At 38.4% G+C, this 72,089-nt stretch overlaps 1 long non-coding RNA gene across 2 annotated transcripts; it reads left to right on the top strand.

Moving 5' to 3' along the window:
• The first annotated feature begins 35,120 nt into the window (after positions 1-35,120).
• On the top strand, positions 35,121-40,770 carry LOC104110355 (uncharacterized). Of its 2 annotated transcripts, none has more exons than XR_689431.2 (5): positions 35,121-35,542; positions 37,003-37,070; positions 38,053-38,117; positions 38,462-39,423; positions 40,294-40,770. It is a non-coding gene; the product is annotated as an uncharacterized lncRNA (long non-coding RNA). The 2 variants fall into 2 exon arrangements; XR_689432.3 differs by having other exon boundaries at positions 35,124-35,542; positions 38,742-39,423.
• Positions 40,771-72,089: the final 31,319 nt, after the last annotated feature.

The following is a 72,089-nucleotide window of genomic DNA, read 5'->3' as shown; positions in this document are numbered from 1 at the left end:
TATTTTGTGACCATCTAGTTATTATTCATAAATCATAAGGGTCACAGTTTATGAAAAAGTGTGGTTCGTGGTATGATTAACTTTGTAAAAGAGTCAATTTCAAATGCTAAATTAAAAATAAACCAAGTCTCGTGATTTAATCCTGAGTGGCTTAATGGTGAGTGATGAGCTCACTTGCCAACAACCTAAAAATAGCAGCCTGACCAGTTTTCGGACTGATAATTGAAAAATAGCCAGCGTTTATAAAGTTATTGAAAAATAGCCATTATTTTGCTGCAACACGGAAAGTTCCAGCATAATATACTGGAGATTGATGCACATGTGTATGAACTCTCAGCACACGGAAAGTTCCAGCATAATATACTGGAGATTGGAACACATGTGTATTAACTTCCAGTATATTATGCTGGAAGTTCACATGTAAAAAATTTGAACTCCAGTATATTATGGTGGAATATTTTTCGGATTTTGAACAGTGTTTTCGTTCAGATTTATCTTTACATGAAAAATAACTAAATTTTAATTACTTTTGGAACTGTTGATATTTGTCAATTAGCACTGGTAAATCTAGTTATTTTTGAATTTGACCGGCCAACAACTACTCTATAAAATGGTCCTCCTAGTAATTAGCGAAAATGAAAAGGAGATTATTAGTAGCAGTTTTGTCGTCTATTTAGTCATTATTCACTTTACGTGTCTATTAAAAAGGGGAATATATTGGTAACATCTAAAATTTGGATATGTTAATACATTTAATTTTGGTATTTTATACCAGGACGGTCCTAAATCAATTGTCTTTTGAAACAAATTAGAGCTTCATTGAACTAGAGTTACTCTAAATCTCCAAACTAGGTTATTTGTACACTGTAGAGTTTTGCTACCCCGTGAATGAATTTTGAATATTCAATCGAAAAAGATGAAAAATACCATAAGATTATTGACACCTTTTGATTCCATTATTTTAACTTTTTATAAATCTGTAAAGTCGGCGGAAGCGTCCAAACCCTAAATATTATCACTTTTAGCCCGCGCCATTTACATTGAGTAACCGAAAAAGTATATAAAATTTGTATAATTTTTTGTATATAACATACAAAATATATATATATATACAAAAATTATTAAAATAATTTATATATTTTTTCGGTTATTATTTTTACAACGACTATACAATGTTATTTTTCCTAATAAATTACAAAGTATTTGACATGTAAGAATGAACCAAAAATGTAACAAATGGTAATATTGAGTAATTTGGAATATTACATGGGTAAATCTGGAACTTTTCCCTTCCATCTATGTGGACCTCCAGCTCCCACTCACTAATAGGAATTTATACGATATCTGATTAAATTTTAAAAAATAAAATTGTAAAAGTCAAAATGTAAAAAAAAGTGATGCTTAATATTTACAAAATACGAATACTTATGATGAAACTCATATTTGTTATACTACGTATTATATCTGTATTAGGTGTTTCAATTTGAGCCCAAATCCATTTGACCTGCCCAACCAATCCCAGTCCAAGGTTGGGCTGGTCTATTGAACTCATTCCATTTTGACAACCAATTTCAGCTCATCTAAAGTTGGACTGTTTTTAGTTCAAATTGATCCATGAATAACTTTGCTAAAATATATTAAAAGTAATTTTTTTTTGTTTGGTATGTTATATATGACCATAACAAAAGAAAAAAAGTTTTATTTGATAATTAAGCAATTCATAAGAAAACAATACATATTGATTAAAGCTTGATAAGAGTTGGACGGGTTGAGCGATGACTCAAATTTAGCCAACTTGACCCAGCTATTCTCAGCCCAAGTTACTTTAGGGCGGATCATTGACCCCCCTTTATTGACTCAGCCTATTTTGACCCGCCCAAAATCAGTTCAAGCCGCCCATTTGACACCCCTAAACTGTACATACTAAAATAGTAATTCATGAACGGATATTTTTGCTCGGTATCTCCAAGTCGATATTCGTCTCTGCTCGGTACGCAGACCTTATCCCTACCTCGAAGATAGTGAAGTTATTTTCGATAGACAGAAAACATACAACTTTCAAGAATTTTAAAATAAATCTTACATATTTCTTAAGAAACTATTTAAAAATTATATAAGTCACAAAAAAATTTCATTCAAAGAACTCGACTCCTATTAATAACTGTGTCACATAAAGTGTACATATGGAATACTTATTAGTACTGATTTAATTCCCAGTATTAATAGGAAAAGGACATTCTTTTCTCTGCTCACTCTGCACTTCTCACTCTCAGACTCAGAAAAATCTTGATATTACTACTAACATTATTTCTTGTTATCATTTCATGCAACATTGTGAATTTGTGATGTAGCTGTTTAGTCTTTTTTTGGGTTACTCTCATTAGCCTCTCTCTCCATTAATGCTTTTATTTTTTTTGTGGTGACAAAGTATTGTAGCCTTGAGAACATCTGATTTTCCTTCTATTTTTTTGTTTGCTCTTCTTTCCTTGGATTGATTTTTTATCCTGCAACAAAGAAAATCCTTTTTTTTTCCTATCTAAGATCTTGTGTAGTACTTAATGTGCTCTAAAATGTGGTTAATTGACTTAAGCATCCGAATGTTAGAATTGTGAAGTCATTGGAAACTGATTTTTGAAAGAGAAAGGGGCCTTGCTTGGACATAGAGCATGTGCAAGCATAAGGGCTGTTAACAAATAACTCGAGTTTCTAAGTATAAAAGAGCAGCTGCCAAAGCATCCCGAGTTCACGTAGAGTCCGGAGAAGGGCCACATCCCAAAGGGGTGTGACGTAGGTAGCTTACCCTACCTACGTCAAAATCTCAGGCTGGCATATGATTGCAGGATATATCCGAGGGAGTAAAAAGTAGCGCTGGACGAGATGAAGATGAACATGTTCTAGATTATAAGGAAAGGCTTGCAAATTTCGGAAGATGAAGTCAAATGCAAAAATGATGAGTCAATCAGAAGAGGATACTATAAATGCGAGTCCAAGGGACACAACAAACATTCTTTTGAAAAGCAAAATCCATAAGTTGGAGCAAAGAGTAAAGATGCTTGAAGGAGAATTGAGAGAAGCTGCTGCTATTGAAGTAGGCCTTTACTCAGTTGTTGCAGAGCATGGATGTTCCTAGAATAAGGTCCATAAGTGCTATATCTGGAATATATGATATTTACATAAAATTATATGTTGTTTTCGGTTAAAAGACCAATGTTACATTGAAACTGAGACCAGTTATTTAAATCTTCAAAGCAGAAAGCTTGAACAATTTTGAAGACAACTTTAAGAATTATATCAAGGGTATTAGTTAGATTTACATTATGTTTGTCAAAATACTTGTTACTCCACTATTTAACACCACCATGAACAAAATATAAAGTTCGATTAATATATGGAGCAGTAAACTCAACCCTTGAAGAAAACACAGTGCAAGTGAAAATGGAAGGATCTAAGGTAACGAGAAAAAATAAGGTGTCACTGAAATGAAGTCCCCACAGAGAGAGGCCACACTTACCCCTGCTCTGCTATTGATGTTGGGCATATTTTTATATGTTTCGATGTTAATTTACTTGCATTTTTATTATATTTGATATTAAATATACCTAATTTAATACTTGATTATTGAGTTTTATACTTAGAGGGTGTTTGGCTAAGCTTATAAGCTGGTCAAACTGGCTTATAAACACGTTTTGGCTTTTCTACGTGTTTGGTAAACATCCAAAGTGCTTATAAGTCAAGTGTTTATAAGTTAAAATCAGCCCTAAGCCATAACTTATGACTTTTCAGCTTATAAACACTTTTAGTTTGACCAGGATTTTTACTAGTTTATCCTTAATAATATTTTTTAATTTATAAAATATTTTTCCCAAAATAAATTTTTTAATTTTCTCTTCATTCCATATTCTTTGTTTATCATTTTCTCTACAAAGAAACTTTTTAATTCATAATTTTTTGTAAAAACTTTAAGGGTATTTTAGTCCTTTTAACAAGAAAACAGCTTATCAACACTTTTCTACCAAACATATCAAATACTTATTATCAGTTTCAGCACGTCTATCCAAACACGTAAATGTTTATTTTAAAAATCAGTTTCAACACTTAAAAATGCTTTTCAACACTTCAAACTTATCAGCTAATCCAAACGGACTCTTATTTGAGTGTTAATTGATAATCAGGTACATTGAAGATGAAAATTGAAGGAAAAATAACGAATTTAAGACGATGAGAAGGGTAGCAAATAATGCACCAAGGTGTTGACGTGAAGATTTGCCACATTATGATTTTCATTAGGTGATACTAAGAATTTTACAATGTGAGGGACAATACTAAAGTTAGTAACAGATTCCAACTCAATGAGAGGAACGTGACATAATGGAAGGCAAATTGGATAGAGATTGGAAAGTTTGATGTGCATATGTGGGATTCAAGAGTGAGGCGGCAAATTACGTTTCAGGTTTGTGCGCCAGGGACAGCGCGAGGCGCTGCCATGGACGCCGGAGGCGGGACTTTTTCTAATTTGCTCGGGACAAGGTTATTTTGACCCTACACGCTCCCAATTCATATAAAGGAGGTCCTAAACCTATTTTGAAGGGGGAGAACGTTTTTGGAGAGAAAAATATAAGCACAGAGCCGCCAGTATTTATTGGGGCATACGCAAAAATGAAAAGTTTAATAGGGTGAAACTAACAAAAATAAAAGAAAGAGTAGCTCTGGGCTGTTTTAAAGCAAACGAAAGTACTCCTTGTTCAATTTTTTATAAGACAAATTACCGTGTGAGAAGTCACACAAGTTCCTTTACATGTTTTAAACATTGTAATTACAAAAACATTGACTTTTGACGGTATCCCGATCAGTTGTGTATACCTCGATTATTCCAATGAGTACCTTCTAGGCGGTTACCTTTCACCGATACAACTATCAGATCTCTGTGCACCAAAGTTTAGGCAGATAAAAACAAAATCACCTTTTCATTAAAAAATAAATAAATTATATATACCATTTTTTGAGCCAAAATTTTAATAAATGGTTTGACATACTGCTCTTTTGAGCAAGTTAATTTATTTTTGAAATTTTTTGAAATAGAGGAAGTAACACTCATATCATATTATGCTATGCTAAAAGTGAGAAGGCCCATAAAATTTTGAACAATATTTTTGCCTTTAAAGAAACACTATTCCAATAACAGTAATGTATAATACTTGTTGATGATCAATTTTGGTCCTCCTTTTTCTAAGTTAATTTCTTTATGCTTGGGAGTTAATGCTAACTCATCATGTTGCTGTACCAGTACTACTCAATTTTGTATGTATTTATTAATTTAATTATTAAAAAAACTACATGCTAATTATAAGTTATTTCCTTCGTTTTTGACTCCTGGAATTAAGTTGCAAGAAGGGGGTAATAAATGAAAAATATTAAATAATGCAACACATGATCCACAAATGTGGAATTCAGTAATAAATATTTGACAAAGAAGAATTATAGCAGACTATATAAAGAATCATCATCGTCAAGAACATGATGCAGAAACCATGTATAAATATATGGAAATATTTTTCGGAGAGTCAACAAAAGGATTGTGGGAGTAATTTAAAACAAAATTCCCTAAAGAATTTCAGAATTTATTGTTAATGGGAGAAAATCCTTATAATTTTACAAATAAAAATTATAGTTTAATTACAGGAGAAGATCCTAATAGTGGAAATATAACATTACAGAGAAATGCATTAATCAAATTAGAACAACTTAGTATAAGTAGTTGGTTCCATATTAAAAAGTTTCTAAATAATTACTTTTACTACACTAGCATTAGTGGTAATACATTTAATCAAGAACTAGGAAAGAAATTATTTAAAAAATTACAAGGAGCTTTAGGACGAGAGATAGCAGAACGATGGAAAAAGAGAGAAGTAGTATTACAATATCCAGATCAAAAATGGCCAATAGGACATAGAATTCAACATATAATGGACATATTACAAAAATAATGTACTAATCTACAAATACAAAAATAATTAAAGCAGAATGAAATGAATTTCTGCAAAAGCATGATTAATTCTATGTCCTACAAATGTGATAATGTATTCTATGCAAGTTACCAAAACAAATGAAGCATAATTAAATTAATTTTGAGTAAAAAAGAAATTAAATTCGAGATCCGCGTGCTTTCATGATCCCAATAGAGTATACAACGTACAAGATCTGCATGCTTTCATGATCAATAGAGCAGCATGAGAAACTTTCAGAACTCTACCTTCATCTGTGTACTTGCACCCAAGAGATTTTAGAGTGGCCAAAGAGATGAGATTTTTCTTCAGGTCAGGAACATGTCTAACATCTGTGAGAGTTCTCACCACATTATCATGCATTGTGATTCGGATTATACCTTTTTCAATAACTTTGCAGGCAACAATGTTGCCCATCAAGACAACTCCACCTCTAATAGATTCATATGCGGTAAATAAATACCGATTGGGACACATATGATAAGAACAACCCGAATCTAAAATCCACTCATTGTTAGATTTGAAACTATTATTAATTGCTAAAAAATAGTTCTCTCAGTCTCATCAGCAGCTACACTTGCTTTGGCAGTGACAGTATTTTTATGCTCATTTTTTTTATTTGTTTTTTAATTTAAAGTATTCACAAATAATGTGACCTTTCTTATGACAATATTTGCACATGACATTTTTGTATCTGGATTTTGACCTTGATTTAGGTCTCTCACTGCTTGAATCTTTCTTATTGGATCTACCTCTTATGAATAAACATTCCCCTTGGTTCCCTCTAGTTTCCCTAGTAATATCTCTATCTATTTGTTCTTTTGATTTCAAAATAGATTTGATATCTTTATAAGAGATATTATCCTTTCCATAAAGCATAGTATCTCATATATGTTTAAACGGTTGGGGTAAGGAAATAAGCAATAACACAATTTGATCCTCATCTTTGATTTCAACGTCTATGTTACTTAAATCCATAAGAAGAGAATCAGAAGTATCAAGACGTGTAAGTATAAAGGTACCTTCAGCCATACAAAAAATGTAGAGTTTTTGCTTTAGGTAAAGCCTGTTTTCTACTATTATTTTCATATATAGGGTTTTCAACTTTTTTCATATGCTTTTGGCTGAGCTTTCTGCTGCAACTTCACACAAAACCTCATTTGAGAGATTTAAAATAATACATTCTTTTGCCTTGTTGTCTATGACGGCAAACTCCTAGTCCGATATTTTATCAGGCTTCTTCTCCATTCCTTGCAGTGCCAAATCTAAGCCATCCTGGATTAGGATAGCTTCCATCTTTAATTTCCACATTTCGAAGTTTTCACTTTGGTCAAATTTTTCAACATAAGACTTTGTTAGAGTCATTTTGGCTATTTAAATTAACCCGGTTAGATCTGACTTTGATACCAATTTGTTAGGATCGGAAAATCGGGTAGTGCAAAATTTAGCTAAACAACGTTATAATAACAATAACAAAGATAATGCAAGTTGATAATAACGACAATTAAAGAAGATAAAGAAGACACAAATTTAACGTGATTCAGTCAAGGTGACCTACGTCTACAAGCGAAGAGGAGCAAATTTACTATATCAACAAGAGTACAAAATAGAGTACAAAAATAGAGTAAATACTCTAATTAATACCAAATAACCCAAGAGAATAACCTCAAAAGATCACTCCAAAGAAAGGGTTCACACAAGTATTTTTCAATACTCACTCTCTTACAAAATACTCTATAATGAAATAAAGGAGGAGAAAGAAAGACAAGAGTGAAAAGCTCTTGAATTGGTGTGTTTACAGATGAGGAGAAGCTCCTCTATTTATAGCAAGAAATCCTTGGCCTAATAATGGATATTATGTCATGGCAAATGTCATGAAAACTTGATCCACAAATTTTATTATAGTGGATATTATGTCATGGCAAATGTCACGAAGACTTGACCTCCACTTGAAAATAAGCCAAATTAATGGCCATATTATAGTTTTCCTAACTTCTAAGGACGCGGACTGTCCTGGGGTTTGAATCAAGACATTAAACCGATGACATAACTATTTCATTGCTTATGATAATAGTAGTTGTATACGGTCGAAATAGATTTCGGTCTCCGTACGTTTGTTCTAGCTCAAATGGTAAGCGATCGAAGTGAGAGCTCGAGACGAGTTCCGAGGATAGTACATACAAGCCTCGAGCTTCATGACCGATCGAGAAATCGGCTCGATATCATTATCGAGCCCATAACCAAATCGAACCGCAAGGCAAGAAGAAGGTCGTCGGAGATGCACCGATCGATTGACACTCATCCCGAATGTCGAACCCAAGGCCGAGGGCTCGATCCAATACCGAGCTCGAGCCAGTATCGAGCTCGCAGACAGGAGCCGTTGCAACCGCACTAGGGGAGAGAATCTTGGAAGGACTCGAGGAAGAGACAATTCATCATAGGTTCTTCACTATATATTTTTTATTATAAATAAAGTAACATCCCCCTACTATAAAGAGGGGGGGAATCCTTGTAAGCGGGGGACACATGGCAAGAACAAACTACCTCTATTTATTGAAGAATAAATCTCTTAAGCTTTTTTACTCAACACACTCACTCTTCTAGTTCAATAATTTATATCTCATTTCTATAGCCAAGAATCCAAATATTTCCACTTCTACGTACGATTTATGTCAGGCTATATCACATATCCTTAGAACTACTTATAAATTTAACTATATCCGATTTTTCGGGTAAACATTTTGGTGCCCACCGTGGGGCTAAGGATAACAGTAGTTGTTTGATACAAATCCACAATACGCACCAGTTTACAACTCCGAATCAGCAATGGCAAACCCTCGATTCATGGCTTTACCTATCGACTACGAAGCCGGCCTTCAGGATGAAACTAACAACTTGATACCCAGGGCAGGAAGGCCACTTAACGATGCTACTGAAGCTCGAGTCGAAGTACCTAAAATCCGAGTCGAAGTACCACTAGACATCAATTCACAAGTGGCTCTTGAGGCGAACCAACGTTCCGAACCGGAAAAAAGCATTCAGGACGGTACTCGATCCGTAGCTTGAGATGCCCATAACGTGGAGGAGATCGGAGTCAGCTTACGGATGATCTTCGAGATGTTACAAGCCCAGCAAATAGTGATAGCTTAGTTGCAGAGCCAAACTCAGGTACAAAGAAGGCCGGAGCCCGATCCGCTTCGGGAAATCACCCACAGAACGGAGTCAGCCATAGTGAAAACAAACGAGCAAGAATCGGGGACTACTCCCGAAATTACCAAATTGCTCGAGGAACTCACAAAACAAGTCGAAGCCAACGATAAAAAAGTATAAACATATAATTCCAGGGTCGATCAGATCCCGGGAGCTCCACCAATGATAAAAGGGTTAGATTCAAAGAAATTCATCCAAAAGCCTTTTCCCTCGAGTGCAACCCCAAAACCAATCCCCAAAAAATTCCGTATCCCCGAAATTCCCAAATATAACGGTACGACCGATCCCAACGAACACATCACCTCTTACACGTGTTCCATCAAGGGTAACGATCTAGAAGATGATGAAATCGAATCCGTGTTATTGAAGAAATTCAGAGAGACCCTCTCGAAGGGAGCGGTGATTTGGTATCATAATTTGCCCCTAAATTCCATCGATTCTTTTGCCATGTTAGCGGACTCGTTTGTAAAGGCGTATGCTGGTGCCATAAAGGTTGCAACAAGGAAATCAGACTCTTTAAAGTAAAGCAAAGCGGTAATGAAATATTGAGGGAGTTCGTGTCCCGATTTCAAATGGAATACATAGAATTGCCATCGGTCACAGATGACTTGGCCGTCCAAGCTTTCACCCAAGGGTTGAATGAGCAAAGTTCAATAGCATCACGTCGGCTGAAGCAAAATTTGATTGAGTATCCAGCAATGACTTGGGCAGATGTGCACAACCGATATCAGTCAAAAATCAGGGTCGAAGACGACCAGTTGGGAGCTCCTTTCGGATCCATGCACCAGAACAGGGCAGCTATCAAAAACCATAGGGATATCGACAGAGAATGAAGGTCGAATAGAGACCGATATCAACAGTACGTCAGAGATCAAATGAACAATGGCTCGGTGCGCAACTCCGCTCGGAACAATCGAATGAGTGATCGAGGACAAAATTCCAGGGGGGCTTATGAGCAAGAGTGGCTTCAATAAATATGGCGATCCCATAGAGGCACCCCGGCTATCAGAGTACAATTTCAGCGTCGACGCATCGGGCATTGTATCGGCGATCGGAAGAATCAAAGATACTAGGTGGCCCAGACCCATGCAAACTGACCCTTCCCAAAGAAACCCGAATTCGATGTGCAAGTATCATGGCACGCATGGACACAGGACCGAGGATTGCAGACAATTAAGAGAAGAGGTAGCACGCCTATTCAATGAGGGCTACCTTCGAGAGTTCCTCAGCGACCAAGCCAAGAATCACTTCAGAGAAAGGGACGCCAGCAAAAAGGATAAACAAGAGGAACCTCTACATATCATCCATATGGTCATCGGTGTGGTCTATACTCCGCAGGGACCCGTGCTCAAGTACGGCAAGATACCGACCACAGGGGAAAAACGAACTCGAGGTTATGTACCCGAGGGCACTCTATCATTCGGAATTGAAGAATCCGAGGGCATCTCTGAACCTCACAACGACGCTTTGGTAATTTCTATCCTATTAAATAAAGCTCAAGTTAAGCGTGTTTTAGTGGATCCAGGTAGCTCTGCGAATATCATCCGATCTTAGGTAGTGAAGCAGCTCGGTTTGCAGAATCAAGTCGTGCCCGCAGCTCGGGTCTTGAACGGTTTCAATATGGCCAGTGAAACGACTAAAGGGGAGAATACTCTACCAGTGAATGTAGCTGGAACCATCCAAAATACCAAATTCCACGTAATCGAAGGGGATATGAGGTACAATGCCCTACTCGGAAGACCTTTGATCCACAATATGAAGGCAGTGCCTTCGACCCTCCACCAAGTAATGAAATTTCCTACATCGGACGTCGTGAAAATAATATACGGGGAGAAACATGCTACAAAGGAAATATTTGCGGTTGATGATGTAACACCGATGCCAACGCTATCGGTCTCGGAAAGATCGAGCACCAAAGATAGATGAGAAATCAAATAGCAATCACAGCCACTAGTCTCGACCGAACCAGTGGAACATGAAATAAAGGATGACGAGGAAGAGTTTCTGACACCTCGAGCTTTCATGATTCCCGACGACTCCGATGCCACCAAATCTACGATTGAAAAACTGGAGCAGGTCATATTAATCGAATAACTGCCCGAGAAAAAGGTATACCTGGGAATGGGATTGACCCCCAAACTCAGGGAAAAACTCATTCAATTTCTTATTGATAACATAGACTATTTTGCTTGGTCCCATTTAGAGATGGTAGGGATCCCACTGTCAATAACGACACACCAGCTGAGCTTGGACCCTAGGTTCAAACCGGTAAAGCAAAAAAGAAAACCATAGTCCGAGGTAAAACATGCATTTGTAAAGGATGAGGTAACTAAACTTCTCAAAATAGGATCAATTCGGGAGATAAAATATGCCGAGTGGTTAGCCAACGTAGTTGTGGTCCCTAAAAAGGGGAACAAACTTAGAATGTGCATAGATTATAAAGATCTAAACAAAGCATGCCCCAAAGATTCTTTTCCACTGCCTAGCATCAATCGCATGATCGATGCCATAGCCGGCCACGAGATCCTTACTTTTCTCGACGCTTACTCCGGGTACAATCAAATTCGAATGAACCCGGAGGACCAGGAAAAGACTTCATTTATCACCAAGTACGAAACCTATTGCTATAATATAATGGCATTCGGGCTAAAAAATGCTTGAGCTACTTACCAACGCCTAGTGAATAAAATATTTGAAGAACAAATAGGTAAGTCAATGGAAGTTTACATTGATGACATGCTAGTTACGGCCCTGCGCGTAGAGGACCATTTGACTAATTTGCAGGAAACGTTCAAGATCTTAAGGAAATACAACATGAAGCTCAACCCCGAGAAATGTGCTTTAGGGGTTGGATCAGGTAAGTTCCTTGGTTTCATGGTATCAAATCGGGGAATCGAGATCAACCCCGACAAAATTAAGGCCATCAAAGACATCACCGTCGTGGATAGCGTGAAAGCAGTGCAAAGGCTGACCAGGCGGATAGCTGCTTTAGGCCGATTCATTTCAAGGTCATCAGATCGAAGCCACAAATTCTTCTCCCTACTCAAAAGGAAGAACGATTTCGCCTGGACCCCGGAATGCCAACATGCACAAGAACAATTGAAGCGGTACCTATCGAGCCTTCCACTACTTCACACTCCGAGGAAAGATGAGAAGATGTATTTATACTTGGCGGTATCGAAAATCGCGCTAAGTGGCATCCTAATTCGAGAAGAGCAAGGTACACCGTTTCCTGTTTATTATGTAAGTCAGACCTTAGGGGAAGTAGAGGGTAGATACCCTCACTTAGAGAAATTAGCACTTACACTAATAAACGCCTCTAGAAAGTTAAGACCGTACTTTCAATGTCACCCCCTATGCGTTTTGATCACTTACCCACTTCGCAATATTTTGCACAAGCCCGAACTATCGGGTCGATTGGCCAAATGGGCCGTCGAACTCAGTGGGTACGATATCGAATATCAGCCCCGTACGACCATTAAATTCCAAATTTTAGCAGACTTCATTGCCGATTTCACGCCAACCCTCGTACCCGAAGTTAAAAATGAACTCTTGTTGAAATCGGGTATGTCGTCGAGGGTTTGGACCCTCTACACAGATGATGCTTCAAATGTGAAGGGGTCCGGGATTGGCATCGTCCTGAAACTTCCCACAGGTGGCATTATTACACAATCCATCAAAACCACTAGATTAACTAACAATGAGGCCGAGTACGAGGCCATGATTGCAGGTCTCGAGCTAGCTAAAAGCCTGGGAGCAGAAGTCATTGAAGCTAAATGTGACTCTTTACTAGTGGTGAAATAAGTAAACAAACTTTTGAGGTTCGAGAAGATAGGATGCAAAGGTATTTGGACAAATTACAGGTAACTCTACACCGTTTCAAAGAATGGACCCTACAACATGTGCCTCGAGAACAAAACTGTGAGGCCGACGCACTCGCAAATTTGGGGTCGTCGGTCGAGGAAGATAAGATCAAGTCGGGGACTTTCGTTCAACTCTAGAAATCTGTAATCGAGGATGGACATGCCGAAATATATTCCACGAGCTTAACCTGGGATTGGAGGAATAAGTATATTGAATATTTAAAGAATGGAAAACTCCCATCGAACCCTAAAGTATCGAGGGTTCTACAAACCAAGGCTGCTCGATTCACGCTGGTTGAAGATGGAACATTATACAGAAGGACGTTAGATGGACCACTGGAGGTATGTTTGGGATCAAGAGACACCGATTATGTTTTATGAGAGGTTCATGAAGGCACTTGTGGAAACCACTCCGGCGCCGAACCGTTAATTCGCAAAATCATCAGAGCAGGGTACTACTGAGATAGCATGGAGAAGGACACTAAGGAGTTCATTCGAAAATGTGATAAATGTCAAAGGTTTGCACCGATGATGTACCAACTCGGAGACCAGCTTCATTCGGTCATTTCTCCATGGCCATTCATGAAATGGGGAATGGATATCGTCGGCCCCCTACCATCGGCCCCGAGTAAAGCTAAATTCATTATGTTTATGACTGACTATTTCTCTAAATGAGTTAAAACACATGTGTTCAAAAAGGTGAGAGAAAAAGAGGTTATAGATTTCATTTGGGACCACATCGTGTGTCGATTTGGGATACCGGCAGAAATAACATGCGACAATGGTAGACATTTTATCGGTGGTAGAGTGACGAAATTCCTCGAAGACCATAAAATAAAAAGAATACTGTCTACACCATATCATCTTAATGGGAACGGACAGTCTGAATCAACGAACAAGATTATCATCCAAAACATAAAGAAAAGATTGAACGAAGCTAAAGGAAAGTGGAGAGAAATTTTGCCCGAAGTCTTTTGGGCATATCGGACAACATCTAAATCCAGTACAGGAGCAACCCCACTTTTCCTAGTGTATGGATCCGAAGCTCTAATTCCGGTCGAAGTCGAGGAACCAAGCGCAAGGTTCTGATATACATCGGAAGAATCGAACTACGAGGCAATGAATACTAGCCTCGAATTATTAGATAAAAAATGAGAGGCGGCACTGGTTCGAATGGTGCACAAAAACAATGAATCGAAATGTACTATAACAGAAGAACCAACCTCCGCCATTTCAAGGCCGGGGACTTGGTCCTAAGGAAGGTCACCGTTAACACTCGAGATCCTAATGAAGGGAAGCTCGGCCCAAATTGGGAAAGACCCTATCAAGTCCTCGATATAGTCGGGAACAGGTTTTATAAACTTAAAGCAATGGATGGAAAACCATTACCAAACAATTGGAACATATCGCTTCTCAAACGATACTACTGTTAAGGTATGATTTTCTCCTCTATCGTCTACAAACATACATTCGACACTAACTCATTGCAGGAATTCAACGAAAAACATCAAGACCTCTGGTTTCAAAGCACGCGTTGTACTCTTTTTCCCTCAAGTTCGGCTTTTATCCCAAATGGGTTTTTCCAACAAGGTTTTTTAACGAGATAACAACTATGTGCTACTCGGGGACAAATCAACAGTATCCTAAGCTCCTTCATAATCAACCTCGGATACTGGGGGGCTACCAAGCGAATAAATCAAGTTCGGCACAAGAAAGTTGCACCATATCAAACTCATGACAAACAGGGTCTCGTTAGAGAAAAGTGTAAGGGCCAAATGGTCAAAATGAACCATGCCCACATAGTTTCGCTCGAACTCTGGCACAAGATACAAATACATGTGTAATGACTTATAAAGGAGAACTTCTTTTTCAAATATCTCATACTTTGAAAAGACTTTCCTGCTTCATGATTCAAACAGGCTTAAAGGCCAACAACCATCAAAGGGATTTTTGATAGCGATCATCAAAATCCTACGGGCTAAGATATTTTGAGTTCGAGTTCGAAACAATCACTCACTCAAATTAAAAAGGCTATCTGAGTTCGAGCTCGAAACAATCACTCGCTCAAAAAGCCTACGGGCTAAGATATTCTGAGTTCGAGTTCGAAACAATAACTCACTCAAATTAAAGCCTAAAGTCTATCTCAGTTCGAGTTCGAAACAATCATTCACTCGGTCATAAAAAGCCTACGGGCTAAGATATTCTGAGTTCGAGTTTGAAACAATCACTCGCTTAAAAAGCCTACGGGATAAGATATTCTGAGTTCGAGTTCGAAACAATCACTCACTCAAATTAAAGCCTAAAGGCTATCTGAGTTCGAGTTCGAAACAATCACTAGCTCAATTATTAAAAGCCTAAGGGCTATCTTACTTCGAGTCCGAGCAATCACTCACTTGATCGTAAAAGTCTACGGGCTAATATACTTTGAGTTAGAGTTCGAAACAATCACTCACTCACTTATCAAAGACTAAAGGCTATCTTGCTTCGAGTTCGAGCAAGCGCCCACTCGAAGGCCGAATTCGATGAAATCACCTAAATCCTCATAAAAACATCTGCAAGGCATGAATGAAATCTTCACGAAGCAAGGCAGTAAAAGAAAAAGATATTTGTATAGATATACAAGGGTAGTTTACATAAATTAATGCAACATAGAAGAAGCTAAGGGCTAAGCTTTTGGGTTATCATCGAGAGCGCTCTCTTCTCCACCGGGCTCCCCCCGTCTTCAGACCCGCTCTTGCTACCTTCATCATCATCGTCATCATCGCCATCAGAAGCCAAGGCTTCAGCTTCAGCTTCTAGATCTTTAGCCCTTTTTATCTCTTCGGCAAGGTCGAAACCTCGAGCATGTATCTCCTCGAGGGTCTCCCTCCGAGACCGACACTTAGCAAGTTCGGAAACCCAATGTGCTCGAGTGTCGGCAGTATCCGCTGCCTCTCTTGCCTCCATTTGAGCAGCCTCGGCATCAGCCCGATACACGGCAATGGACTTGTCTGCCATGACTTTCGATGACTCAACCTCTGCCTTGGCCTCAGCAAGCCGTGTTTCAAGCTCCTCGAACCTTTTGGCATGAGCCGAACCCTTTTGCTTGACGCTTCGAAGCTGAACTTTGGTCGATAATAATTTGGATAGGATGGTTTCTTTTTCTACAGCCAGGCTGTCGATAGTCTCCTTCCACCGGTTACATTCGGCCTTGATTTGATTGACTTCTTCCCGAAGCAACCCGATCTTTTCAACCTTTTGCTGCAGTTGAGACAACGAAGGGTTAGCTTCCACAGTTGGGTCAAACCCATACTCTAACAGAACAAGGCTCACCTGCTTATCTAGTTCGGCCTCTTGTTCACGAGCCATAGCCAAATCTGCTTGGAGGTCCTTTATAGCCTCGCCCTTTTAGCTGCAAAGAAGCTGCAGAGCATCTCTCTCCCCCGATACCTTCTGAAGCTCGGCCTCATACTGGTTGAGGTCGACTCAAAACCTGCTAATGGCCTGTACAGTAGGAAAAAAACACATGTCAAGTTTAGAAAAGAACGAAGAAACCAAGCACAATAAAATCATTACCCGAGAAATGAAAAGTTGGGCCTCTTCTAGGAGAAGAGAAGCGCCACTGTTGTCGGAGGCATCATCGACTCCAGTAAAGCAATCTCAAAAAGGGTCCCCTACACTAGAGCCTCCGCCTATATCGGGGGTCTTCAATTCTCGAGCTTACTTTAATGCCTCCTCAGAAAAGGTCGGAAGAGAAGGCAAATGACCCACTGTCATGGTCCAAAGCGAATCGCTCGGGACGCTCTGATCGTGACTCAGGGTACAGGAACCGACGCCAACTGGTATAGCCGTCATCAACTCAGAAGGTCTGGCGACCTCGATAGCTTTCGCAGATCGGATCACCAAAGCCGAGGTATGTTCTTCTTCTTCTTCTTCTCTCAGTCGTTGGACCGAGTCCATCGAAAGAGCGATTACCTTCCTCCTCACCCTTCGAGTTTTGGGCTTGGGGTCCTCTGGCCGAGAAATGACTTTTCGCTTCTTATCTTTCCCCGGTTCTGGGACCGGGGACTTGGTTCCTTCTTCACCACTCGAAGGCCTCAAAACGGCGTCCTTGATTACACCTGCATGAAAGGAAACCGGTAACAAATGGAGCATTAAAAACATTTTGAAGTGACCCTTACCGTGATTCTTGGCCTCCCATCTACCTTTTGCCAAATCATGCCAAGCGCGTTCGGCATAAGAGGAAGTCGAGGCTAACTTCTGAACCCAATCCTCAATATCGGGTACCGCTTGTGGCATCCAAGGGACAACTATATATCGGAGAAAGATATCAGATAGAATGGGAGAAAGATACGAAAAGCAATGCCTTATGAAAACCACTTACGGTCGAAATTCCATTCCACGGGGAACGACATCTTCTCTTCCGGAATGAGATCATGGGTCCTCACCCGAATATAACGGCCCATCCAACCCCGATCCTTGTCTTCGTTGATGCTCGACATCAAAGCTTTCGATGCCCGACGATGAAGCCTGATTAGTCTTCAAAAGATTTGAGGCCGATACAATCGTATGAGGTGATTCAGTGTAAAATCCAGCCCTGCGGCTTTATCGGAGAAGAAGCGAAGTAAGGTTACTATACACCATAGAGAAGGATGAATTTTACCGAGGGTGACCTGATATCTTTTGCAAAAATCAATGATCACTGGGTCGACGGGACCCAACATAAAAGGGTAACTATAAACACTTAAAAACCCCTCCACGTGAGTGATGACGCTCTCTTCGGGAGAGGGAATTTGCAATATAACCTCGAAACCCCAGTTGCAGTCTTTCCTCACAGCCTCGAGATGGCCCTCTGTTATCGAGCACATGTACATCGAGACATGCTCACATCGACCCGGAACAGATAAAGGATTTTCAACCTTAAAATCGATCTTCAGAATACACGGGCTAGGAACGTACTTATGGGGAGGCGGCTCCACTGGCGCCTTGTCGCCGGAATGCCGTGAAGAGGAAGCTTTCTCCTTCTGAGGTACGGTTTTTGAAGTTTTTGCCATTGATGTAAGAGAAAGAAAAGCAAAGAAAGATGAAAGGTTGATGGTGCCAAACGCTGATGAAGGCGGCTCTACAAGCGGCGAAACAGAGGCAAAAAGAGTAAGAAGATTTAGGAGATTGAAGATGTAAAAGTGGTAAATGATAAATGGAAGGGCTTATACCGTGGCAGTTCAGTATCAGTGGTGGCCGACCACCGTCTGGGGTACATTAAATACCTTGAAAGACTAAATCAACGGGACAACTATCACATACATCATGATCGAGCCCAGTGAAAACGTCAGCTTATAATCCGATCGAGCCAACGAAAATCATATCGCTTCTCACCACATTCTTCCTGAGAAACAAGGGGACGTCTGTATACAGTCGAAATAGATTTCGGCCTCCGTACGTTTGTTCGAACTCGAATGGTAAGCGATCGAAGTGAGAGCTCGAGACGAGTTCCGAGGATAGTACATACAAGCCTCGAGCTCCAAGACCGATCGAGGAATCGGCTCGATATCATTATCGAGCCCATGACCAAATCAAATCGCAAGGCAAGAAGAAGGTCGTCGGAGATGCACCGACCAATTGACACTCACCCCGAATGTCAAACTCGAACCCAAGGCCGAGGGCTCGATCCAATACCGAGGTCGAGCCAGTATCGAGCTCGCAGACAGGAGCCGTTGCAACCGCACTAGGGGAGAGAATCTTGGCAGGAATCGAGGAAGAGACAATTCATCATGGGTTCTCCACTATATATTTTTTATTATAAATAAAGTAACATCCCCCTACTATAGGAAGGGGGGGGGGGAGAGGGAATCCTTGTAAGCGGGGGACACATGGTAAGAATAGACTACTTCTATTTATTGAAGAATAAATTTCTTAAGCTTTTTTGCTCAACATACTCGCTCTTCTAGTTCAATAATTTATATCTTATTTCTATAGCCAAGAATCCAAACATTTCCACTTCTACGTACGATTTATGTCAGGTTATATCACATATCCTTAAAACTACTTATAAATTCAACTATATCCGATTTTTTGTGTAAACAGTAGTGTTGAGGGTTGACTACTTCACCACTGCATGCTATTTTAAAAAGAAGCTGCAAGACAATCCAAAATATAAAGTGAAAGAGATAAGGCTTGACTTGAGATGGAGGGGCGGAGGCAGAGGGCTGAAGGTAGGAGGAGATTCTTAAGAATGTATGTATGTTTCCGGTCTTTGAAAATGGGTATTGAGGAATTGTTTTAGACCTTTAATGTCACCTAGAAATTAAATAAAGTGAACCTAGGCATTTAGTAAGGAAAATTTCACCGGTCTTTTTTTGGGGGCATATATCTCTAATTCTGCATTGGAAAATTTGCATGGCTTGCTTTCAAGAAACTGGGGTTCCTGTCAGTTTTTATTAGTGATTACATGAGAAATAGACTCAGGACCTGAAAAACCAATTTTCTTAATATTGCGGGTTGCACTACATTGGCAAACTTAATGTGATATTTGTACATTATGCCCCTTTACAATTTATAATTTAAGAAAATGACTTTTTTAGATCTTTTATGGGTAAAAGATAAATCTCTTACGTGTAAAAGTAAATCTCCTATGTGTAAAATTAAAAAGAGGTAAGGTCATAAAACTAAAAACAAGTTTGTAAAGAGCCACAAAACCAATAGCATTTTGACAAATTATTTGAATATTATTAAAGGTTGAGAATAATATTTAAATGTTGGTTAACAAAGTGCTATGAAATTACGAGTTGAGCTAATTAATTTTGAAGGAAACAGACGTAATTTCTGGGGGAAAAAATGTTACACTCCCAAATTCTTAGAAATTTGGAATTGAATGAAAGTTATTATAAAGTCCCAACCATTTCAAAGTATTCTAGGGAGGTATATAAGTTTTATGCTCCATCGAGTGTTAAAAAAAGATTTATACCATCATGTCACATAAAATGCAAATGCAGATAATTCTTTATAAAAACCTTCTATATGTACATGCACACTTGTATAAAGTAGTCAAACGGGGTTAACGTTGTCCCATTTTTTCTATGAATGTATTCAAACATGAAAATTTGCTAGTATAAGCATGTTTACATCTTTTTCTTTCTGAAAAATTTGGTACGATAGGCAACCCAGTTTGATGCAAATTCTCGTGCATGCTCTCGAACTGGGACAATAACTGGAATGGCCATTTCATCTCTCTTCATGATTTGTTATTTCTTAATGGTGCTACTTAATATGTGTTCGAGATTCTAGTTTTTAAAAAAAAAATAATGGGTCTTAAATCAATAATTTTTACATTTTTAATTGATTTTCTTAGACACACAAAACAAAATAAAAACATGGAAGGTTTGAATTAAAGTTATAGAGTTCGGCCGAACCTATAACGCTAGCTTCACCCATGCTTATAGGTTTTTTTTTTCTCCCTCCAAGAGCTCCCTACCTTGCTCTTGGGGTGACTCGCAACCTATTGGTTGGAAGTGGAGGGTACTCACTAATAGAGCAACTCACTCTTGTTACCCATGCTTATAGTAGTAATAACAAAACGAAAATAAAAGTTATGTAGAGAGAGAAATTAAAACATTAAAATTAAAGTTTCAATTATATAGTAGTTGAGGCCTTCAGATTCAGAAGATGAAACCTACAACAGAAAAATTCCCATGGCTTGCTTTCAAGTCCTTAATGTTAGTCATTCTCGTCAATGTCAGTCAAGAAACTGGCAATCATGTCATTTTTATTTACTTTTTTCTTCTTTTTCTTTTTACTCCTTTCTACACCGAGAAGAAGATGAAACCTATACCAAAAAATCCTACAATTTCTCATGGTATAACAAGAGAAATATTCGCAAGGCTTCTTGTCAAATCCTTAATGCGTTTCAAGTGCCGGGTGGTTCTTTAAATACAAAGTTTAGACATTGCCCATTATTAGAAGTGAATGGAAAATTAGCAATCCTAGATAGTCACATTGATACCATGTATTTGTGGATTTTACGGAAAAAAAAAACGAGAGTGTCACTCTCATTCACAATGGAAAGTTTTCAAATGGGAGTGTCATATCATTCGCTCTCATTTACTGGTTTGATGTTACGAAAAGTAGTTGGAGGTATTTGGAAACCCAAGGACTTCCACACAAGGGCTGGAGCGATTTTGATCGGATATATTTTTTGAAGCCTGAATATAGTTACGTAGATAATTTTATACGGCTTGAACCCGTAATCTCCTGGTCACATGACAGCAACTTTACCCTATCACTTGCTTTAGGCCCCAAAATTTTAAGGGCTTCAAAATTACTTTTCTCTATATATAATAGTATATTATTTATATAATTATTTCTTATTGTTGATAAATTTATTTCTTTATCGTCATACTATTAATTTTTAATAACTCAATTTCTTTCACTAATTAATATAATCAAAATAGTTTTCTATCAATCTTATTTACGTTTCTACTGAATTATATTTCTCTATTCATTAGGTAGTCACATAACTATATCTAATAATATAACTTATCATTTATTTTTCTTATATAAATTCTACTCTCTCGGTCCCAATTTATATGAAAGTGTTTGACTGGACATGGAGTTTATGAAATAAAGGAAGACTTTTGAAACTTGTAATTTAAAATAAATCATAGAAATGAGATTATTTATCCCCAGCAGAGTCGCCAGAGCTGTCACACCTCCTTTTTCCCGAGAGATTGGGGAGTTTTTCCAATTAAAGTGACATTAATCGAAATGAGATTATTTATCCCAAGCAGAGTCGCCAGAGCTGTCACACCTCCTTTTTCCCGAGAGGATAGAGAGTTTTTCCAATTAAAGTGACATTAATCGAAATGGGATTATTTATTAGATTCAGAGTCGCCACTTGGAATAATTTATGGTGTCCCAAGTCACCGGTTTATTTTAAATCCCAAATCGAGGAAACTTGACTTTGTTTTAAAGTCTGCGAAACCAGAAGACCGGGTGAGGAATTATATTAACTTGGGAGAAGGTGTTAGGCATTCCCGGATTCCTTGATTTTAGCACGATCGCTTTAATTATACCTGGCTTAATTAAATTGTTTAACTACTCATTTTAGAACTTATATATATTTTACCTTTTACCGCCTTTAATTGCCTGATTATTCGTAATTATGAAATTTTCTTGAAACGAGTCACTCGTACGTGCACTCATTTAGTTCGGCGCGTCAAGAATCATGTCACGCGTACGTGTACACAATTAATAATAATTTATTATTATTGTTACCAAATATAGAAAGAGGGCTGACTAAAAAAAGGAGTCACATAAGTTGGGACGGAGGAAGTATGTTTTCTGGATTCTCCCATTTCAGTTGTGATGCAATCAACGTTAAATTCATCCAATTTTTTGTGCTTTATTCACATCCTTGCTTGTCTAAGGTATTTCGTTTGTGCGTTTGCAATATCCTATAAGGCCTCTTATTAAGGCTTACTTTGCGTTAAGCCTCGGATGTTGAGCCACCCCTGGTTGGTTTTCATTTGGAAGGGTAATATTTCCTCTGACATTTAAGCTTAAATGAATCTGATATGCATGGCATTATAGTATTGAAGTTTGCTAGCATTTAAGCTTGCAACGACTCTTAAGTCTGCAATTCTTAAGTCTTCGTCTTTTTCTTTGCTGCATAGTTATCAAGTTTTTGCGTTGGGAGGACACTATTAGGACATCCACTTGAACTATATATATATATATATATATATATGAGACGGGCGGCTCAATACTAATGGAAGCCTAAAGACAAACTTCAATGAGATGTGGCTTTCATATTATTTTGAAGTAATTTCCAAATACATTTTTATATCCAAGAGTGTGTGGTGTTTGTGCAATTGAGTATTTCCTTTATTTCATTTATGTGATATTATTTTCTTGTTAATCTATATAAAAAGAATGAAATCTTTTTATGTTTGAAAATAATTTAACTTTAATTTTTTTAGTTTTATACTTAATCCCATGGCATATTTTAAGACTAAAAAAAAGGGCAGTCCGGTGCACTAAGCTCCCGCTATGCGCGGGATCCGGGGAAGGGTCGGACCACAAGGATCTATTGTACGCAACCTTATCCTACATTTCTACAAGAGGCTGTTTCCATGGCTCGAACCCGTGACCTCCAGGTTGTTAGCTTCAAGGTTTCACGTATTAATTTTGATGATAACAAACCAATATAATTATTAATCAAAGAATATTTACTTGTGGTAATCTTATTTTTGCACAGGTTTATTCAAGAAAAGAAGATACTGGTAAAGATCCAAACAAATATGGGAAAGAGAATGTCATGTGATGAATTTATCGAGGAAGATTATTTTGAAAGATTCAATCTCCAAGCGTCATGGAAGAAATAATATTTGAAAGTCATATTTCAAATATTGAATGGTTTACTACAATATTAGAAGAAGACTCTACGAAAATTATGGAAGGAAAGTTCTTAAATGAAGGTTGCTAAAATCGTGGAGAAGATCTATTATTTTGTGCAAGATACTATATGGAAAAGATACTACAGGATCAAGAAAGGAATATTTCCAATATAAGAAGAATATATTTTCTATGGAAAGAAAATATATTATGGATGTAGTACAATCTATATTATGGAAAGAGATTATTTTTCAAGATCAAGAAAGAAAATTATTTTCATAGTTGTGGAGATAATAAATGGTTATTAGGATCTTCATATTGAAAACAATACTCAAGATCCAAAGTGAAAGGAAGAGGATCTTGAAATTCTCTTGGGTTATCTAAATAAGAGCCAATACTTGTACATATGGAAGAAGAGTTCAAGTGGAATAATAATTATTCTGACAAAAATATATCACGTAGAAGGAAAGAGATATACTTGCTATGAGTGTGGTATGACAGTGCTAGATTTGCTACAATACTAAGGGAAGGAAGTTGTTGAATGAATTACTACAAGCTATATCTTGGAAGGAGTAAATCAAGGGATCATACTTAAGAATGTGCAGGCAGAGAATCACCATGTTCTTTCAAGGAAGAAAACTTCAATATATACTGGTGCATGGTTGACAACACTTCAAATAGAAAGCTCTCATTATATGAATACTCAATAATATTGTCTACTTCACAAGGAAAAAAATCAAAAGAGCTTAAGGCATGGAATCTAGAATATCAGCAAATTGGAAATATATTTGAGTCCATTAGCAAGACACATATTCAATCAATAGGTACAAGATATAAGGAATAAATTCCAATAAATCAGTGGTTGGCGGAAGGATTTCAAATTAGTTTGAAGGTGCAAATGGAATTGAGTAAAGAAATTAATAGGAAGTCACGTTGGTATCTACTCAATCAAAGGAGCAAATCTTCTGATTGAATATCATCGAAATCAAGGGGTCAACAAAATCAAGCCCAACGGTCAGAAGCTATTGAAGATTATAAAAACGAGAGACTGGGAAAGAAGAAGATACGCAACCTTCTATACAATTGTCTATCCAACTACAAGTTCTTTGTTCTACTCTTAACAAGCATTGTAATTCACTTTTAGATTTACTGTGTACAAAAAAGAGAGAAGAGAGATAGAAAAATATTGGAGAGACAGTGTGTCTGAGAAGTTGTGTTATTGTTCGTTTCTTTGGTGAGCGAATGAAAATCAAAGGGTCGTTGTTGGTGAGCGAGTGAAAACCAACCCTGTAAACGTTGGTGGTAAACGTTGAAAATCACACAAGCTGTACTTAACCCAAATTACAAAGTGTTCAAGAGATAACATCCTTGCAACCCAATGAGACTGGATTAGGATACCACATTGGTTCCGAACCAGTATAAAATTCCTGGTGTTATTTATTTTACTGCTCTCATATTTTATGATACACCTTACTGTTTGTTGTGAGTAGTATCTGTTTAAATTGAAGTACTAACAGTTTTGGTACAGGTTGTCTCTACATAAGTCGACTACGTCTGAAGAGTAGTCAACAAGAAATTTAAAAAAAGCTACAATTCACCCCCCTCCCCCCTCTATACTTTCACTGATTACATGGCAGCAACTTTATCAGTTTCGCCAAGGCTCCCCTTCTAAGCATATTTTAAGACTACGGTTGGAAAAAAAATCTTTCTTAAAATCTCCAAACAACCCCCCCGCATTAATTAAAACGGAGAGTATATATAATAGATATAGCCTTTTAAGTTTTTAGGGGTAAGGATAAACTGATCTCAATGATTATGAGTTAGACGTGATCTCCACACCTAATTGCTTTCATCCCAATTTCTTAACTCTGAAAAGAATAATTGTTTACCCGAAAAACGGATAGCAATTGAATTTATACGTAGTTCTAAGAATACGTGGTATAACTTGGTACAAATTGGGAAAGATAAATAAATGAATATCAAAATTAGCTATAAAAGAAATGAATGCAAACCGAATGGATTTGTTGACCGAGGCCTTTAAGTTTTATCACTTTCAAATTAAATGAAGAGCAACTAATAGAAGAACAATATGGTTAAAAATCCACAAACAGAAGAAAGATAGTTGTTGCTTTATATTCTATGAATCTCCACGAATATCCACCAATCTGCTTTCTACAAATGATAACAACCCTTAATATAGTGGAGAAATTCTATTTTCGATATAATTAAAAATACATAGTGGGGATCCCATGATAGATTAATTAATTCGTCTTTCCTTGATTTGCGCCGTGATTTCCGCCCAATTACTGATATTCTGGCTCTCTGTCTTTTGGCTTGATAAGCTTTCCTCGATCGAGGCCGATCTTCGGCCTCGATTGGTCTCTACATTTAGCCCGATCTCAATTTTAGCCGATCTCGATCTTGACCGATCTCTATTTAGCTCGATCCCGATCTTGGTCGGTCTTAAACTTAGCTGGTTTCGATCTCGATCGATCCCTGAATCATGAGCTAGGCAATATCTATACATGTAATGATCCAATATAACTTGAGATCGAACCTCGGTCTATCGCCCCGGTCTTGATTAATCATACAAAATCGAGAAATTTTGATCGTATACAGATAGTCCTCTCGTTCTTTGGAGAGTAATGACAAGAAACGATTTGAGCCTTCGATCAAGGTGTAATTGTCGTAACATAAGTAGCAGAAGTGACCGAAATGTCTCGTCGGTATTGTTCCCCATGTATTTAATGTGCCTCAGCCGATGGTCGGCCACTACCAGTTTTGAACCGTCATAGTGAAATAGATAAATAGCCCCTTTCTTCATTATTTTAAACTTTTACTTTCAAATATTTTTTATTCCAATCTCCATAGTTCTTTGCCTTCTTCAAAGCTTCCTATCTTCAAGTCTTTGAGTTTCTTTGCTTGTTCTTTCTAAAACTTAAAACTACTTCAGTCTCCATTCTTCTTTGCTCACAAAAATTAAATGGCCAAAACATCTAAAACTGTTCTGCAGAAAGAGGTTGCTTCTTCATCTCGGCCGGCCGGCGAAAAATCAGTGGTGGAGCCACGCCCTGAAGAACTTATTCCCGGAGGATGTGTCATTGATTCCAACTTTAAGGTCGAGAAACCTTCATCGGTTCCTGGTCGATGCAAGCCGGTATCGAGATATATATGCTCGATACCCAAAATCCTCCTTGCCCAAGTAAAGAAAGATTGCAATTGGGGAAGCAAAGAGGTTGTGATACCGGCACCAGAAGAAGCGATCACCAGCCACGTGGAAGGATTCCTGAGTGTTTACACTTATCCTTTCACACTGGGTCACCTCGATCCGGTCATCGTAGACTTGTGCATGAAATACCAGGTGACCCTCAGTAAAATTCACCCTCTTTTTGGAGGATCGTGATACTGCTCTGTTTCTTCGTGAGCAAAATCGACGGACTTCCCTTCACCCTCGACCACCTCATAAGATTATATAGTCCTCGACTCTATCGAGGTGGGCTAATAAAGCTTCAACGCTAGGCCACCAAGGCGCTCATCTCGAGTATAAATGAAGACAAAGATCGGGGCTAGATGGGCCGGTTCATTTGGGTGAAGATCACGGACCTAATCCCGGCTGAGAGCATGCCATTTCCTGAGAAATGGAATATGAAACGTAAGTATGATTCGATCTTTAATTTATGTCCGTTGTTTTTACTTCTTCATCCTTTCTTATCCGTGTTTTTCTCAATACATCCGTTGCTTGGATGCCGGGTGCGGTTCCCCACCTCGAGAACTGGGTTAGGAGCCTGGTTTAGACATCAACATACGCCGAGCGCGCATGGCGCGATTTGTCAAAGGGTCGGTGGGAGGCTCGTACTCATGGTAAGCCTTCTTCCTGACTTACCGATTCATCTATCGTTCAAATATTTTTTCAAGCACAATTTTACTTACTTTCTCCTTTTGTAGGTCTCGGAAAGGACGTGACTATGAAACCCCCACCCGGTGAGGAAGAAGTGTCACCACCTATCTCGAAACCGGCGAAGGATAATAAGGGGAAAAAGGCCTTGAACTCCGAGGGTCAAAAATCCAAGAAGAGAACAGACCGTAAACTCAAGGGGAACATAATCCCACTGACTATGGAGTCAGTTCAAAGGCTAAGGGAAGAAGAAGAAGAAGAAGAAAAAAAAGAAGAAGAAGAAGAAGAAGAAGAAGAAGAAGAAGAAGAGAAAGAAGATGATTCTGGGTTGGTGGCTTGTGCGCGAGCTAGCACCTAGTTTCGGAGAACTTCGGAACCGGTGGGAGGTGATACTGCTCTGTCTAGACTCGATGAGGTCGAGGAAGAGACTTCGTCCCAAGGCCCCGAGCTAAGAGGAACCGGAGATGCTTTACCTCGGGGCAGAAAGACCGTTGAAGAGGCGGTGAATGCATGTCACGACCCAAAAATTCAACTAGTCGTGATGGCACCTAACCCAACCCACTAGGTAAGCCAATTACCAACTATCCAATTTCAATGAAATTAATAAGAAAATTATTTAAAAAAATATCTAAAACCAATATATTTTCCCAAGAATTGGTAGTACAAATCATGGGCTTCTAAGAATAGAATTTAGAAAACTGATATGAAATAAATACATAATCTGTTTGAAAAGTACATAAACAGAATTTTATGAATCTAAGGCTACCATGAACAAGAGGCAGCTACAACAGAGACGCAAGTACATCTTCAAATCCTGCAACCATCGAACACAACAACAACAATGGCCAACATCTGCACGCAATGTGCAGAAGTGTAGTATCAGTACAACTGACCCCATGTACTGAGTAAATAACAAACCTAACCTTAGGTTGAAAGTAGTGACGAGCTTCTACCAAGGTCGGGTCCCAAACCAATAGTCCATAACAACGTAAAACAAATAATACCATAAGTAACTCAGAGATACAATGCTTAACTAAATCATTATTTAAAAAAAATAGTTCTTCCTTTTAAGTACATCAGTGAAAACCCAAATCGTTTACCGAAGTTTCCAAAAATATGAATAAGTTTGAAAATAATAATTTTTCCAAAAATTCTTTCAATAATAAATGAGATGTTTTATTTTATTTCTAGATAATCTGTGTAAAACAAATGCATCACTATGCATGTCTGTCAACATATGTGAGAAATCATGAATAATGTGATACTGTACAGTATGAGGAAAAATACATCTCTATGCCTGTATGTCATGTGTGCATGTCAATGCGATGTAACTCAGTGATAAAATCATATGCATACTCTCAGAGTATCATTTCACTAAGTCCTCCCAATCATTCAGTCCTCCCAGTTACTCATTCCTCACAGTCACTCAATCCTCCAAATCACTCGGCACTTGCGCTCGACACTCGCACTCAGTAGGTACATGCGCTCACTGGGGGTGTTCAGACTCCGGAGGGGCTCCTACAGCCCAAGCGCTATAATCTGCACGGACAACTCACGTGATGCACGGATAACTCATGTGCTATAATAAAGTCTATAAAGACTGCTACAGGCGGGCAACCCCGACCCACATAAAAATCCTTACAATCAGACCCTCGACCTCACTCAGTCATCAATCTATCCAGTCTCTCTCTCTCATGGCCTCACAATGTCATAAAAATAGCCCAAAATGACGATATGATGTATCAGTAAACAACAACAGAGACTGAGAAATGATATGTAATGAAATAAATATGACTGAGTATGAATTTTTAATTTAAAATAAATAATTCACACCAATATGACCTCTGTGGGTCCTAATAATACTGGCACATAGTCTCAACATGATTTTTAATATGGTTCTCCGCTAAATTTCTTTAGCATATAAAACTACATAGAAAATGCCAAGATTATTTGACTACAAAATTCCATGAAAATGATTATGTCACAATTTCAATGGTGCACGCCCACACGCCTGTCACCTAGCATGTGTGTCACCTCCCAACAATTCACATAATATATATATTCAGGGTTCATACCCTCAGTTCCAAGATTAGAAGAGTTACTTACCTCAAACAAGACGAATCCAATGTCGAGCAAGCTATACAATGCTCCAGAAATTACATTCTGCACGTATCAATTTCCGAACGGCTCGAATCTACCACAATTAGTTTGATTCAGTCCACAAATATTATAGGAATTTATTCCATATCAAAATACTAATTTTTTGACAAAAATCCGAAATTACACTCAAAATCGACGTCTCGGAACCCGACAAAAGTTACAAATATGAACGTCCATCCAACCACGAGTCCAACCATATAAATTTTACCAAATTCCGACATCAACTCGACCCTCAAATCTTCAAATTAAACCAAGAGGGTTTTCACAATTTTCCAACTTAATTCACCAATTAAATGATGGATTCAAAGACATAATCATGTAAATTAATCAAAATTGGATAAGAATCACCTACCCCAAACACCCACGCAAGAATCTCTCTAAAAATCGCCTTCTACCGAGCTCCCAATTTGATTTTGTGTTATGTACTCAAAACCCCCGTTTTGGAACTTTTAATTCTGCCCAGAAATGTCTTCATCGCGTTCGCGACCATGGCTTCGCGTTCGTGAAGCACAAAAACATGTGCTGCCAAGGTTCCTTCTTCGCATTCGTGAACTCTTCATCGCGTTTACGATGCCTTCCTACCTCTGCCCTTCGCGTCAGCCCACTCGCGTTCGCGAAGGCTTAACGCCAGGCAGGCCCCAGTTCCCTTTCCCTTTCGTGTTCATGTCAGCCCACTCGCGTTCGCGTGGGCTTTCCCCAGTCTCTTCTTCGCATTCACGTCTCCTTGCTCGCATTCACGATGGGTAAATCCCAGCAGCCCAAATTTCCTTCTTCGCGAACGCGAGAGACCCTTCGCGTTTGCGAAGAACAATTCCAGATACCAGTTCCAGCAGTGGCAAAATAAGGCAAAATGATCTGAAACTATCCCGAAACTCACCCGAGCCCTCTGGGACCTCAACCAAATATACCAACAAGTCCTAAAACATCATACGAACTTAGTCGAACCCTCAAATCACCTCAAACAATGCTAAAACCTTGAATTACACCTCAATTCAAGCCTAATAAACTTTTAAATTTCTAATTTCTACAAACGACGCCGGAACCTATCAAATCAAGTCCGATTGACCTCAAATTTTGCACACAAGTCATAAATGACATAACTGAGGTATTCCAATTTTCAGAATCGGATTCCTACCCCGATATCAAAAAGTCAACTTCCCGATCAAACATCCCAAAAATTTAACTTTCGGCATTTCAAGCCTAATTCCATTACGGACCTCCAAATAATTTTCCAGACACGCTCCTAAGTGCAAAATCACCATACGGAGCTATTGAAATCATCAAAATTAAATTCTGAGGTCGTTTACACATAAGTGAACATCCGGTCAACTTTTTTAACTTAAGTTTTTAATTATGAGACTAAGTGTCTCATTTCACTCTGAAATCCTTCCGGAGCCGAACCAACTAAACCGATAAGTCATAAATCAACTGTAAGGAATAAATTTAACAGTAAATATGGGAACGGGATTGTGATACTCAAAACGACCGGTCGGGTCATTATATTCTCCCCCACTTAAATATATGTTCGTCCTCGAACGTGCCAAGAGCTGTTCTTAACCTTCAAATCTCTATTCCACCTTACCACACACATACCCGGGGTGATCTCACGTCACCATATTCTATATATGCCTGACCACATAACATAACTGTAAATCATTAATTTAACCTTAGCCCCAAAAAACTGTGGAGCCAAATCTCTAACATCCAGAATTCTTTTCAAGACCCGAATCTCACATCTACACATTGTATAAGCCTGAACAAGCTGTATCCAGCCATAACCATAATCCTAGATATAATCACATAACATACTACACAACTCGCATACTCGTAGCACCATTTCAGATCATAGTAACTACTCAAAACCAACGAAGTACTAGTATAAAACCCCGCATTCAACATAACCTCAATTCTGAAACCTTCGTACATTGCCAATGATGAAGGAAACAATCAAAAACTCATAACCACTCATCAGATCAACTAGCAATGGAGCTCTCTCGCCCCAACCAGAACCATAATCCTCTCTTAAGCCGACTTTTAATATTATCCTCCCGAATATACCATAATCAATCCTGATAGTATCCATTCTAGGTCCAATGACCTTATATTATTAAACACAACTATCCCACAGACATGCCACATCAATATAACTCAAGCCACAGCTACGCAATCTGTGTACCCAAATATGGGAGATGTCTCAAGGAAGAAAACCGTATTACAATTTCAACAAGCACCACCACAACCGCAATGTTACAACCAACTCCTCAAATTTCATGAAGAGGATAAACGTAGGCGCATGTGCACAATTGTAGAGGAAGGAAATTAATGAATCAGATAAATTATTATAAAAATAAAATTCTCACATACGGCACGGACAACTCACGTGCCAATAATATGAATCGCCCGGCATGGTCACAGGCCTCCAGTCTCAACATATCATACAGGAGCAATTAAACAAGTACACTAGCATGTGATAATGAAATAAGATTCTCATGCTCCTGGACTGGTATAAATACACGTCATAGTGTAAGCATGTGCAAAGTCTGCTATCACACTTCAAATCGGCCATTTAACGCGAAAATAGTAACTACCCCGTTTATTCAGGGAATTAGCCTCTTTGTAACCTCAAGTGTTGCCCGGATAGTTCTCAACAAAGGTAAGAACACGAGAAACATTATAACTTTACGCTTAACAATCAACTCTAGGCATATCATAGCCTAAGCATTCTTTCGAGTATAAATACCTGCCCCAATGCCCGCGCATTAGCTCAAACCTCACATATATGCACACTTATAGCGCGTAGCTATCACAAATAATTAGTGCAACTAGTGCCTCCACTGAGTTAAAATAAAATACTCACCTCAAATAGGTCGCAACCCCAAACAATATACTTCTGAGAACTACCAGTCTCCAAATTCATCGAACATATGAATCACCATAACTGATCCCAACTCCATTACTAGAATGACTAACACATTCTTCATGCATGATCATCCCACGAGGAAATCTTCATAATTCTTCCGTGCCACATAGCAATAATTGAATATCGACAGTCTATCAACCATGTGAGTAATACAATACTAATTATTCCACTATTTTTTGGAATTTCTATGATCTCTGATCTCAGCTAGAAGTTTGAATTTCAAAAAGCTTTTGCTTTCAATTTTTTTTTTTTGAATGTTTAAAACTTTTAGATCATCCTCTATGTTGAGTGAGCGGGAATATCTTAATATACAAATAAGGGTAGAATAGCCTAATCCCTCTCCTAATTAATATTTGTTAAGGAACATGTAAACGAGAAGCACGAATGTTAACAAGAAACACTTTGAGGAGCTTGGGGTGGTCCTACTCCAAGCGGTGCTTTCTCATTCGTCCACATATGGTTTGTTGTAGCTCCCTTTGTTACAGGTATTTTACTGTGCTATCACTTTTATTTTGCAAACAAACTGCCATGTGCGCAGAAATTCCAATCAGATGGTGGACTTTGTATGAATGCTACTCTCTGATTTAAATTCCATTGGGTCCAACATATTCAGGAATAATACATGCTATCCCCGGAACTTGTGTGCGGTTACTTACTCGAACACATTAATGACTTACGCAGTTAATAAAGAATTCTTAACACTAACAAAATTTTATTAATACAAACGTATTTTCAATTTTACTGAAGAAGGGTGTGTTTTGAAAAAAAACAAAAGATTTATTTTATTTGATGTTCCAACCAAATTTTAAACTAAAAAATGAATTTCATGATAGAGTATTTGAAGGAAAAAGAAGTAGGAAAGAATAAGACATTGGTTACGTTATTTCATTGAGACATGATTAGTTTTAAAAATGGTAGGATACTCCATATTCGGGTTAAAGTTAGAAAACATTGGATGTTCCTAATATGCATAAAGCTCAGTAGATTTCAAGAAATTATCATAGTTACATTTTAAATGAAAGACAACAGATATAACAAAATTAATTTTATTGTATTATACTGTATATTAGTATTAGTTAGAGTGGACTTTCCACTTGCTTTACGTATTTTCTACTCAGTAAAATTGTCTGCATGATGATGTGAGAGCATAAATGAATAGTAAATGGAGAAGCTAATTAAGTGCAAATACATCATGATCCTCTACTCCATTGAATTACAACTTGCATATTTAGAAATGTGCACGCATAAGGGATCTTGACGAAACAGATTATGATATTGTGTTCTATGTATTTGTGACTTTCATTCTTTTATCATTTGACACTAGACGTCAGTTCCGAAGAGCTCTAAGTTGACTTGTGATATGTATGAATCCAAATGTCTGATAGGAAATTAATCAACTAGCTATAACATAATTAAGTGACGATATATTAGCAATTGTATAGGAATAATGGACTATAATAGGCGTTAAATTTATCTTTTCCTCCTTGTTCGCAACAAATTTTCGTCATACGAAAAATAAACTGCAACAAAAATAATATGAAGAAAAAGAAATTTTATTGATAAATATTCGTGAGTACGATTCTATGTATCGCTTGATTCTCATCTCAAAAATTATACGTGATTCGAGGGCTTGAGAAGCGTCTTTCTCGAATGTAGGACGTTGCAGACCTCCTTGTGATGTATTTAATCACCAAGAATGTCGAGCAACACTTTGTTGTTACGGGTTGGCCTTCGGGAAGAACTCGGTTGATCACTCCTTTGTTGAAGAACTATGCACTTGATGATTGATCTCTCTATTTATGGATGCCTTCACCAATTGCGGAATGTTCTTCTCTAACTCTGCATCTCTTGAGAGTTATGTAATCCCTCTATTTATAGTTGTAGAGGATGGACAGTCCAATTACGTAGGAACTCTCTTGCTTGATTCTGATTGGCTAAGACATGTCATTTTAGCCACTTGGTGACCTGTGGTTGGTTCTTGCTTTTTTTGACTTGGATTGCTACATCATTTAACATGCGGCGTCATCATTTTGGCTTGCAGTTTGACCGGATGTGCCATGTCACTTGACACATGGCATGAGTCTGGGCCTTAAGATAAAATGGGTCTTGGGCTTGAAAATAATAAAATAGACTAATTTAATTTATAAAGTCCAAATTAATTATTTATCCTAATTGAATTTAATCCAAATTTTGTATGGATCAGACCCAATAAATTTTATGTCTACAGATGCCCCCTACTTCAAGGTTTGTCCTAACGTGGTTTATCGAAACTTGAAGACGAGGCTTGAAGTAGCAGTAAGACAATTATTATTTTTTTTAACAAAAGCTTCTTTTGGACTTAATTGCACATATCTCCTTCGAAGTGAAGCACACAAATATCAAAACTGAAATTTCTTCCATGTAAAATATTCCAAAATATTCACTTGGGTAAACCTGCGTAATTAAGGAAGGAGCTGCTTTTAATATTTTCCTTCTCCCGTTAGAAGATCAATTCAAGACCTTCTTAAGGACAATAGATCAAAGTAATTCCATCTTTGACTTGAATTACTATTTTAATCCAATTCTTTTTGGAAAGAATGACTAAGTCCAAACATTAAGCAAAGCCACATAACTCACCTACCTTAATTCGTGTTTGGACATTAATTGCAATCTACACATAACGAGTTCTCAATTTGTGTCTCACTAGTACACGTAATCTTGTTTCTTCAACTTCAGTCCAACCACGAGATAATTAACTTCAATCCGATAACTCTCTTCTTTTCCGTTTAAAAAGCGAATTCTTCGTGCGATCCCTATAAAAAGAGGACCAAGCCAACTAGTTTTCCATCACAAATGAATATCAAGCTCCTCTGTCTAACTGGGCGAAGCACCAAAACTGATACTAGAGCTTCTTCCATCTCCAATTGCTTTCACGAACTGCTTGCACTCGCCCTTTCTTTCATTCTATTTTTTTCTTATATCCTTAATTTTTTGTTAAATCATGACTTGCTCTCTCTCCCTTTTTCTTATGCAGCAGATCATTCAATCTAAACAGGTAGAAAAGAGAACAGAAGGAACCAAGTGTGCGCCATGCAATAATTTGGGGAAGAAGTTATTGTAACGATCCGGTCGGTCGTTTCGAGAGGTATGACCTCGTTTCTCCTATTTCTGCTTCCTTTTATGCTTTTTAGCTATATTATGATATACCGGGTTAGTTGGTTCGGGTCTGGAGTGGTTTCGGAGTGGATTGAGACACTTATTCTCTAAAATAGAAGCTTAAGTTGGAAAAGTCAGTCGGATATTGACTTATGTGTAAATGATCTCGGATTTGAATTCTGATGGTTCCATTAGCTTCATTAGGTGATTTTGGACTTAGAGCACGTCCGGAATGTGATTTGGAGATCCGTAGTGGAATTAGTCTTGAATTGGCGAAAGTTGAAAATTTGGCGATTTCGGTAGGCAGTGAAAAATTTGATATCGCGGTTGGAATGGATTTACGGAAGTTGAAGTATGTTTGTGGTGTCATTTGTGACATGTGTGTAAAATTTGAGGTCATGCGGACGTGGTCTGGTTAGTTTCGGCATCGGTTGTCGAATTTGGTAATTTAGAAGTTCTTAGGCTTGAATCCGAGGGTAATTTGGTGTTTTGATGTTGTTTTGAGTGTTTCGAATGTTCGTTTAAGTTCGTATGTTGATATATGACTTGTTGGTATGTTTGATTGAGGTACCGAGGGGCTCGGGGTGATTCCGGGTGGTTAACGGATTGTTTGAAGTTGGAAAATACAACTGAAGCTGCTGCTACTGGTATTTCTACACCTGCGGAGGGGGAGCCGCAAGTGGGAGGTCGCAGGTGCGCGTGGGAGTTTACAGGTGCAGATAGTGTTGAGGTAGGTTGGGTCCGCAGGTGCGTAGGCGAGGTCGCATCTACGAGTCCGCAGATGCAGATAGATGCCCGCAGAAGCGGAAGTGAGGAGGTGAGGCAGTGGCCGCAGGTGCAAGGTCTTGTCCGTACCTTCGTGGTCGCAGATGCAGATATGGAGTGCAAGTGTGAAGTTTTGGGCTTTAATGATTTTCTGCAAGTGTGGAGGTTTTTGCACAGATGCGGCATCGCAAGTGCGTATATTTGGCCGCAGGTGCGAAGGACCTGGGCAGAAACTATAAATTGAACACCTCGCGAATTTTGGTTCATTTTCACCATTTTTAAGTCGGTTTTTGGAGCTTTTGGAGTGATATTTGAAGGGGATTCAAGGGTATTCACTGAGGTAAGTTGCTTGAGCTCTATTATCATTAGCTATTGTGTTTTCTCGTTAATTTCTCACCTAATTAGTAGGATATTTTGAGTGAAATAAGGTGTTAGGGCTTGGGATTTTGGAGAGAGTAATTTGGGGATTTGAGGGACCAAATGAGGTCGGATTTTGATGAATTTAGTATGGGTAGACTCGGGAGTGAATGGGCTTTGGGGTTTTGTGACTTTTGTCGGATTTTGAGACGTGGGCCCAGGGGGCGGGTTTGAGTGAATTTTGGGTTTTTGGTCTAAATTGGTAGTTTTTCTTCTGGAATTCATTCCTTTAGCATAAATTGATGGTATTGTACTGATTGTGAATAGATTCGGAGCATTTGGAGGCCGATTTGAGAGGCAATGGCATTTCGGAGTAGGAGTTCTACAATGTTGAGGTAAGTAACAGTTTTAAATCTGGTCTTGAGGGTATGAAACCTAGAGTTTGATATAATGTGACTGTTTGGAGGTGGCACCCATGCTAGTGACGGGTGTGTGGGTGTACGCCGTGAGGGATTGAGACTTTGTCTATCTCGGGAGACTATGAAGTCTAATAGCCTTTAATTGTGTTTATATGCATTACTGTCTATTAGAACTTGACTGCCTTTCATATTAGAGATCATGCTTAGGCTATATTCCTGCTCATGGTAGTTATATTCAGTCATAGTGATTCTTGTACATGTTTACCTCAGTCTCTGTTATTTTTCCCTGATGATATACTCTAACACTTTGATTTGGGCTGTTTTTCCCTTTTCTTTATTGAGAGCTATGAGACTAGAGAGGTTCATGACTGAGTAAGGATGAGGGCCTGGTTGTGAGGTATTGTTCTATGGCACGTGAGTTATCCGTGCAGCACGTCAGTTTTCCGTGCGGATCCTTATATTATACTATAACACGTGAGTTATCTGTGCATCACGTGAGTTATCTGTGCGGATCCTTACATTATATTATAGCACGTGAGTTATCCGTGCAGCATGTGAGTTATCCGTAAAGATTATAGCGCTTGGGCTGTAGGAGCCTCACCGGAGTCTGTACACCCCCAGTGAGCGCGGGTATCCATTGAATGTGAGTGTTGATGGCTGAGAGCTGAGCGGTTGAGCTGTTGTGACGAGTTGAGTGATTGTTGCCCTGGGAGGTTGTTCTTGCTTTTTATTTGTTGTTGCACTTAGTTGCTATCTGTTATTGTTATGAAATTTTGTAAAAATTTTTATATTTGGAATACATGAACTTGAACCGTATAGAATTAATTTGACTTAAATTGCTGGAATTATTGAAAATGAACTGTATTGTATAGCTCGCCACTACTTCTCAGTTCCTTATTTATTTCTGTTACTTGCTGAGTTGGTTTTACTCATGCTTCACCTTGCACTTCATGTACAGATCGAGGTGTGTTTGATCACGGAGGTTGTTGAGTTCGGGCGCGATCGAGTACCGGAGACTACGAGGTAACTGCCGGCGTCCGCAGGACCTTGTCTCTCCTTCTATATTTCTTTCTATCTTGTATTGATACGTAGACACTGGTTGTATTAGTTTGGTTATCTAGTTGCTCATGACTTAGTGACATCCCGATGTTTGGGACTGGTTTCCGTATTTTGGTTCTATATTGTGTTCAACTTTGGTTTTTATGAAATATTTTGATATGAAAAAGTTTTAAACTACCTTTTTATTTAATTACTGGAGTATTTTGGGAAAGTCGGCTTGCCTAGTATCATCGATAGGCGCCATCACGACAAGTTAGGCTTTTTTTGGGTCGTGACAATTATGCTTCTTATATTGCTTCTTTCTTCAGAATTAATCCATATTGAAGGAATCCACCAGCATGAGAAGCCAAATTTGCAAACTTTGAGCAATAGAGATCGCTGTTCAAGACCAAAATTTTACCGCAAGTTAACGCTTCGTTCTATGGGCATCGATACCTGCCATGCTGAACTAGACTGATGTGCTGCTTCCGATATCTTTTTATGTCAAACTGAAGTGCCATGCTGATGAATCGTTGTGCTATTGGCACCGTATCCACAGAAACTTCGTGTTGTTGGAATCCAGGATTTACAAAATATTTTCTTTTGCAGGATTTTGAGAGAGTTCCAGAGATCTTGATGTCCCTAGGAAGATGTATTGCGAGTGAACCACTCGTCTCTTTGTTGTGGTTGGCGAGAGAGACACATGAAGTATCCTTTCAACATCGGCGACGAAATTCCTACTATTGGAGGCTCGAAGAGACCCTATCTTATCATTGGCGAGCGCAATATGTACCATATCGCATCGTTGTAGGCTGGCGAGGAAGACAACTGGAGTAGGCTTTTCCAACTTCGGCAAGCAAGTACCTGGCGCATCTCTGCTGCTTTGACTTCATAGAATTTCATGCTCTCATTAAAAAATTCATATCTCGAGCTTCGGGTGTCGGAATCGCGATCCATCTGTACTGTTGGAAAGAAAACTCCAAAATCACAATATTTGTAAATAGCACGGCAAAAATCCTTTTAGAATGTCCGCCATAATATTTTAAAGTTGCTACGGACATCTGCCACACTTGATTCCAGATTTGCGCACTCTAGATAAAGAAAGTCATGTCTTAGGCTAGAAACATCGAAATCACAAGCCGTTTGTGCAAATAGTAAGAAGACTCAGAGAGAACTCCATTCTCCTAGTCTGCTAATATCTTCCAAAAGCGACGAATATTCAATTTTTTTTATAAATACAAAGAGAACTCCATTCTCCTTCATAGCAGCAAGTTCAAAGTTCAAATTGAAGGTTAGTCATCCTTTTTGTTCCTCAATGTAGAAAACTTTATTCTTTTCGACTCAAGTTACTTGAACTTCTAAGTAGCATATAATAGATTGTTTTGACTAATTTTTTGTGTGGATGATGAAAATCTATATATATATATATATATATCACATATTTATAGTTTTTTTTTATTTTTATGCAATTTTACATATTTATAAATATTTACTGTAATTATATTATTTTGTAAAATATTAAAAATTAAATACCTATGGGGCTTACGCCTCGCTGAGGCATATGTAAAACGTCTCGCCTTATGCCTACGCCTTTTCAAACACTGCCTTCCAGATTGACCGCAACAATTTTTTGAAATTGATCTAGACGCCTGCCTTGCTGTTTTTCAGCTTTGCGCGCTCCAGGCACAAAATTCATATCTCGCACTAGGAATCTCCAAATTGCGATCCGTTTGGGCCATTAAAAAACAAACTCATAGAGCTACATTACATATGAATTTTATAGCAGAAATCCTTTTGGAATAGAAATATAAAATTCTCAAAGTCGACCTAGTTGCAGTAAACTTTTAGATTCGTGTAGTTTCAGCGAACAAAATCGTATCTTGAGCTAGTAGTCTCTAAATTGCAAACGGTTTGTATTGTTGGAAACTATACATCCGAATCTACAACACAAAAAATGTTAGGATAATAACATCTTCCAGATGGACCGTGGTAGTTTTTCAAAGTTGATCTCGTCGTCTATTGAGCTCGCTTTCCATCTCTATGCCCTCTGAGTTGTCCTGGGAGTGTTTTATTTTTCTTCTTGAAGTTGACTTTACTATCTTGCATGTATAACTTTGACTATCATGCTTCACAAATCTTATCTCTTTATTTTCTTTTGTAGGCTCGCAAAGAAGCTCAAAGGGTCGAGATATCAGACTGAGGTGTCATACAAGATGCGGAGCCACCCCATCACCAACTGTTGCACTTGATTTGTTGATAGTATTGAAGTTCATTAACGGCAGCTCCCATGGTGATTGAAGATTTTTTCAAGAGAGACGACTTCTCATATATAGGACCTTCAACCAACACTTGCACAAGAGAAGCAAGCTATCATGCTCGAGGCCTAACAAGATATGTGGTCAAGAGATCATAACAACTACTGAATGCGAGAGACATACATCGAGAATGACATTAAATATGGAGACATCATACAGACTTGGAAAAGCATTTAAGACGCGTCAGCAACAAAGCCTAGTTTACGATCATCCTCACGATTTAGGCTTTTGTATAGAAAAATATCTAGTTCCTTTTGTCTCTATATTTTTGGATGTATTAACTTTTCTACTATTGGAGCAATAAAATATCTTTTGTACTTCAACGCAAATCGTCTTATTTTCCTCATAGATATATGCCTCTACACTTGAAGAATTTATGTGATGATACGATGATGCCAAAAATTTTATTTTTAAAAACTCATGCGACTGAACTTAGAATGAAACTCTAAGCTGCCTACGTACCTCGATGAAGAGGATCAAGTCATAACGTAGTTCAGAGGGGTAAATTCTTTTTTTTCTTTTTTTTATGCCCTAATTTTTTCCTAGGCCGCCTCTCGCGAGGTTTTCAACCTAGTGGACTTTTATTTTTTGACCGTACACAGTTTAGACTCATGCAGGTCAAGAGTGTAGCAATGTGCAGTTTAGGCTCATGCATCAAGGAGCGTTATGACTTGCAGTTTAGGCTCGTACGTCGAGGAGCGTCATGACTTGAAGTTTAGGCTCGTACGTCGAGAAGCATAGCTGACTTTCATGGGAAGTACTGCTTCAGAAATTTGCCATTGATTGGACCAACTCTAAGACCATCCTTATCAACAGTTTTGTATGCGCCACTTGAATAGGCTTCCTTCACAACATATGGCCTATCCCATTTTGAGGTAAACTTGTCGCTTATGCGTTTGTTGAGGATTATGGGTCGTCGTACATCTAGGACTAAATCTCCCACTTAGAATGATCGTGGCCGCACTTTCTTGTTGAAGGCTCTAGCTAAAAGGTTACCAAACGTCTTGTTAAAAGCTTCAGCAGGGCCATTGGCGATTGCATTATACATTGAATACTTATGTTGCTTGAAACCAAATTTCTCGCATAGACTCCTCATGAGCTTGTTGTCAAATGGCGTTCCATTATCCGTGATTATGTATTTTGGTATGCCGTACCTAAAAATTATGTTCGACTTGATAAAATCGGCAATAATTTCCTTTTTTACTTCCTTGAGTGGAACAGCTTCAGCTAATCTAGAGAAGTAGTCTGTGGCAGCCAATATGTACATATGTCCTTTTGATGACTTTGGAAGCGGTCCAACAATGTCAAGTCTCCATGCATCAAAAGGCCACGAAGCTACAGTCGGATGAAGAGGCTCTGGAGGTTGGTGGATATAGTTAGCGTGGAATTGACACACTTAACATCTTTTGGCATGTTCCATGCAATCCTTCACCATTGTCGGCCAGTAGTAGCCTATCCTCTTGATGCGAAAATGGATCTTAGGACCAGATTGGTGTGCTCCACATGAGCCAGAATGTGCTTCCTTCATCGCTTGGTGGACTTCTTCTTTGACAAGACATCGCAAGAATAGTCCTTCAAAAGAGAGGCAAAATAATGTCCCCTTGTAGAAGATGAATCGTGGTGCCCTTCGCTTGATGTATGTTCTTTATCGCGGATCCTCGGGTAACTTTCCATGTTCAAGGTACTCTATCAATGGTTGCCTCCAATCCTCTTTTCAATCACCCCAACGGACGTATGATGACTTTCGTTGATTTGAAGATCAAAAAGTCTAGTAATGACCCATTGATGACACATATGTGCCTTTGTTGACTCATTCTCTCCAAGTGCCATCGTCGTGGCCAGGTTAGCCAAAGCATCAGCCATGCGATTTTCTTCTCTTGGGATGTGGTTTAAGAACACTTGGTTGAATCATTGGAGTAAACAAGAAGCATATTGGTGGTATGGCAAAATATCTTCCTTCTTTACATCGTAAATCCCCAAAAGTTGGTTGATGATCAACTTAGAGTCGCCGTATATCTCTAATTATAGAATCTTCATGTCTAATGCCATTTCAAGACCGATGATCAAAGCTTGGTACTCTGCAACATTCTTGGGGCATGTTTCACCTAAAACAAAGGAGAATGGCATGATTTGTCTATCTAGAGATACCAACACAACACCTGCCCCCGCACCATTCCGACGTGCGGATCCATCAAAGAACATTGTCTATGGTGGAAATTCTTCAACGAACAAAACGTCTTCATCTAGAAACTCATCAGAAAGCTCCCATTCCGCCGGAAGAGGGTGATCAGCTAGAAAATCGGATAGTGCTTGTCCTTTCACAACCTTTTGAGGTGTGTATGTGATCTCATATTGGTTAAACAATATGGACCATCTTGCTAGGCATCCATAAAGAACAGGCCGAGTCATCATGAACTTCACAGGATCTGCTCGAGAGATGAGTTTGATGGTGTATGCTTCAAAATAATGCCTTAGTTTCTTTATTGCATAAAGTAACGCTAAGCATATTTTCTCAACATGAGTGTAGTTCAACTCAGCTCCTATCAGAGTTTGACTGAGGTAGTACACGGCCTGTTCCTTTCCTTCATTATTCTCTTGAGCAAGTAGTGCCCCAAGTGAGCGTTCTTGTGCCGCAATATAGATATCAATGGCTTCCCAAGCATTGGTGCCCCTAACACAGGTGGACTCAGCAACTATATTTTGATGCTTTCAAAAGCATTTTGACATGATTGATCCCAATGAAAAGGGATATCCTTCCTCAATAGATGATTGAAAGGTTGACATCATTCGGCCAGATTAGAGATGAACCTCCGGATGAATGCTAAGTTTCCCTGTAGACTTCGAAGCTCCCTCAAGTTCTTTGGCTTGGGTATTTTCTGAATGGCGTCAATCTTTGCGGGATCAACTTCAATTCCATGATAATGCACAATGAAGCCAAGAAACTTTCCTGAGGTAACTCCAAATGCACACTTGAGTGGATTCATCTTTAGGTCAAATTTTCTTAACCTTTCAAAAATAATTCGAAGGTCTTAAAGGTGGTAACGCCTACTCTTCGTCTTCACCACTAAGTCATCAATGTAGCATTCAACCCTCTGATGAAGCATTTCGTCAAAGATATTTTGCATCGCGTGTTGGTAGGTGACACCGGCATTCTTCAAACCCAATGGCATCACTTTGTAGCAGTATATCCCTTTTGGAGTTCGGAAAATAGTACACTCTTCATCTTTTGGAGACATTCTGATTTGATTATATCCAGAGGACCCATCCATGAATGACATAGCTTTATCTCATGTTGTAGCATCAACCATGAGTTCAATAATTGATAGCGGAAAGTCATCTTTCGGACATACCTTAATTAGGTCTCGAAAGTCAAGACAAATACATATTTGACCATTCTTCTTCTTGACAGGTAAAATATTCGATATCCATGATGGGTACTTCACCTCTCGAATAAATCCCGCCTCGATGAGCTTGTTGACTTCGACTCCAATTTGTTGTACTAGCTCGAGTCGAAACATGCGTTGTGACTGCTTCACATGGCGTGCTCCACTTTTGATCCCTAAATGATGAACGGATACCTTAGGACTAAGACCAGGCATTTCTTTATACGACCAAGCAAAGACATCTTTGTACTCGGTCAATAACTTGGAGTATATCTCCTCCTCCTGAAGCATAAGAAATGCACTAATGAAGGTGAGGCGTGGATCTTCTGGAGTGCCTAAATTGAGTTCCTTAAGCTCATCCACAGTTGATTGCCCGCCATCTTCTAGTTGAGGGGGAGCCTCGTGTACTTTCATCATCAACATCAAGGCATGGGCTATCTTCCACAGTTATGTGATAGGATGTTTCCACAAAGTCTGACTTTTCTCTTTGACTCCCTTGGATGGTCAGCATGGCTTTTTTCTCTTTCTCTGCTTCTTTACGAGGCTGGCAATTGTAAACAATGGTTCTTCTTTGCACCTTCAGTGGACTATCTATGGATATCTACAAAATAGACTTCCTCTTCATACGTGATGGGAAAACACTATAGATTGCTTTCTCAGCAACAACTTCAAAATGATCCCGCTCCTCATGGACTTGATCCTTATGTTTTGCCAGTATCTTTCTAGATGGTGACTTCTTTATGGATCCCAAGCGACAAAAAATGGAGGTCTTTGAGGTAGTGGAAACTTCTTTTAGATGTTTGGAAGATACACGTTCACCTTTGTGACTTAGCCTTTCAAACACCAAGACCGGAGGGGTTGATCCTCCAATGCGATCAAACACTGAAGCCCGTTGTTTTATTTTCTTGCCCTTATCTTCGTTCATCTCCTCTACCGAGGTGTGTTGTGATAAAGTTATCTCTTTGCTTCTCTTAGATGAAATTTGAAGAGGCTCTGCCAAACTGAATCCCAACCCAAACTTTGGAGTGGCGACGTAGTGCCCTTGCTTTCTCAACTTCATTTGAGACTCATTGAGCCCATGTATATTTTCACCAGTGACTTCGTATTTGAGTTCTCCTAGTCTTGATGGATTAGAGAAGTCGTAACCAGACTTTTCAAGCAGTATGAAGGCCTTAGGATCATAGTGCCCTTTTATTTTATCAGCTTGGAGATTGCCTTTAGTAGACTCACAAGTCACGTATGGGATTTTTGCAACTGGGACAGTCATATGCTCCTTCAAATATTGGATATCTTTATGACTCATTTGCTTCTTTGGAGTACATTCATGTAGCAAAGGTTTCCCTTTCTTTCGATGCTCATGTGGAACATAGAGAAAAACTAGATGCTCCTTATCAGTCTTTGTCTATATGTCACCTTCAAATGATGATAGCTTAATGGAGACTTCTTCAGTTCTCTTCTTAGGCAGCTTGGTGATAGTCCATTGAGCCTCATTTGTTTCTTCTAACTTGACATTAGCTTCGTCGACTGATGATGGTTTCTCCACACTTGGTTCACAAGAATCTAGGTAGAATTTTGCATCTGCAAAGTATGACTCCGTCTTAGTGAAAGGATTGATGTCTGCATCAATTTTGACTATCTCTCCATCCCTTATGTACTTCAGACATGGATGCAAATTAGACGATACCACTCCATTCTCATGAATCCAAGGACGTCCGAGCAGTAGGTTGTATGATGTTTTAGAATCTATGACGTGAATCAGGGTGTTTGAGTTCATCTCACCAATAGATAATTCCACACGGATCATACCTATGGCTCGTTGTCCTCCTTGGTTGAAACCTTGGATTGTTAGGTTACTTTTCGATAGCTCATCGATAGAGATCCCAAGCTTTTTTAGCACCACCTTTGGCATGATGTTGACAACGAAACCATCATCAATAAGTATGTGATTGAGATGTTGTTCCCGAATGGCCCCTACAACGAACAAAGGTATGTTATGTGGCCTAGACCCCAGCAACATCATTTGTAAAGGAAATTGTTGCACAACATGTGACAACTTTTCCGTTATCATGATGTTCTTGTGTTTTCATTGGAGCGCGTTCATCGTTGCTTTTCTTTGTTTTGTCAGTACTAGAAACTACATGAGTTGCACCAACGTGACCTCCATGAAGGAATTTTCCAGGAAAGAATTCATGCAATGTGATGGACTTCGGAACTTTGGCGATAAGGCACCATTAATCTTCTTGCTTATAGAAGATTTGATAATTCTTGGTAGTTGTAGCTTATCCACATCGCTTATTTTTGCTCTTGACTTAGGAAGTGGTTGCCTCAAAACTTCTTGATGTCTTCGTTTCTTATGAGTGACTAGAGTCCAACCCTCATCGTCTTTGTCTTTGGACTGAGCGTCCAGCTCTAGTGAACCTTCAAGAGTTTTCCCTGGAAAATCAACTTCAACGGGCTCGAAACTTCCAAATTGTAAGAAGGAGGTGCTTTACGCGTTCTACAACCTTGAACACTTCTTTTCCTTGAGCACGATACTTGCATGATTTGCTTCTGATGTTTCATCCATGTCTATGATGATTTTTCCTTCACTTACAAGAGCCATGATTTTCTCTTTTAGGATGAAGCATTTCTCTGTAAGGTGGCTAATGATGCGATGAAACTTACAGTATTTTGGATCGTCAAATTTACCAATTTCCTCAAGCCTTTTTGATTAAGGGAGATCAATGACTTTCTTGGTCAACAATTCATCGAGGATCGTGGGTACGTCTGAATCTAGAAACGGATAAACCTTCGCCTCTAATTCTTTCAAGGTTGGATGATGTTTCTCCTCTTTAGGATATTGATTCAGGGTCTTATTCTCCTTGAACTTTTTCTTAGTCGTGACTTTCCCAGAAGTTGCTTTCATAGCCATAGATTCTTTGATTTGGTTCTTTGATGCAACATTGTTCTTGAACTCCTTCTGATCAGCAAATGTAGATGCCTTTCCATGGCTTGTGATGCTTAACTCTATGTCGTGAGCTCGCATTGCAAGTTCTTCAAACGTTCGCGGTTTGATCCATTGTAAGATGTACAAAAGGCCCCAGTGCATCCCTTGAATGCACATCTCCACAGCAGATATTTCTGAAAGACGATCCTTGCAGTCTAAACTTAACGCCCTCCAACGATTGATGTAATCCACCACAGGCTCGTCCTTCCTTTGCTTGGTGCCTGTCAACTCTATCATGCTTACAGTTCTTCGGTTACTATAAAAACGATTGAGGAATTCCTTTTCAAGTTTATCCAAACTATCAATGGACTCGGGCTCCAACTCAATATACCAGTCAAATGTGTTCCCTTTCAGCGAACGAACAAACTACTTTACCAAAAGTCACCATGCATTCCAGCATTTTTACAAGTCTCGACAAAGTGGGAAATATGTTGCCTTGGGTTTCCTTTGCCACCAAATTGATGCAGCTTTAGTGGTTGATAATTGGTTGGCATAGTTAGATAATCAATCCTCTTAGTATAAGGCTTAGAGTAGTACAATGAACTTTGTGATGGTCTGCCGTATTGAGCTCTGATGGTGTTTGTTATCATGTCTTACAATTGTTTGACAGATAACACCGCAACCGAAGTGGATTGTTATTCCCTCTGAATGCTGACCTTGGCAAGTGATTCCTCAACAGTCGTGTTTTGCGAGGTGAAGACAGGTGAACAAGGAGGGACGTGGCTTGACTCTCCAGGTGCATAGGCCTCAAGTTTGTTCATGAGTTGAACAATTTGAAGGTCTTTGTCTTCAATAGATTTCTTCATGACTTCTATAGTTTGTTCCATCATGGCAAACATTTCGTCCACGTTAGTTGCGTCGGTCATTAAGGCGTTGACTTTCATTGAAATCGGAGAATCCACCAGATCCTCAAGTTCACCAAGTTTGGAGGCTGTTTGAAAAAGTTCGTCAAATAGCGAGAATGGGGTGTTGCTTCCAAAGATTGTGGTTGTAGACGTCATGTGAGATTTGCTCTTCTTTTCCATATCCAAGGAGGCGAAGTAATCAGATCCATCCAAGCCACTAGCTTTGAACTTGCTTCGAGTGATTAGGCCAAAATGACTGAGCTCAACAGATGTGGCAGCAGTAGTATCTTTGCATGAAACATCACACTTGCGGAAAGCCATTGTAGCAGTAGATCTGAAGTTCGTAGTTTTCAACTTGCAAGAAGGAGAGATGAAGGGCAGAATGAGTCCCATTGGGCGTACGGAAAATAAACTGCAACAAAAATAATATGAAGAAAAAGAGATTTTATTGATAAATATTTGTGAGTACGATTCTATGTATCGCTTGATTCTCCTCTCAAAAATTATCCGTGATTCGAGTGCTTGAGAAGCGTCTTTCTCGAATGTAAGACGATGCAGACCTCCTTGTGATGTATTTAATCGCCAAGAATGTTGAGCATCACTTTGTTGTTACGGGTTGATCTCCGGGAAGAACTCCATTGATCACTCCTTTGTTGAAGAACTATGCACTTGATGATTGATCTCTCTGTTTGTGGATGCCTTCACCAATTGCGGAATGTTCTTCTCTAACTCTGCATCTCTTGAGAGTTATGTAACCCCTCTATTTATAGTTATAGAGGATGGACAGTCCAGTTACATAAGAACTCTCTTGCTTGATTCTGATTGGTTAAGACATATCATTTTAGCCACTTGGCAACCTGTGGTTGGTTCTTGCTTCTTTTTTTTTTTAACTTGGATTGCCACATCATTTAACACGTGGCGTCATTATTTTGGCTTGCAGTTTGACTGGATATGTCATGTCACTTGACACATGGCATGAATCTGGGCCTTAAGATGAAATATGGCACAAAACCACTAGTAGAAAGTAATAAAAGAGAGAAGAGTTATTGAACAACCAACCATATGTGAGAAAAGGGAAGCTATAGTCTATGATAAGTTAATGTACATAACATATGTGAGAAGACGCTGCTAACACGAAACAGTATGTATAATATTCCATCTAGTCCTTATTTACTTAAGCTTTAAAAAAAAATTGGTCTAAATTAGCATTTGTCAAAATCAAGAAGACAATAACTTTTTTTGAACAATTTCATGTGAAATAGCAAGAGCTAGTCAGTTTTTGGATTGCTAATTGAAAAATAGTTAGTGTTTGCAAAGTCATTGAAAAATAGCCACTATTTTACTACAATACGAAAAGTTCTATCATAATATACTGGAGATTGGTGCACCTGTGTATGAACTTCCACCATCTTATGCTAGAACTCCAACACACGAAAAGATCCAGTATAATATACTAGAGATTGGAACAACGGTGTATGAACTTCCAGCATATTATGCTGGACCAGTATATTATGCTGGAACAGTATATTATGCTGGAACTCTAGTATATTATGCTGGAATATTTTTCGGATTTTAAACAATATTTTCATGCAGATTTATCTTTATATGAAAAGGAGCTAAATTTCGATTACTTTTGAAACTGTGACTATTTTTCAATTACTACTTGTAAATCTGGCTATTTTTGAATTTTGCCCAATTTCATCCTTACTACTCCGACAAGGTATCTAACATTAATTACCCATCTTAAAAACTTTCTTATTGCAATTTATCTACGGCTACTACTAAAATCATCATCATCAACAACAACAACAACAACCCAGTATAATCTCACTAGTGGGGTCTGGGGAGGGTAGTGTATATGCAGACCTTACCCCTTCCATGAGGTAGAGAGGCTGTTTCCAATAGACCCTCGGCATCCTTCCCTCCAAGAACTCCCCACCTTGCTCTTGGGGTGACTCGAACTCACAACCTCTTGATTGGAAGTGGAGGTTGCTTACCATCAGAGCAACCCCTCTTGTCATATCTGTTATCAACAGTAGTAGTAAAAGCAGAAATTTGGGTATGGCAAGTAATCATTGATTTTTGCCATATCCGTTACTTTTAGCGTGCAAATCACAAGAAAAAGATGTTCCACAAACAACACTCCAGCCAAGTTCTCATATCAGATGGAATGTTGATGTTAATGTTAAGCCAACATACCCTATTTCTCCAAAATGCTGTCCTTTTTTTGCCAAATTGTGGCTCCAATGCTCTCCCATTTTGCCCCCAAAATAGGGGACGAATAGTGTTACTCCAAATTTGGAGTGACACTATTCATCTCCTCCATTACTATTCATCCTTACTTTATTATTATTATTATTATTTAACTCTTTTAATTTATCTCTTTATATATACCTAATTATGTTTATATAATATCTTTATAATATTAATTTACATCTTAACTTTGTCGTATAATTTTGATAAATTAATTTTCGTGCGTTTATTATTTTTATGTAAATTTGTAAGTTAATTTTATTATAAGTTATTTTTATGTAAATTAATTTCATTTATGGGAGCAAACCAGAGGTGGAAGTTGAATATTTATATAATATTTAATTTAAATTTTATCATAATATAATATGTATTTAATTATCTTGTATCTCAATGATTTTACTTTTATTTGAATTATCTGTTAATATATATAATCTATAATATTTGCTTATAAATTATATTATTTAAATATTTATGATATAAAATAATTTTATATTAAATTATATGTGATGAATATGTAAAAAATAAAAATATAGAATTTCTTTAATAGAAATAAGAAAATAAAATTTCAATAAAAGATAATAATATAATTTTGAAGAGAGAAGAATATAAAATGGAATATTCTTTTTTGGAGTAAAAAATGGAGTAATGGTTGGAGTAACTTTACTCCATTTTTGAGTTTACTCCATTTTGGAGGAGAAAATGGAGGCAAGGGTTGGAGATGGCCTTAGCAATTTGTGATATGCACACTCCTAATTATGAGAAGAAAGGCTATTCCTATGTCTTTGATTATGACAATTATAATGCTTTGTGTGACAAGGGACAATTGTGTAGTTGGCAAGATGGGTTGTATCTCAAATGGCACTGATAAGTAGGGATTTTGACTACTTATTTACTCTCTTTTACTTACGTTTTAGCCAAAAAAAATGCTTAAAGGTATTCCTGAGAACTAATGAAATGTGCTTTCTTGCAGAAATATTAGGAAACGAGCCAAAGAAATAAAAATCAACTCAGAATGAGTAAAAAATGGACAAGAACCAAAACAAGGCAAAATGGACCAAAGTGCAGACCGCACAATACTGTGTGCGGCCGCAGACTCTGAAGAGCCATTGTCAGAATTCCTTCACAAAGTGCGGACCGCACAATTATTGTGCGGCCGCATAAGACAAGGTTCAGAGAGATGTGCTTTGGGGACCTAAAGATGTGTGGAACACACTATTATTGTGTGGCCGCAGAATGCAAAAGTGCGGCCGCACTCATAAATGTACGGTCCGCAGAAATTTCCCATGTCCAAGCCAAGATCAAGAGTGCGGTCGCACTCAAAAATGTGCGATCCGCACAATCAGTGGAAGTGCGGCCGCACCCCAGATTTATGCGGCCGCAGAATACCACCATGTCAAGTCAGCTTCAAAGTGCGGACCGCACACAGAATTGTGCGGCCGCACAACCTCCGCAGGGGTAATTTTGTCCGATAATTTTATCTGGGTATAAATAGATCTTTTTGTCATTTTTAGGTTAAGTTTTGAACACCTGAGAATAGATAGCCGTTTTCTTTATTGTTTTATGTAACTTTGTAATAGTTTATCATTTTAACGTTAGATTTTCTTCCCTTAATCATCTATTATGAGTTTTATCTTAGTTTCTTCTTTAATTTCTTCATTTCCTATGAGTAGCTAAACCCTTAGCTAGGGTTGTAACTCAACCCTAGTATGGGTATTTAATGGGTGATTATTTAGGGTTTATTTATGATTGGGTATATGATATTTAGCCTAGTTCTTGCTTGAATTTAAGAATTGATGGTTGCAAACATTGATTCATGCCTAATTGACTAAGTCTCTACTTGAGAAAGACAGACTAAGTCTAGGAAAACTTGGCTAACAAGAAATTAGGGTAAACTCAAGAAATACATAGCCCCAATTAAAGGGTCGAATATAGAGATAGTAAGACCCGACTTGAGCATATATCACTTGTTTCGTGACATACCCATTTTGACTTGAGAAAGCCAAATTGGGCAAAGTCACTCAAATTACCAAGAGGTATAGAGTGAGTAATCGCGTGTAATTGCTATATTGTATCCCGACCAACCAAACATGCCCTAAAGCTCTCAATCCGGTAGGCAACCAACTAGGTGAAAGTTACAACCCTAGATCTTTTATAACCTGAAAAACAACAATACCAAAAACATTGTCCCTTAGCTTTACAATTACAAGCATTAGCATAAAAGTTAGAAGTAGAAAAGAAACAACTGAATATATGAAACTGCAATCTTGGGCACGTCATATACTTAGACTAGGTATATACCTAATACAATATAAAGCTCTATGTGGAATCGACCCTGACTCACGTTAGGTATTTATAATTGCATCGACCACCTCACCATCCCATTCAGTGGTGTGAGTTTGGGCGACATCAATTTTTTGGAGCTATTGCCGGGGAGCTAAAAACGGATTTAGCTATATATTTGATTTTGTGTGTGATTTGTCTTCTTTTCCTTCCGGGTTACTAACCTTTTTGTGAATCGATTGTAGGTACAAAAATGGCTCTCAACAATGATCCTCTCGGAAACATGCCTTTGGGGGATGTGGACGTGGAAGATGACCCGGTTGAGGAGGTTCCTCTTGAGCTTCAAACAAATAGACGAGGCTGACCGCCTCAAAACAACATTCCCGTTCCACCCCCAAATCCACCAAGAGCGGCTCCACACCGGGTGTTGCTGAATGAAGGGTATGCAAGTGCCATAGTCCCGCCCCGCATTAGGGCGGGAAACTTTCAAATCACATAGGTTATGCTCACATTGCTTGAGCAACATGGATTCTTCACCGGAGCTCCGAATCAAAATGCGTACAAACACTTGAAAGGATTGTGGGCACTTACCGGGGGAGTAAACAGACCAATGTCTTCGAGGATGCTCTAAGGTTGAGGTTATTTTCCTTCTCTCTACGGGGGAAAGCCTTGGACTGGTTAGAAAGATTGCCAAATAATTCTATCCATACATGGGACGAATTGGCGAAAAGATTCATTGCCAAGTTCTTTTCTTCCGGGCATATGGCTACTCTTAGAGACGAGATTCTAGCATTCAAACAAGAATCCAATGAGCCTTTGCACGAGATATGGGAGAGGTACCGCACTATGGTGAAAGAGTGCCCGAATAATGACATGACTGAGGCTATGATTTAACAAATCTTCTACAGGGGGATCAATACTACCAATCAATGCGTGGTCAACCAACTTGCCGGTGGAAATTTCATGACAACACCATATGCCGAAGTTTGTGAAATCTTAGATGAAATGGTGGATACTTTATCGGCATGGCAAAGTAGAGAAAATGTTCTTCAAGGTGATCCAAATGTAATCACCTACACAAAGAATTGCATGATCATGGGCAAGCAATTGCCGAGTTGACCACTACAATTAATCAATTGGCCAAAGCTCCACTTCAACAGGTTCATGGTCCTAAGCAAGTAAATACAATGGAAGGTTTCAATATGTTGGTGAACAAGCGAAGGCAAAAGGGTCAACAAGTGCAAAACCGTGTGGAACAATTTGTACAAGATGATACTGGATTTGACCAAGACGAATCATACAATTAACAAGAGGAAGAAGTGCAATATGTGAATAACTACCAAGGGCAAAGAAACAACGTTCAAGGCCCGAATCAATAACAATGGCGATCTCAAGGAAATCAAGGCAATTGGAGTGATAATACCAACAATCAAGGTAATTGGAACAATAATAATAATCAAGGCAATTGAAACAATCAAGGCAACCAAGGCAATTGGAACAATCAAGGATATTGGGGAGGCAACAACCAAGGGGGTTGGAACAATAACCAAGGGAATCGGGAGGCAGGCTTTCAAAGGCTTTCGATGTATCAACAACTAAACAACCCGCCTCCTTATCCATCTCATGGTTCTAGCTATTCCAATAATGAGATAGGACAGATTGAAAATATGTTCAAACAAATGATGGAGAAAAATGCCCACTCTGATGCTCAACTAGCCTCTCACAATACTTCAATCCGCAATTTGGAGGTTCAATTAAGGCAAATCTCGCAAGCTTTAAATACTCATCCTAGGGCGGCACTACCTAGTGACACGGTGATGAACCCGAAGGGTGAGAACAACACGGGACATGCAATGGCCGTAACCACAAGGAGTAGAAAGGGTGGGGAGGCAACAACATCAAACCAAAAAAGAATTGTGGATGATGATGTAGTGATTGAAGAAGATGAAATTCCAAGCAATGTGGTTCAAGCTAATGATGAAGTGAGAATTGATATTGATAAAAATGTGAAAGAGACTCAAGAAGAAGTGAACCCGTCTAGGGAACACGTGATTGACATACTGGAACCGGTAGTGCCAAAGGCCAAGGCACCAATGCCAAGGCCTCCTCCTCCATACCCTTAAAGGCTCGCCAAGAAAAATAGCGAGAACCAATTCAAGAAGTTTATTGACATGATGAAGAGCTTATCCATTAATGTGCCATTGGTTGAGGTGTTGGAACAAATGCCCGGCTATGCAAAGTTCATGAAGGATTTGGTGACAAAGAAAAGATTAATGAACTATGAGAATATCAAGATGACACATCAAGTGAGTGCTATTGTGCACTCAATGGCTCCAAAATTGGAAGATCCCGGCGCTTTCACAATCCCTTGCACTATTGGAAGCGCCGACTTTGCCAAAGCTCTATGTGATCTAGGGGCGAGTATCAACTTGATGCCCTACTCGGTGTTCAAAACTTTGAGAATTGGGAAACCAAGACCCACATCTATGATGTTACAAATGGCGGATCGTACTATGAATAGACCATTTGGTATTATTGATGATGTGTTGGTTCGTGTCGATAAGTTCATCCTTCTAGCGGACTTTGTGATTCTTGATTGCGAAGTGGACTATGAGGTGTCTATTATCTTGGGCAGACCTTTACTTGCTATGGGGAAGGCTCTTGTTGATGTGGAAGTTGGTGAGCTCACCTTCCAGGTGGGTGATGAAAAGGTGGTTTTCCATGTATGCAAATCTTTGAGGCAACCGAATAGCAATGAAGTTTGTTCGTTTGTGGACTTAGTGACCGAGGTGATTGTTGATGATACTAGTGCCATGATGAATGTTGATGATACTTTGGAGGCCGTATTTCTTAATCGTGATGATGATGATGAGAATGAAGTCTTTGTGGAATGTGTAAATGCATTACAAGGAATGTGGTCGTATACTTATGAACCCCGAAAATTGTCCTTAGATCTTAAGAACCGGAAGTCTCCTCCAATAAACCCCTCAATCGAGGAGCCTCCCACTTTGGAGTTAAAGCCATTGCCTTCACATCTCAGGTATGAGTTTTGTGGCCCATTTTCTACTTTACCTGTTATTCTTTCCTCTTGCTTGACTAACGTGCAGGTAGATTCTACTTTGGCGGTGCTTCAAAAGAGGAATAAAGCTATAGGATGGATACTGGCGGATATTCGGGGTATAAGCCCCGCCTTTTGCATGCACAAGATTATTTTGGAGGAGGATGCCAAACCCTCCATTGAACATCAAAGAAGATTAAATGAAGCAATGCAAGATGTGGTGAAGAAGGAGATCATAAAATGGTTGGATGCCGGGGTTGTTTACTCCATTTCCGATAGCTCGTGGACCTCTCCGATGCAATGTGTCCCAAAGAAATGGGGCATGATTGTGGTAACAAATAACAAGAATGAGTTGATCCCCACAAGAACGGTTACCGGGTGGAGAGTTTTCTTGGACTATAGGAAGCTCAACAAAGTCACTCGAAAAGATCATTTTTCACATCCATTTCTTGATCAAATGCTTGATAGGTTGGCCGGACGAGCTTTTTATTGTCTCCTTGATGGATATTCCGGCTACAATTAAATTCTTATTGCTCCTGAGGACCAAGAGAAGATTACTTTCACTTGTCCCTAGGTACTTTCGCATTCTCGCGGATGCCATTTGGGTTATGCAATGCACCGGCGACTTTTCAACGGTGTATGAAGGCCATCTTCACCGACATGGTGGATGATTTTCTTGAGGTCTTCATGAATGACTTTTTCGTGGTGGGGAATTCTTTTGATGAGTGATTGGACAACTTGGACAAGGATTTGGCAAGCTGTGAGGAAATACACTTGGTTTTGAATTGGGAGAAATGTCACTTCATGGTCGAGGAAGGCATAGTCCTCGGCCACAAAATTTCAAAGCATGGTATTGATGTCGATAAGGCCAAAATTGAGGTGATCACCAAACTCCCTCTCCCTACATCCATGAAGGGAGTGAAAAGCTTCTTGGGTCATGCGGGACTCTATCGTCGATTCATCAAGGACTTTCTAAGGTGGTAAACCCTTGTGTAAACTTTTGGAGAAGGATGCCAAGTTCCATTTCAACGAGGATTGTATGAAGGCATTCGAATTGCTCAAGTTCAAGTTGACTACTACTCCTATTATCACAGCATTGAATTGGATCTTGCCTTTCGAGCTCATGTGTGATGCAAGTGATGTGGCGGTCGGAATATTTTTGGGGCAACGTATCACTAAAATCTTCCATCTGGTCTACTATGCTAGTAAGACCATGAATGATTCCCAAGTCAATTACACAATGACCGAAAAATATCTCTTTGCTATTGTGTTTGCTTTGGAGAAGTTTCGCCCGTACTTGATGGGTACAAAGGTTATTGTCCACACCGATCATGCGGCACTTCGGTACTTAATGAGCAAAAAGGATTCAAAGTCAAGGTTAATGCGGTGGATGCTTCTATTGCAAGAGTTTGATCTAGAGATTCAAGACTACAAGGGTAGTGAAAACCAAGTGGCGGACCACTTGTCTTGTTTGGAGGAGGAGGGGAGGACACATGATGGCCTTGAGATAAATTATTCCTTCCCTGACGAGCAACTTCTATCCATTTCAATGACTGGGATGCCATGGTTTGCCGATTTAGCCAATTATCTTATGAGTGGTATTGTACCGAATGAGTTCTCTTCAAACCAAAGGAAGAAGCTCAAACAAGATTGCCTTGACTATTATTGGGATGAGCGTATCTCTTTCGGATTTGTACCGATGGTGTGATTCGACGATGTGTGCCAGAGGAGGAACAAATAGAAATTCTTGAGGCTTTCCACTCTTCACCATATGGTGGTCACCATGGTGGAGCTAGAATAGTAACAAAAGTGTTGAGTTGTGGATTCTATTGGCCTACTCTTTACAAGGACGCTAGCGATTTAGTCAAGCGTTGTGATGAATGTCAAAGGACTGGTGGGATTTCTAAGAAAAATGAGATGCACTCACCACCATCTTGAAGATTGACATTTATTATATGTGGGGCATTGATTTCATGGGTCCGTTCGTGAGCTCTTGTGGAAACACTTACATATTGGTAGTTGTGGATTATGTGTCAAAGTGGGTTGAAGTCGTGGCTTTACCCAACAATGAAGCTCGAAGTGTAGTGGCATTTTTGAAAAAGAACATTTTCACGAGATTTGGTACTCCAAGGTCCATTATTAGTGATGGGGAATCATACTTTTGTAACAAAGCTTTTGATACCTTACTCACAAAGTATGGTGTCACTCACAAAGTGTCAACTCCCTATCATCCTCAAGCAAATGGGCAAGTCAAAGTTTCCAACCGGGAGATCAAGAGTATTTTGTCAAAGACTGTGAATGCCAACCGGACGGATTGATCGAAGAAACTTGATGATGCTCTTTGGGCTTATAGTACGGCTTACATAACACCGATTGGTATGTCTCCGTATCGGTTAGTGTTCGGGAAAGCTTGTCACCTACCGGTGGAACTTGAGCACAAGGTTATGTGGGTATTGAAGAAGCTTAATCTTGAATGGGGTGTCGCCGCCAACATAAGAGTTGTACAATTGAATGAGCTTGATGAATTACGGTACCATGCATACTCAAGTTCGTCCTTATACAAGGACAAGATGAAGTACCTCCATGACAAGTACATCCGGAACAAGGAGTTCAAAGAAGGTGATCTTGTGCTATTGTTCAATTCTCGGTTGCGGATGTTTCCGAGAAAGTTGAAGTCCAAGTGGAGTGGTCCATTTGCGGTTGTGCACGTAACACCCTTTGGTACATTAGACTTGAAGAACAAGAATGATGAAGTGTTTAGAGTCAACGGTCACCGGGTAAAACATTATCTTGGCAAAGTTGATGATGGCCACGTTGTGGTGTTAATCCATTTCAAGTGATTGATGGTAACATGCATCGTGCCGCGACATTAAATCACGCGCTTCTTGGGAGGCAACCCATATTTCTTTTTATTTTTCATTTTCTTCCTTTTTAAATAGGTTTTGTATTGAGCTAACTGGTTTTGAAGTGATTTGCAGGAATGAGTGTGCATTGCAGGTACTGTGATTGAAAAATTGGCCAAGTGTTGATAAAGTAAGGACCGCACAATTATGATTGCAACCGCACAACTGGAGACCCAAAAATGTGAACTCTCTGAAGTTTTGAGTTCCAGAAAATAGGCCAATCTACGGCCGCACACAAAAATGTGCAGACCTCACGCACTCACTTTTGTGCGGACCGCAGAATCTCAGCTCAAGTATAGGTAAAGAGTGCAGACAGCACTCAAAATTGTGCGGCTACACTCAGCTCACTTTGTGACCGACTTGGTCAAATTATAAATAGGGCTTTTGAACACTATTCACACTTTACACTCTCTCAACTCTTGAGCCCTAAGCAAACATTGTGCATCACAAAATAGTTCACACTTCATAATCAATTTATCAAGTCTAGATTCTCGCCTGCATTCCTTCATCACTGGTGTGTTCAATCCATGTTAGACTTTTTCCATATTTCTTAATTTTTGTTCTTGATTAGTTTAGTTATTTTTAGGCCTAAAATGTCAAATGTTCTTCATATGTGCTTAAGACCATGTGGGTAATTTCATGTATGTTCATTGGAGACTGGGTAGATCATTGATCATGTTTATTTGCAAATACCATGTCTAATTTATGAAAAATTTGCAATAAACCTAAAGTCACTACCGTATGTTTTCAAATTGTGCGGCCGCACACACAATTATGTGGTCCGCATATCTGTCGATTAGGGCAAACATGTGCTTGAAAAGTGCGGACCGCACTCAAAATTGTGCGTACGCAGAAAAAATTATGCGGCCGCAGAAAAACGTGTGCGACTGCACATTGGAATTTCAAAGAACCAGTGTCTCAGCTTGGAATTGTGCGGCCGCACTCAAAATTATGCAGTCCGCACTTTAGTATGTGCGGATGCACTCAAAATTGTGCAGTCCACACTTCAGGGTGTGTGACCGCACTTTAAAATTGTGCGGTCCGCACATGACAGTCTGCGGCTGCACTCAAAATTGTGTGGTCTATACTGTCTCTTCTGTAAACTGTTGTCCTACAACTGTACTGCAAATGTTTAAGCTGTTTTTAACTCCAACTGACTTATGTGCCTTATATTGCAGACAATGGTTCACTCCCGAGGTAGAGGCGATACATCCAAAAGGAGAGGTGAGCCCTCCCGAGGTAGAGAAAAGGGGACTAACCCACTGGGAGTAGCAATCTAAAGTAATCGCCAAAAGGCCGACCACTGGGAGAGGTCCACAGATCCCTCTGAATCTAGTTCCTATGCCCCGTCTAGGGAAGCCTCCGAGGGTCAGTCAATGGAGGTACAGCCTGAGGCCCAGTCCCAACCACCATAACTCACTGGGAGATATCAATTGCACAATGAACCCTCCACTACAGCAAGTTCTTCTGAGGGTTCTGATGCCGATAGCCATGGTTCATAGCCCTACTCTACACCTACTCCTCCGGCACCAGTGAAAATAGATGATGATGATGATGATGATGATGATGATGATGATGATGATGATGATGGTAGAGGAAGTGACACTAGAGTGGCCGGCCTAGAGAGGTCGAAGAAGAAGGAAGTATGGGAGGATCGGTTTGTGAGTTTGACAGCCTCTACAAGGTTCAGAGAGTGGTGGCCCCAGAGATCGCTCACACTTGAGCGACAGTTCTTAATGAAGGATTTGGATAAATATAATCCAAATATCCTTCGATAGTTCCGGGAGCGAAAAGGGTGGATGGGGTTCACCCAAAGTGTCATCGATACAAATGAGCACTTGGCTCGGGAGTTCTATGCCAATGTGGCTCACATAAAGAAGGGTACCAAGATAACAAAGGTGAGAAATTTGAAAGTCAAGTTCGACCCCAGCACTTTGAACACTTACCTGGGCTTTGAGGAGGTAGAGGCAGTCAAGTACCTAGAGAATATTGCTATGGGTGATGCAGCTCGCCCTTGGCTAGCTGAGATTTTGGCTGCTCGAGGACCTCCACCACCGTGGATCATAGCAGGGGTTCTTATCCTCTGGGCCACCCTAAATTTTGAAGCAAAAGGGTGGCAGACCTTTGTGTGCAGTTGTATCGACCCGAGCAGAAATAATAACAATCTTCCTCTTCCCTGAGCAGTTTTGGTGGATTCAATTATGGCCGGGTACCCAATCAATGTGGGTGCCATCATGTCGGCCAACATGACAATAGCTATCCGAAAAGGTGAAAGCTCCTACCCATATCCTAACACCCTCATAGAATATTTCAACGATGCAAAGGTGGTTCCAAGGACATTTGATACGAAAGTGAGGGCCAAGAAGCCCTTCTCATGGTACCACCTGCTGGGTGCGGACAACCCAAAGTTCAAGGGTAAGGCCACTACCACCGTTGGTCAGTCTGATGAGCCATTGGTGGTGGGTACAGAGTCTGCTACTAAGCCATCTACAACTCCCATACCTCCTACAACAGTCGGGCCTTCCACCGAGATAACTGACATGCCACCACCTTCATATTCTAGACCATCAGCCTCAGTACTAGTGCCAACGTCATCCACATATCCACTCATTGTGCTGCGTGTCTCCCAAATATTGGCGAGTCTCAACAACTGGATGCAGATAACCACTTCTAAGTTGTCTGACATATCTAGCGATGTTGCAGCATAGCCTTCTACCCCAGCAGCACCATAGGTCCCTCCGTCAGTGGAGTAAACATTGAAGAAGATTCTGGAGAACCAGAATACCATTATGGATACACTGGTGGATCATGGGGGAGCTATTGAGGAGTTGGGCATGCATGCAAAAAAGATTAGGAAATCCCAGGCTTCAAAGAAATCAGTGGAGATATTGAGGAAGGAGGTGACGAAGATCGCAGCGACGGGTGATTTGCCATTTGACCTACTGATGAAGACAGATCCATCAGTACCAACAGACCCAGCAGCACCATCAGCAGAGGCACCAGCTGGCCAGTCTGACGAGCCAGATCTTACTGCCCACACTGCTGAAGAGATGTTTCAGATGCTCTCCAACCCTGTTGTTCCCCAGCCAGATGATGATGAGATACAGTTGGTGGAGCCCGAGGGTGGTGATGCTGACAGTCACCCTGAGACCACATAGGGAGTTTTCTCTACTCTCTACCCTCCCTTATTTTGATTTTGCTAAGCATTGAGTACAATGCTTGTTCTTATTCAGGGGAGTGGTCTATTTTGGTTTGATTTGATGGCATTTGATGACATTGGCCTGTAATAACTTTAATACTCTTTTTCTTTTATCTTTATTTTCTCCCTCATTATGTATATATTCATCCCTCTTGTATATATTCTATTTCTCTCGGTATGAATATTCATTTGACTTACTTTCAGTAGTTTATTTCATAACTTCTTCATTTTGTTTTCTTAATAGTATAGCTTCTTAGTTACTTTAATAGCTTCTTTTTGATTTGTTAGCTTCTTTTTACGTTTAAGTGAACAATAAGCCTTTGGTTTTCTTTATGCCATGGTTCTTTCTAAAGGTGGGTTTTGTATGAACCGGGTGGCTCTTCCCAACGATGGATGGCGTGATAACCTTCTTAAGGGATCGAGTCCGTTCTTGATGTTTAGGTAGAAATAATAGTATAAATGAATAAATAAGGGTCGAGCATGCTTCACTTAGTACCAACACACTTAACTACACGCTTATGGTTAAAACAAGTTTTTGGAAAGAAATGGCTCTAGTTAGTGACCTTGTGACTCTTGTGTTGACTTAGGCAATCATCGAGTGGTTTAGTTGAACCATTAGCGATTTTCAATCTTGAATACGGTTGTTGTGGCCTCTCGACTCTATTCTCTTTAACAATACGGTGGTGTGAGAAGTGAGGTATTTTGTTACAAGTCCAAGTACCCGTGCGAATGGTCTAGAACTTGCCCCAAATGCGTTTCTAGACGAAATTCTAAGTTAGCTTGGCTTGAGAAGTGATTGTAGGCTGTCCTTGACCCGTTTTGAAACCTTCCATGGCCCACCAATAATATCATCCTTAGTCAATCCTTTTGAGCCTAAAGACTCTTTTATTCGATAACCACGTTACAAGCCTTTACCCATTTTATAGTGATCCTCTCTTGGCACCCAAGCTTTCTTTAGCACTCATGAGAAACAAATGGCGAAAACATAAGTTTGGGGGAGAGACAAGGAGTTTAAAGATGGTATCAAGGCATAAAAAGAGAAAAGAAATGAGAAGAGAAAAGGTAAAGTAAAAGAAAGGAAGAACAAAAGAAAAACACAAAAAGAAAGTGAATAATATGAAAGGGTTGAAAATATTCAAAAGAAAGCAAAAGTGCAAAGCATGGAGAAAATAAAGAAGGAGAATATGAATAACATGACCAAGAAAGAGTGATATCATGTCTCTCTAGTTCCCCTAAGGAAAAAGAAAATGACTCAAAGAGTCGGAAAAATGTGAGCCACAAAGAGAAAATGGAGTGCTAAAGGAAAGATGAACTAATTACATTCCAATATTTCCCTCCTTAGTCCAAAATCCTTCATTACGTGCCGAAAAAGCCCTACGTGATTTCAAGCCGGGTAAACTTACATTAGTGGTGATCTACATGAGGGACAAGCATATGGTACTTAGAGCTGGGATTGTTGCATTCTTTTGAGAGTGATGAGTGAATCTTTCTCGATTCATTGCATTGAGTGCTATATTCTTAAGTGAGATGAGCTTACGGGCAGTATAGGAGGAGGAGTTTGGGATCCACAATGACTTATATGAAAGTGCAAACTTTCTTGAGGAATTAAGTCTTCTCTTGATGCTCAAGTGTCACATTAGAACTATTTGTGCTTTAGCATTCAAATAATAGGCTTGTTAATGATTCATGAGTGTGTGGGTAATTGTTGGTCCCAATTGATGTGTGTTTGATTCAACTTAGGCCAGCTGAAATAGCCCTTTTCTAGTGGAAGTGGGAATTGCCTTAATTGCTTGAGGACAAGCAAAATCTTAAGTTCGGGGAAGTTGATAAGTAAGAATTTTGACTGCTTATTTGCTCTCTTTTACTTACGTTTTAGCTCAAAAATGCTTAAAGGTACTCACGAGAACTAATGAAATGTGCTTTCTTGCAAGAATATTGGGAAACGAGCCAAAAAAATAAAAATCAACTAAGAAGGAGTAAAAATTGGACAAAAACCAAAACAAGGCAAAATAGGCCAAAGTGCGGACCGCACAATACTGTGTGCGGCCGCAGACATTGAGGAGCCACTGTCAGAATTCCTTCACAAAGTGCGGACCGCACAATTATTGTGCGGCCGCAGAAGACAAGGTTCAGAAAGATGTGTTTTGGGGACCTGAAGATGTGCGGACTGCACTATTATTGTGCGGCTGCAGAATGCAAAAGTGCGGCCGCACTCATAAATGTGCGGTCCACAGAAATTTTCCATGTCCAAGCCAAGATCAAGAGTGCGGTCGCACTCAGAAATATGCGGTCCGCATAATCAGAGGAAGTGCGTCGCACCCCAGATTTATGCAGCCGCAGAAGACCACCATGTCAAGTCAGCTTCAAAGTGCGGATCGCACACAAAATTATGCGGCCGCACAACCTCCACAGGGGCAATTTTGTCCGATAATTTTAGCTGGGTATAAATAGATCTTTTTGTCATTTTTAGGTTAAGTTTTGAACACCTGAGAATAGATAGCCGTTTTTCTTTACTTTTTGGGGTAACTTTGTAATAGTTTATTATTTTAACATTAGATTTTCTTCCCTTAATCATATATTATGAGTTTTATCTTAGTTTCTTCTTTAATTTCTTCATTTCCTATGAGTAGCTAAACCCTTAGCTAGGGTTGTCACCCAACCCTAGTATGGGTATCTAATGGGTGATTGATTTAGGGCTTATTTATGATTGGGTATATGATATTTAGTCTAGGTCTTGCTTGAATTTAAGAATTGATAGTTGCAAATATTGATTCATGCCTAATTGACTAAGTCTCTACTTGAGAAAGACAAATTAAGTCTAGGAAAACTTGGCTAACAAGAAATTGGGGTAAACTCGAGAAATTGATAGCTCCAATTAAAGGGTCGAATCTAGAGGTAGTAAGACCTGACTTGGGCATTTATCACTTGTTTTGTGAGATACCCATTTGGACTTGAGAAAGCCAAATTGGGCAAAATCACTCAAACTACCGAGAGGTATAGAGAGAGTAATTGCGTGTGATTGCTATATTGTATCCCGACCAACCAAACATGCCCTAAAGCTCTCAATCCGGTAGGTAACCAACTAGGCGGAAGTTACAACCCTAGATCGTTTATAACCTGAAAAACAACAATACCAAAAACATTGTCCCTTAGCTTTACAATTACAAGCACTAGCATAAAAAATAGAAGGAGAAAAGAAACAACCGAATATGTGGAAGGGTAATCTTGGGCACGGCATATACTTAGACTAGGTATATACCTAATCCAACATAAAGCTCTCTGTGGAATCGACCTTGACTAGCGTTGGGTATTTATAATTGCATCGACCACCTCACAATCCCAATCAGTGGTGTGCGTTTGGGCAACATCGGGCACCAGGTGACAACACATAATAGGAATTGGCAATATTTTAGCCTTATATTAGATTTGGCAAAGAAAGTCCCAAATAATTGTTATTATATAGCCAAATCCTAAAAAAAACTACTCTCTTATATGTTCTCTCTCAAAAAATTGGCCCCAAACCGTCTGCTCCCCCCCCCCCCTTCTTTGCCGCTCACTCCTCTTCTTGTTCACTGCTTCCCTCCCCCTTTCTCTCCTTTTATTTCTTCTTCTATCTCCTCTTTCATTCTCATAGTTTACTAAACATTCTTGCAAATTAAGCTAAAAGAAAAAATCAGTGGGATGAAAATGTAAGGTTGATCTCACATCAGAAAATCAAAAGCAAAAACTAAGAGAGAAAAAAAAATTCAACTTTATTTTTCTTCTCTATTCTTTTTTTGGTTGGATTGAACGAGTGGGCGTGATTAAAATTAGTTGAAAATACCTAGACGGGGCTATATACAAAATTTTAGCAAGATTAGAAGTGATTTAGAATGGTTTCAAGTAAAAAATTCATAACTAAAAATCCAACTGCGACATGTGTATATCGTGTACATCAGTGTATATCGTGTACATTAGTGTATATCACACATAGGTTTTTAGGACGTTTGTGTATATCACTTTGTATATCGTGTATACAACACAATTGTTTTATAGACGGCCGTGTATATCACATTGTATATCGTATATATAACACAAATTTTTATGGATATACACAGATACACATGATATACATAAGATATCACTGATGTACATAGAGATATACACAGGATACACATGTGGAGTCGTCTTGATCTTGAGTTTTCGATATGAAATGTGTTATACATAGAAGGAAAATAAAATTTTAATATACTTTTTTGATATACACATTATTATTATATTATACATTGTGATATACAAATAAAATATAATTATTATTGTGTTATATATATTTGGACATACAAATAAAAAAACTAAAAAAATAATTAAAAAATATTTGAAAGTTTTTTCGGATACTACTGAAGGAAATGGAACCTAATTTCTAGGATGATGGTTGCTATGAGATAAGAGAGAGAGGGTTTTAAATATATTTTACTATTTTTAAAAAAAATAATTTTGATGGGGCTTATTTTTAGGATGGTGGTTGAATTATTAGAAGTAAGGGTGGCAACAGGGCCGATCCGGGCCCGGGCCCGCAGGCTAAGTGGGCTAGGACCGTTAGGACCGCTAGAGGTGGGCTTGTGCCGATCTCGTGGGCCGGTTCTTAGCTAGGAACCGACCGGACTCATTTGGCCCGCCAAGAGACCGGGACCAGACCGGTCCCTTGGCGGGCCCAATGAATATTTAAAAAAAAAAAACAATAGTCGTTTGGCTTTTGCAAAAAAGAGTTATTGGGGGTTTAAAAAAAAGTCGTTGGCTATTTTTTTAAATAGTCGTTTAACCCTCCCTCCCCCCCTCCCCCAACTTAGTTTTAACCCCAAATATTTTATAATTACACTTTTTCCCTATTTTCAACTATAAATACCCCCTCATTCTTTCATTTTCTTACAAAATTAATATCAATCTCTCTCTATTTTTCTTCTACACTTGCTACCACCAACGGAACTTCCTACGAACCTTGAAGGATTTATGAAGTTGGTAAGAGATAGCATGTAACTTGTATGAACAAAAACTAGTATGTATTATGTAACTTGTATTTTGGTATATCTTGATTAGTTCCTTTTTCTTCTCACTGGTGGTATTAGCACATTGTTGTGTTCATTCCATAGGGGGAAGGAAGACTAAGAAAGATATTGCCATATTTTTTATTGCTATAATAAAATTATAAGGCATTGTTTTGAATATTATTTTATAATATTTTTGTCTTTCAATTTGAATTAAAATATTAGGTCACAATTCTATAATAAATTTACAGGGCATTGCATTAGATTTTTTTTAACATCTTTTTGTCTCTAATTTCTATTTAATTTTTTTTTTAAATCACTACTTAGCCGTTGGGCCCACTTAGACCGCGGGTCCGGCCCGTTTAGCCCGGGACCATAAGTTCGTGGGCCTAGTTTTGGCCCGGTTCCTACAAAAACACCGTTTAATCCGGGACCGTTTAGCCCGTTTATTTAATGACCGGGACTGCGACCCACGAGACCGCCCTCACTAGGCCCGTTTAGAGGCTGGCCCGACCCACTTGCCACCTCTAATTAGAAGAGAGTAAGAATAACTTTAGGCTACCATATGCCAAATCCTAAAATGTTGGCTTTTTATTCCAATTGTTGGACCTAGTGTCATGCCATGACAATACGTGGTAAATTTAATTACCATTTTAGTTGGGCTTAGTGGTTGGAATTGAAATTATTGCTTTTATGTGGGTGAAATTCAAAAATAGTCAGATTTACAAGTGGTAATTGAAAAATAGTCACAGTCTCAAAAGTAATCGAAATTTAGCCACTTTTCATGTAAAGATAAATCTGAATGAAAATGTTGTTCAAAATTCAAAAAATATTCCAGCATAATATACCGGAGTTCCAGTATAATATACTAGACTTCAAGCATAATATACTGGAGTTCCAGGATAATATACTGGAGTTCCAGCATAATATACTGGTCCAGCATAATATGCTAGAAGTTCATACACATGTGCTTCAATCTCCAGTATATTATGCTAAAACTTTTCGTGTGTTGGAGTTCGAGCATAATATGATGGAAGTTCATACACATGTGCACTAGTTTCTAGTATATTATGCCGGAACTTTCCTTGTTGCAGCAAAATAGTGGCTATTTTTTAATGGCTTTGCAAACGCTGGCTATTTTTCAATTATCAATCCGAAAACTGGCTAGCCCGCGTTATTTTCATTATCTTTATGAATATCTGCTTTTACAATCATGGAAAAAATTAAGGAAATGATCTTTTATGGCCACTTACAATTTTAATAGAAGAAAATGACCTTTTTAGATATATAGTCTGTTATTTTCAGATTTCTTACGTGTAAAAATGAAAATCTCCTTATAAAAAAGACATGAAAACTAAAAATGAATTTCTTAGTAGTTGTGCAATTTTCTATAAAAAAACAAGATTTTAATTTTCATCAACAAACTAAACAATCTTTACACGTTTAATTTATTTAAAGAAATGCATTTGCAGTGAACACTGAATAGGTAACAGATTAAAAGTGATCAAACTAAATGAACAAAACGAATATAACATAATTGCTTCTTCGAAGAGAAAATTAATAAATAAGGTTTAATCCATCTATAACGTCTGCTTTTGTTGACCAAGTTTACAAACTCCAATGTAAAATTATAGAAAATAATTAAAAAATATAAGATTTTATTGAATACCCTACCATTTTTGATATGTCTCAAAATCAACAAAAATATGCTTAGTATAGAAAACAGAAAACAAATAAAGTATTAATTATATTTTTCCAATTCTATTCTGATATTTCAAGAAGCCACGTAATCATTAATACTCATTTAGGAAAGTGATCAGCGTAATTTAGTTAATAATTAGTAATACCATAAGTATTTTTCTTCACTCATATACCACAATCCGAATTATTAAAATCTCATCATAAATATACATTATGAACTTATCATTTTACAAATCTATAAAATGAGCATAGAGAAGGCAAATAAACATCCAAGAAAATTTAAACTAGAAAACAAGAAAACTATGAAATCTCCTCCTCTCAAATCCCAAAACTTTCTTATTGCAATTTATTTTCTGCTATTACTAAAATCATCAACAATAGTAGTAAAAGCAGAAATTTGGTCATGGCAAGTAATCAATGATTTGAACCTTCCATTGATTTTAACGTGCCAATCACAATTAAAAGATGTACCACAAACAACACTAAAACCAGGTTCTCATTTGAGATGGAATGTTGATGTTGATGTTAGTGTGCAAACACAAACATTAGCAGCGTGTGATATGCACACTCCTAATTATGAGAAGAAAGGTTATTTCTATGTCTTTGATTATGCCAATTATAATGCTATGTGTGACAAGGGGCATTTGTGTAGTTGGCATGCTAATCAAGATGGGTTGTATCTCTTTTCTAGTGGCAAAATTAATTACCATTTTAGTTGGGCTTAATGGTTGGAATTGAAATTGAAATTGATGCTTTTATCTTTATGAATTTATGCTTTTGTATTGTTACATTTGTTGTTTTACAAACAAGGAAAAAATTAAGGAAATGATCTCCTATGGTCACTTACAATTTTAATAGAAGAAAATGATATTTTTATGTCTCTTGTGTGTTATTTTCAGATTTCTTATATGTATAAATAAAGATCTCCTTGTAAAAAAGACATGAAAACTAAAAATAAATTTATAAACTTATATGTATAAATAAAATATTAAAAAGTTGAGTTTAAATAAAATGAGTGTTGTTGTAAAAGCTTGAAAGCATTAGCAATGAAGATTGGAAGTTCAAACTTTAGAGAAATTACTTTCAGTTTCGAACATACATGTCTAAAACTTCAGGCACGATTGTCGGAAGTTTGTCCTTGGCAAGCCAAACCTCGGGCAAAAATGTCGAAAGTTTGCTTGGCCAAACTTCAAACGGGAATTTTTACAATTTCGGTCCTGTATGCCTGAAGTTTATTCTGAAATAGTTAAACTTGTAAATTTTATACGCTATGGCTATGACTTAATTAATGGTGGTCCCAGAATAGATTATCTGTGCACTTGGCCCGTGTCAATCGACAGTATATTAAAATTAACAGAATCTATACACATTGTCATCGATAAAAGGATTCCTTTTATAGTTGAATGATTGAATCAATGTATAGTTTAGATGTTTCTTGACTATGTATGGTGTGTTATGGATTGATTTTAGATTATTTCTTACTTATATTCTTTTCGTTGTTATTCCCACGCATCATATTTTCGAGAAAGAAGAAATAAGAATTGCTTTTAACTTCCTCTCTGTTTTAAGTCTTGTCCTCGCTAAGGACCATGAGCCAATCAGGGCGGATCTAATTAATAAAATTGGATTCACGTGAACCCATGGTCTTCCCAATAAATCAGATATTTTATGTATATAATTCACAGAAATTGTCTAATATTATCTTCTCTAAAAGAGCTAAATGGTTCATTGGTTGGATTGCTGGATTTATTTCCCTAAGGTCAAGGGATCGAATCCACTTGTACTTCATTCTTGTATGATTTTCTTTTTTATTTATTTCTTCCTTTCATTTGTTTTCCAACACACATGCTACTCAATAATCATTATTTCTCTTTTTTAGCTTTTCCTAATGTCTATTATCTCCTCATCCCAATTTATGCCAACCAGGGGCGGCCCAACATCGGGTGAGGCCTAAAGCAAAGCCTTAATAAGAGGCCTTATATATATATATATATATATATATATATATATATATATATATATATTAATTAAATTATTTTTTTTTAAAATTAGACAAGTGAAGATGTAGAATTAAAAAAAATAAGAACTTAGTTTTATAAAGTACAAAAAATTAAATGAATTTAACGTTGATTGCATCACTACTGAAATGGGAGAATCCAGAAAACATACTTCCTCCATCCCAACTTAAGTGACTCCGTTTTTTTTAGTAAGTTCCTTTCTATATTTGTAACAATTCAACTTTAAATTTTTTTTTTTACCATTAATGAGATAATTTCTAACCCACAAATTTCTATGATTTATTTAATATTATAAGTTTCAAAAGTCTTCCTTTATTTGATAAACTCCATATCCAGTCAAACACTTTCATATAAATTGGGACAGAGAGAGTATAATTTATGTAAGGAAAATAAATAATAAGTTAGATTATTAGATATAGTTACGTGACCAACTAATGAATAGAGAAATATAATTAAGTAAAAAAGTAAAATAAGATTGACAAAAAACTATTTTAGTTATATTAATTAGAGGAAGAAATCGAGTTATTAAAAATTAATATGACAATAAAGAAATAAATTTATCAATAATAAAAGATAATTATATAAATAATATACTATTATATATAGAAAATAATAATTTTGGGGCCCTTAAATTTTTGGAGGCCTAAAGCAAGTGCTTCACTTGCTTTAGGGTTGGGCCGCCCCTGATGCCAACCCCATCCCAATTGCTATTTCTCAAGTAATTTTTCTCTTTATCCTTTTTCCTTCTTAGTTATTAATTGCTTTTACCTCAAAGAATTTTGAATTATTAGAATAATTTCTTAATGAATATTGTAGTTGTGGCAAATTATTGACTGAAAAATAAATTACATAATGAACTTGCTTAAATATTTTGGTTACAATCAAATTATTAAACTTTTGTCCATAATTTTTTAATTATAGCATATAGTTTATTTTGTAAGCAATTCCCATATAAAGAATTAGTCATATATTAATATTTTTTTTGATTTTTCCCGTGCTTCTTTTTGCACAAGTTTCAAATTTTATTGTATCAAATTGTCATTAGCTGTCTTATTTACCTCTTTGTTTTGAAATAACAATGGTAAGAATTGAATGGTTTAAAAAAATATTGTATATCTCTTTGAATGATATTCAAAATTAATAATAAGCTATAAATCACCAAATGTTCTCACATCGATTGACATTATTGACAAGCACCATATTTACGTTAAAGTAGATGGTGCACCCATGCTTTCAAAATCCTGGATCCGCCTCTGGAGCCAATTGTTAGTATAAACTTTAATTGTATATCAGGATCTTGAACATGATAATCTTACACAAAATCGTACAGAAAACATACCTGAATCGTAAGCCATCATCGTGAAGCGGAAGCGTTAATTCAAATTGGTTTCTCGTCCCTTGCCCTAGCTTTCGTTACCGCCGACTTTAGTGATGGAAGAGAGAAAAATAAAATACGGTAACCCTAATGGGTGGGGAGATGACCAATTTATAGAGGTTCCTACTTAATCCGGTACGTCCATCAAGTAATCGATCGGACGGATAAAATTTAATCATTAATTAAATATTAATTATGAGCCTTAAACCTATTGGGCCACATACACATAGGAAAAATAACTTGCATTCTCCCATTTGGCCCAATAATCACATAATATTAATATTTAATAATATAAACATTAGTTGTGCATAAACAAATCCCTTCTATAACGTCCATCATAAATACCATAATACGATAAACTACTAAATGTGAGTTATGGCGGTTATATATAATTTGTCTACATACTCCCTTCCATATACTACAACATTAGTAATTTATCATATCAGGTTCATAAGCTATAAAATATTATGGTCCACAATAATGGCTCATTGAGACTTATCCTGTAACATCTCAAAATAATAATGTGTACACCATAATGAGAAACAGAAAATCATTAATGTATATCAGAAACACATAAATGAGCTCAGAGTGTCAAAACATCATAAATACATCAATCCTAA

The sequence above is a fragment of the Nicotiana tomentosiformis genome, chromosome 9 (genome assembly GCF_000390325.3).
Source record: "Nicotiana tomentosiformis chromosome 9, ASM39032v3, whole genome shotgun sequence".
NCBI lineage: Eukaryota > Viridiplantae > Streptophyta > Magnoliopsida > Solanales > Solanaceae > Nicotiana > Nicotiana tomentosiformis.
The sequence above is the reverse complement of the archived record's forward strand: the minus strand, read 5'-3'. Positions and strand labels throughout refer to the sequence as shown.